At 35.0% G+C, this 72,089-nt stretch overlaps 2 protein-coding genes and 1 pseudogene across 8 annotated transcripts; all 3 read left to right on the top strand.

The window, feature by feature from the left end:
• Positions 1-17,794: 17,794 nt before the first annotated feature.
• LOC133179458 (uncharacterized) lies at positions 17,795-24,638 on the top strand. Of its 5 annotated transcripts, none has more exons than XM_061314215.1 (7): positions 17,795-18,207; positions 18,346-18,526; positions 21,318-21,404; positions 21,515-21,571; positions 21,677-21,846; positions 21,941-22,144; positions 23,225-23,387. In XM_061314215.1, the coding sequence occupies exons 1-7, from the start codon at positions 18,063-18,065 to the stop codon at positions 23,239-23,241; spliced, it is 861 nt and encodes a 286-aa protein (XP_061170199.1). In that variant the 5' UTR covers positions 17,795-18,062; the 3' UTR covers positions 23,242-23,387. The 5 variants fall into 5 exon arrangements, with proteins under 5 accessions (XP_061170199.1, XP_061170197.1, XP_061170202.1 ...); XM_061314213.1 differs by having other exon boundaries at positions 21,941-22,168; XM_061314218.1 differs by lacking the exon at positions 23,225-23,387 and having other exon boundaries at positions 21,955-22,022.
• Positions 24,639-26,606: 1,968 nt separating this feature from the next.
• On the top strand, positions 26,607-29,610 carry LOC133179298 (uncharacterized; annotated as a pseudogene).
• A 9,699-nt stretch (positions 29,611-39,309) lies between these two features.
• On the top strand, positions 39,310-62,808 carry LOC133179123 (beta-1,3-galactosyl-O-glycosyl-glycoprotein beta-1,6-N-acetylglucosaminyltransferase-like). Of its 3 annotated transcripts, none has more exons than XM_061313869.1 (3): positions 39,310-39,332; positions 60,454-61,544; positions 62,525-62,808. In XM_061313869.1, exons 2-3 carry the CDS (start codon positions 60,479-60,481, stop codon positions 62,800-62,802), a joined length of 1,344 nt encoding a protein of 447 aa, XP_061169853.1. In that variant the 5' UTR covers positions 39,310-39,332; positions 60,454-60,478; the 3' UTR covers positions 62,803-62,808. The 3 variants fall into 3 exon arrangements, with proteins under 3 accessions (XP_061169853.1, XP_061169852.1, XP_061169851.1); XM_061313868.1 differs by lacking the exon at positions 39,310-39,332 and adding an exon at positions 51,568-51,783; XM_061313867.1 differs by lacking the exon at positions 39,310-39,332 and adding an exon at positions 52,616-52,701.
• Positions 62,809-72,089: the final 9,281 nt, after the last annotated feature.

Here is a 72,089-nt window from a genome sequence, read left to right as displayed (position 1 = left end):
ACTCCAGGTCAAAAGATAAAAAATGTTGATACCCAAAGAAAGGTCTTTTCTCAAGGAATATACCTGTAAAATATGAAAGCCCCAACACCATCCATTGAAAAGTTATGCCAAAGGTTAAATTTTGTTCAGAAGTGAAACATCAAAGTCAAATGGTGCCCAACGGAAGGTCTTGCCACAAGTGATATACATGTACGTGAAATATGAAAGCCCCAGAACCAAATGTTAAATGCTATGGCCAAGGTTAAAGTTTTTTAAAGTAGGTCAAACTCAAAGATCAATGGGCAAAAATTGTTGGTATCCAAAGCACGGAATACACATGTGAAGTATAAAAGTTCTAGCACCAATTCTTCAAAAGTTGTGATCAAGGCTTAAGTTTTTCAAAAGTTGATCAATCTCCAAGGTCAAGGATCAAAGTTATTGGTATCCACAGGAAGGTCTTGTCACAAGGAATACACATGTGAAGTATGATAGCCCTCGCACCATCTGTTCAAAAGTTGTGACCAAGGTTATAGTTGGGTAAAATTTTTCAAACTGGGTCAAACTCCAAGGTCAAGGTCAAATTTGATGGTACCGAAAGAAAGGTCTTATCACAAGGAATACACATGTGAAATATGAAAGCCATAGCTCTAATCAATCAAAAGTTATGAGCAAGGTTAAAGTTTTTGCGGACAAACAGACTGATAGATATTGTAGTTGTGTTATATAGCATTATTTATTAATTTATAATCAGTAAATAAACTTTCAGCTTGACAGTTTTAGTTTCCAGGTACACACAAATAATTATATCCAACTATCATTCATTCATTACAAATGTAACAGATCTAACTAAAGAGTGTTATTAGTATCATAAACGGGACTAACAGTAGTAGTGAACTTTCTGTTAAGTTTTTTAACATAGTAAACTCAATGTAAATGTACCAGAAAAATACAATACATGTATTACAATTACCACTATTCCCCATGCAAATCCATATTCAGTTTTTTCAAAAACACTTACTGTATCAACCTGAGCCGGTTTCCTTCTACACCTTTTTTATGTCCCCGTATCGAAGATTCGGTCGTATATAGTTTTTGCCCTGTCCTTCCGTCTGTCTGTTTGTCCACAAAGTTTTTAATACAGAAAACTCGAGAAAATATTAACTTCAATTCTGTGTCCATGCCCCTTTAACATTCCTCATAACTTTTGATTGGTTTGAGCTATGGCTTTCATATTTCACATGTGTATTCCTTGTGACAAGACCTTTCTTTGGGTACCATCATATTTGACCTTGATCATGAAGTTTGACCCAGTTTTACAAAATTTTACACGACTTTAACCTTGGACATAACTTTTAAACAATATGGCTGAAATATTGCCGACTCGACGTTAAACAATAACAATCAATCAATCAGATACCAACAAATATAGTCGATTGACATTGACCTTGGAATTTCACCCTTCTTTTGGAAAACTTTAACCTTGGTCATTACTTTTGAACAGTTGATGCTGGGGCTTTCGTTTTTCACACATGTAATCCTTGTGACAAGACCTTACTTTGGATACCAACAATTTTGACCCTTTGACCTTGGAGTTTGACCTACTTTTGATAAACTTTAACCTTGGTCACATCGTTTTAACGGTTGGTGCTAGGGCTTTCATATTTTACATGTGTATTTCTTGTGAGAAGGCTTTTCCTTGGGCATTATTAAATTTGACCTTGACGTTTGTTTGTTTGTATGTTGTTTAACGTCCCTCTCGAGAATTTTTCACTCATATGGAGACGCCACCACTTGCCGGTGGAGAGCTGTAAATTTTGCCCTATACTCGGCACTTACGGCCATTTAGCAGTGGGGGGTCTTTTTCGTGCCAGCACCTACTGCGACACGGGACCTCGGTTTATACGGTCTCATCCGAAGGAACGGTCTCCACGTCCCACAGTGGGATTCGAACCCGCGACGTAAGGATCAACTCCTTACTTTGCGACTCTAGAGCAGACGCTCTAACCACTGCGCCACGCGGGCGACCCTTGATGTTTGATTTACTTCTGAAAAACTTTAACCTTCTACATATCTTGTCAATGGTTCTTGCTACGGCTTTCATAGTTCACTGGTATATTCCTTGGGAAAAGACCTTACTTTCGGTACCAACATATTTGATTTGCATTTGAGATAGTTTAACCTTCGCTATAAGTTGCCATATGGGGGCATCAGTGTTACACAAACACATCTTGTTTTTGTAAAGAGATTCCCGCAGAGACTGAACACTCTTTCACTAGGTACAGAAGAGGCCAGAATTTCTTAATATTTTCGCGCAAGGGTAACTAATCTAGGGAAAAGAAATTCATTTTTTGCCACTATTGTTATATGTGGTATCTTCATCTTCAGCATTTTCAGTGCTTCCAAGATACACAGTGACCTCTTTCTCTACAGCAATAGATATTGAAACTTTATCCTCATATACAGTAAAAACATTATCAAACCAATCCTCCATATCCTTGCATTTCATTTTTTTTTTGGCTGAAGAGACCCCATTGTCTGTATCGTCATCTTTACAAGTAACATCAGCTTGCTGAACTATACATTCACTATCCAAACTATGAAGTTTTGGAAGAACATCAATTGAAGTCCCACTTTGGCCATCTGCCATTTGAAACAACCTTTTTGAAGAAGAAGTTGATGTGCTGAAATCCTTTCTGCCTCCGCAAAAAACGGAGATTCTTGGTATCAGGACATAGTAGCCATAAGTGGGATTTCTTCAATTTAATTGTTACATACATGTTTTTGCACCTTCATTTAAACAACCCTCTGGATAATTCTACTGAAATTTGGATTATCAACAATTTTATTCACTTTTTTTTTCAAAAGGTGACTAGTACCTTGCCCATTGTTGGGTTAAGCTCAGCACATAAAATATATGTGGCTCTCAGAAATGTTTCAAGTATCTGAACTAGATCTTTAACAACTGTTAATTCTTCAAAACTCGAACAATAAGCTAAAACATTGACTCTAACATGCTTTTATTAATCTTTTAATCATTGGCTACAGCCATGATGGCGGGGGTTTGTTCTAGTACATGTCCAATGAACTATTCCATCGAGTGGGACAGTCTACGATCAATTTATACCCAATAAGTTTCTCATTGTCTGAAAAAATGCTTTCTTTCAATCAAACAATCATTTAAACTAGTTGATTTGTGAAATTGCCCAACTTATTTTTCTACATTTGGGTAATATTTTGTTAACTTCAGTGAATTCCTTGCAATCAAATTAATGCGATGTCCATATTAGCCCGAGCGCTCCCATCCAAGAATTTTGACGGCTTTTCACTCGAGCATGTTGGGTTTGGTAGATTCCATGTTGAACAGTTTCTGATCTTTAAAAAAATAGAAAGGAAAATAAAATATACCTGAAATCAACAACAGTTCATTTTCCCTCCCTATATTTTCTAGCATTATATACAATTAAGATATGTAATCTTTTTCACTGGATAGGAACCCCCAAAACACAATGAATATGAAGAACGACTGATCGCAGCTCCCAAGTACTAGTAATGAAATGTCCAGTCACTGTGCTGTAACTTTCTGTTCACAACTACTCCAGCCATCGAGCGTTATTACCACAGATCAACTTTTTGGTGGACAATCTCAAGCAACTTTTTCCGTCATGCTGATTATTTTTCACGAACCTCAAAATTCCATATTTACTTGGGGGGTATATCTAGAAGAAAATGGGCAGACTTTTATAATTAATCTAAAAAAACAAACAAACAAACAAAAAAACATCAATCAATTCACCACCTATGAATTGTTATATAAGTAATTTACCTTGGATCCAACTCTTTCACCAATGTAATGAAATGACTATTGTACACCGTGCTTATGGGGATAAAAATCGGATAACGAACAGTATTCAAGCTCAAAAGTCCATTCAAACAATACAAATCAGGAGAAGATCAAATACGGACCTCTAAAGCATCAGAGGTGGGATCAGGTGCCATGGAGGAGTGAACATCCCCTGTCGACAGGTCAAACCCGCTCCTTGTCATGATCGAAAAAAAACCGGAAAAATCCGTAGACAATTTACTGTGTAAGTAATGGCCTAACAATTAGCATGAAAAACGTCTGTCAGCATTTGACTTAATAATAGATTGTATTTGCAGACAAGGTCGTTGTATCGACCATAGACCTTGCGAAATGACGACTTTAAACGAGACTGTTGATATTCTTGTTTCATCAACTTGTCAATAGCTTGCCCCATTTTAGAAATTGTTCGTACTACGTAGAGCATGCTCTTGCGTATCGAATCAACTGAAAGACATAACCCCCATATGCAGGTGATACGGGTATATTGCTACGCAAGATAGGAAAGCTGACGATTGAAAAGTTGAAGTCATGAAGTCGTTTATCATAAAGCTGGGTTGTTAGGTTACTATTAACGTCTTTTTCTAGTAAAATATTCAATATGACACATATGTGTCAGACTCTGGTATCTTTATTTCTAGCTCACTGGGATATATCGACTTCGAATATGAATGGAAGAACTTTTTCACTCAGAAGTTTTTGAGTTAAATGGCCAACTTTTTTTTTTATCTATCAGCACTTATTCCAATTTAGGGATGGAGTCTGAATCACAGTAATTTGAGACTGAATATACTTTTTCTCAGCGTTTTGGCCCTTGGTTTTGCCTGCTAAATAGGTATAGCGTTTGTCTAGATTAAACTGAATGTTTATATAGTATTTCTTGTGTAAAAGGAAAATTATTAATAATTTTTAAAAAATCATCGTGAACTTGGATTATAGAAAAGATTTTAATTATTAAACAAGAGGCCCATGGGCCACATCGCTCACCTGAGCACATTGGCTAAGCAAAAGCATAATCAGTTCAGTATTGAAAAGACCGGGGGGGGGGGGGGGCTTGAATTTTAAACTACCTGATGATGCTTCCATGTCAATATAACAAATGGCTTTGTTGTACTTGAGAAGATTTTTTTAAAAAAATTCCCATATATTCCTTTGTAAAAATTTGATCCCTCATTGTGGCTCCTCCCTATCCCAGGGGTCATCATTTGAACAAACTTGAATCTACACTACATGAGGATGCTTCCATATCAATATGACTAAACATAGCTTTTCTGTTCTTGAGAAGAAATATTTTTTCTATATGTTATGTAAAACTTTCCATCCCCCATTGGGCCCCATCCTACCCCTGGGGGTCATCATTTGAACAAAATTGAATCTACACTACCTGAGGATGCTTCCATATCAATATGACTAAACATAGCTTTTCTGTTCTTCAGAAGAAGATATTTTCCTTTATATTTCTATGTAAAACTTTGATCCTCCATTGTGGCTCCGCCCTACCCCCGGGGGTCATGGTTTGAACAAACTTGAATCTACACTACCTGAGGATGCTTCCATATCAATATGACTAAACATAGCTTTTCTGTTCTTGAGAAGAAATATTTTTTCTATATGTTCTTATGTAAAACTTTCCTTCCCCCATTGGGCCCCACCCTACCCCTGGGGGTCATCATTTGAACAAAATTGAATCTACACTACCTCAGGATGCTTCGATATCAAAGTGACTAATCATGGTTTGCAGTTCTTCAGAAGAAGATATTTTCCTTTATATTTCTATGTAAAACTTTGATCCTCCATTACAGCCCCGCCCTACCCCCGGGGGCCAAGGTTTGAACAAACTTGAATCTACACTACCTCAGGATGCTTCCATATAAATATGACTCATCATGACTTTGCTGTTCTTGAGAAGAAGATTTTTAAAGATTTTTCCTATATATTTCTATGTAAAACTTTGATCCTCCATTGTGGCCCCGCCCTACCCCCGGGGGTCATGATATGAACAAACTTGAATCTACACTACCTCAGGATGCTTCCATATAAATATGACTCATCATGGCTTTGCTGTTCTTGAGAAGAAGATTTTTAAAGATTTTTCCTATATATTTCTATGTAAAACTTTGATCCTCCATTGTGGCCCTGCTCTACCCCCCGGGGTCATGATTTGAACAAATTTGAATCTACACTACCTCAGGATGCTTCCATATAAATATGACTCATCATGGCTTTGCTGTTCTTGAGAAGAAGATTTTTAAAGATTTTTCCTATATATTTCTATGTAAAACTTTAATCCTCCATTGCAGCCCCGCCCTACCCCCGGGGGCCATGGTTTGAACAAATTTGAATCTACACTACCTGAGATTGCTTCCATATAAATATGACCAATTAGGGCTTTGTTGTTCTTGAGAAGAAGATTTTTAAAGATTTTTCCTATATATTTCTATGTCAAACTTTGATCCTCCATTGCGGCCCCTCCCTACCCCCGGGGGTCATGATTTGAACAAACTTGAATCTACACTACCTCAGGATGCTTCCATATAAATATGACTTATCATGGCTTTGCTGTTCTTGAGAAGAAGATTTTTAAAGATTTTCCCTATATATTTCTATGTAAAACTTTGATCCTCCATTGTGGCCCCGCCCTACCCCCGGGGGTCATGATTTGAACAAACTTGAATCTACACTACCTCAGGATGCTTCCATATAAATATGACTCATCATGGCTTTGCTGTTCTTGAGAAGAAGATTTTTAAAGATTTTTCCTATATATTTCTATGTAAAACTTTGATCCTCCATTGCAGCCGCCCCGCCCTACCCCCGGGGGTGATGATTTGAACAAATTTGAATCTACACTACCTCAGGATGCTTCCATATAAATATGACTCATCATGGCTTTGCTGTTCTTGAGAAGAAGATTTTTAAAGATTTTTCCTACATATTTCTATGTAAAACTTTGATCCTCCATTGTGGCCCCACCCTACCCCCGGGGGTCATGATTTGAACAAACTTGAATCTACACTACCTGAGGATGCTTCCATATAAATATGACCAATTAGGGCTTTGCTGTTCTTGAGAAGAAGATTTTTAAAGATTTTTCCTATATATTTCTATGTAAAACTTTGATCCTCCATTGCAGCCCCGCCCTACCCCCGGGGGTCATGATTTGAACAAACTTGAATGTACACTACCTAAGGATGCTTCCACATGAGTTTCATCTTTCCTGGCCCTATGGTTCTTGAGAAGAAGATTTTTAAATGATGCCATTATTTTTTCACTAATTCCTAATTATCTCCCCTTGAAAGAGGGCGTGGCCCTTCATTTGAACAAACTTGAATCCCCTTTACCCAAGAATACTTTGTGGCAAGTTTGGTTGAAATTGGCCCAGTGGTTCTTGAGAAGAAGTCGAAAATGTGAAAAGTTTACAGACAGACGGACGCCGGACAAAATGTGATCAGAAAAGCTCACTTGAGCTTTCAGCTCAGGTGAGCTAAAAATCGAACTAGCAAGCTTCATTATCCGCGCAATAACACCCAAACACGTATAAAATGCACATCGTAGCACTGCACAAGTCTCGTGCGAATCGTGGTGCGATACTGTCATTTTCTGTTAACTTTTTCTGCAGGGCTTGCAAATAACGATCTCCATATCTAAATTTTGTCTCTTTATGAAACCAGAATACTTCCATACCAACGACCGGGTTGCCTCGTGATAAGGGTAGATCTCGGACTCGGTCATCGTTTCGTCCCGATCAGCCACATTCTATATATAGAGGTCGCGTCATCAAGCCCACACTGATCTCTATCCTAAGGGGCAAATTACATCAAAATTTTGGTCGCCCTCGTGGTGCAGTGGTTAAAACGTTCGCTCTAGAGTTGCGGAGTAAGGAGTTGATCCTTGCGTCGCGGGTTCGAATCCCACGTTGGGACGTGGAGACCGGTCCTTCGGATGAGACGGGAAATGTTACCACGTGCACATGCCGTGAGTTTAAAGCGTAAAAGTAATTCTGTTTGTTCGTTACTTAGTGTGTAATGTTATATTGTACATTATTTTAATTGCTTTGCCGTATGAAACGGTGTGATTCATTCTAGTTAAAACTGTATGTTTTAACACTTATATGTTCAGGCATTTTTGTGTTGTAAAACAGCCCGTTTGGGGTCATGTTACTATATGTCTACAAACATTCGTTGAAGGTTCCTGTAGATACATGAGTGTGATTATATAGTGATGCTTTGGTGCTGTCGACGGTGGCAACCTAGACGACTACTCGAGAGCGTGGTACCCTAGGCCGAGGCCGAATGGCGATAACGTGGTTTCCTGGTTTTCTAGTCAGCAATGTGGACGCTTTAGACGCTTTGGAATGGCAAGCGACGTCGAGGACGTTGTGGCGAGGTGCAACGGGCGTGGTATCCGTATACACTACATGGACCGTAAGAACGGAGGAAATGGACGTGGGCGGATATAGGACACGCGGCTCCAAGATGGACTATAATAGACATTTTGATTTTTTATTTTTATCTTGTATATTTGTACATATTTGTTTTTATATAAAATTGTAAATAGAAAAAAAAATCTTGTTATCACTGATCAAGCAATAGGGTGTTGTGATAATAACATTGTGTATAAACCACAAAGGTACAAGTAGATTATCAGATGACGGCCGCTTTTTATAGTATGTTTTTCCCCTAGTTCAGAAATATCAAAGTAGTTCCATTCCCAACATTCAAAGCGCAATGTTGAGTAGCACGTGACCTGTGTGTACACATTGCGATCAGCCATTTTCCCTTTGAACTTTATCCAGAGTCATCATCCTTTTCGGAAATTTAAATAAAAAATGCTTAGAACCGGCTCAGAACGGATTTGTTTATGTGTCAACCATTCAACGACTATCGATTACATCTTTCAGCTATCGATTGTCGGCATCGGAAGCACGACGATTTTTCGATAGTCGGCAATTATCGCTGAATCCTGTAAGTATCACAATCAAACTTTCTTACATAGATTTGTTATATTTGTTTCAGTTGACTAAAGTATCTTAAAACTTGTAAATTAAAAACACTTCAACAGTTTAGAGTCAAACTAATCCATTTTTGTTCCCCGCTTTTACTGAAATTGGGGGACATTAATTTCGATCTGTTTTTCCCTTCGTCTGTCCGTCCGTCCGTCTGTAACACTTTCGTTTCCAATATCTCAAGAAGCCTTTGAGCTTTTGCAATGAAATTTTACACAACTCCCGTAGACCCCTATTGATTTTATATCCAAATGTCAAGGTCATAAATTCAAAAATTCTATCTGAATTAATTGGTATTAAAATTTACATTTCCCATTACCGGAAATTGTGAAAAAATGACTTGTCTCAAGTCAATGAATTCGCGATAATTACAATAATTTAGCATTAGAAACTGCAAAAAGCGCTTAATAACGGATAAATTAAATTTCTACTGATGATATCCAAATTGTGTTGTAACAACAATGAAGAGCTGATGGTGTCATTTGATGGCGGCTGGCAGAAGAGGAGATCTGGGAGTTCTTTTTCCAAGTTTATCCGAGAGGTATTATTAACATATATGAGATACATTCACATAATATGGAGTCAAAGACTTGATACAAATGTTATATACAAATACATTTCAAATGTTTGATGTGCAGGAAAAACAGGGAAGACTCCATCAACTCATGACTCCCGTAAAAACTGTACTGGGAGTTCCCAAAGCCATATGGAGCCAGGCATGTGCATAGAAATGCTCGAAGATATAGAAGAAAAGATTGTGCAAGTAGGGACTATCATCATGGACAATGATGCTACAACAATAGCAAGGTCTCGTACTGAGGTAAACCAAGCTTTGAAGAAACAGTGATAAAAATCACACATTGAAACAGTTCACGAACATGTTCTATGATTTGAAAAAGTGTAAAAACGATAAAGAACTAAAACCTAAGACTGTAAGTCACCTGCCCAAGTGCTTTAGATATTGTGTCAGTCAAAATCAACAGGACTTGAATGGTATGAGGAAAATCTTGGAGGCCATAAGCAGACATGTATTGGGTGATCACAGCTTGCGTAGATCTTGGTGTGGGTATTTATCATCACCGACGACATACAAACCCCCTCAGTTGCCATACCACTGCTATCTTTCTGATGAAGGACTGAAAGTTGATCTCACATCTATATTTGACTTCTACACTTCACAGGCTGATAGATTGGTTGATTTCGGTAGTACTCAGCCCAATGAAAGTTTTAATAATACCATAGCAAGCAAGACTCCAAAATCAACATTCTACCCCGGTTCAGAAAGCAAAGACTTTAAGAAACTGCTGCGGTTGACGATATTACAAGTAAATTGGAGAATAAAGTTTATTGTAAAAGCACTATTATCCTTCAATAAACATTGATTGAACTTATGATTTTTTTTTTACAAATACTACTTAAAATTGTGATAATAAGTATTGTCTTACGAAATACTAAATATACAACGTTACTTGAAATTATAACTTGAAATTTACATGATGCATATTATTGGAAATAAATCTGTCAAATGTTCTCATTTCAGGTAACTGAAGAATTGTTTTTTTTTTTTTTCACCTGGGAAAGTAGCTCAAGCGGGCACAATTGCCGTGAAAACAGACCTGAAAAGGAAAAAAGACAAAGAAAATACAGCAGTATACAAGAAACGAAGAGCATCAAAAAAATTCAGATCAAGAAAATGCAAGAATCAGCAGCAGTAAAAGAGGGGATCACGTATTAAACTGATGTTGACATCAACAACATAGACAACAATATTAGAGAATACCCCCTCCTCTCGTAAAACACCCATTGCAGCTGGGAAGTATACATTTGTATACTTTGACTTGGAAACAACAGGTCTTGGTTAATATCATCATTTATGAATTTCCATAGAAGAATTGTGCCTGAAACATGTCATGAATTAATAATAAAAATGCTTTTGCCTTCTCAAATTTATTACATGTTTTCTCTTTTCAGATTGAGATTGTGAAGTAACACAGCTTGCAGCTTGTGCCGTCGATCAAGCTTTTTTTTTTGCAGTATGTCACTCCCCCAACAAAACCCATCTCTGCTTCTGCTACAGCTGTGACTGGTTTAGCCATCAAAGACAATATCATGTTTAAGAATGGACACCAAGTGCTCAGTAAGACAACTGAAGCTTTTCAGTCTTTCAATTGATTGGATGAAACAATTTACAAAAACTATTCTTGTTGCTCACAACGCCATGTTTGATTCCAAAATTATAGTGCGTTTATTTCATTCCGTGGGACTGTGTGCCACTGACTTCTTCATTGGGTTTACTAACACTCAGCCATTATGTAGGGAATTCATCCCAAATAAAAAATCCTACAAACTCACAAAACTTGCTAAGACGTATGTGGTAGGCACTATGATGCCCTTGATGCTTTGTCTGATGCTCAGATGTTACAAGAACTGATGTTATGTGTAAAAGTTTCTTCTGATATGATGCTCAAACATAGTTTTACAACCCAGTTTGTTATTGAAATCACCTCTTATGCAAATCTGACAAGCAGAAATGTATGTTCTTTACAAAATCTTGTAGACAACAATTTTTTGTTAAAATTTACTGCAAACAAAATTGCAGCACCTTAGTCCTTGAAGATTATGAACAGGGGATGTGAATAAAGGTGTTCTTTACAACAGCCCGCTTTGTCTTTTTCACAAAGAGCGGTAACTCAAGGACAGATTGAAACAGGTAAAATTGATAATTTCTTTTTCAAATATCTTGTAATATGCCAAGTAAATTTAATTTCGTTTTCTATATTTTGATTTATAAACTGTTTACAATTAAAAAAAAAACTATATATACCACAGATTGTTATATCAGTAATTCAAGCGATTTCTCATAGAATTATATAGGAAATATTCTCCTCTGGAATATTTCACAAATGCCAGGTAATGCACTCTAACTTTTTATTTGGGCAGGCTTGTCAAATTAGTAGCAAATCAATAACAAATTCTTAGAAAAAAATATATGCAATAGAAGAACGTGTCGTCTGACCTTAAGAGATAAGAAAAACAATCAAGATTTGTAATTTTCTCGAAAGACGTCCCTACTGTTAGTCGGCAAGATATCGAATGAAATTTGTCAGGTTTATCACGCAATGATTTGGCACAGGACCCTTGATGGGGATGTCAGGGCGCAGGCCCAGGATGGGCCTAAGTTGGGCATACATGTATATTGGAATTTACTATATTGTGTATGTACCTTATCTTAAATTTCCTCCTGAATAATTAGAAGACATTATAATGATTATTGAGTCCCTGCCAGACGGCAAATTTTAAACACTAACACTAGATTGGACAAAAGTGTTCATACCCCGAGAATTGCGTAATATTCAGTTGACTCTCAAGGCCCCATGGACCTCTTGTTTGATCTTTGAGCTATACTAATGGTTCCAGGTCAATGTCTGAAGTTTAAACAAAAGAGGGTGGGTCAAGGTGAAAATATTAAAGAACAGTGATATTGGACGGACCACTAACAGGGGACTCTTAGAAAAACTGTAATCTAACTATTATTCGCGACAACTTTTCACGGTTTGTCAGTTTGACTCCTATCCACGGCGACTTATTTTTATGACTTAGGAACGATTACACATAAATACCAATGGAGTCGCCCGCGTGGCGCAGTGGTTAGAGCGTTTGCTCTGGAGTTGCGGAGTAAGGAGCTGATCTTTACGTCGCCGGTTCGAATCTACTGCAGGAAGTGGAGACCGGTCCTTCGGATGAGTCCGTATAAACCGAGGTCCCGTGCCGCAGTAGGTGTTGGTACGAAAAAAGGTCCCTCACTGCTCAATGGCCTTAAAGGGACCGTGTCTTAATTCGAGTGCGCATGACTTCTTTCATGCAGTTGTGGATGGGACATAACACCTGTCCTAAGTATTGTAATTTTAATACAAAATTAACATTGTAATACATTATCTGTAATGTTTATGGGTCTCAAAATGTGCTTTTAAGAAAACAATTTTAGGAATAAACGCTGAAATGGCTTTCACAAGGTCACTGTTTTCCAGTTCTGTAAGCAATGCATAACGCTGAATAAATTACGCATAACTCGCTTGAGTATTCAAGATTATTAAAAACCGTTGACAGAACATCAAAACAAACATACCAGCAATCTAAACTGTGCTAATAAAATTACCGGTAAAACAGTAAAATGTGTGTATTCGCCAGAGAGCATCGTGGCAACGAACCCGAAGTACAAATTGTACATATAGTAATAATAAACTTGCAAAAGAGAACATGTAAATTAATGAACATAATGAATACGGTTTTATGGATGAATAAGCTTTTAAAAAATTATGCTTTTATCAATTTTTCTGCATACAGTCTTTTGTGTTAAATATTGGGACTATACATAATTCAAGGTATGAAATCTGATTTGTAACAACAACAACAACCCCCCCCCCCCCAAAAATGTGCTGACATTCACTTCTTTTATCCTTGATGGAAATGGAAACAGAGCACCCAGGAAATACAATACTTATAACATAATACATCAGGTATCAAAATAAGTTGCTAAAATGTAAAGAGAAAACATCAATCAATTAATTAGTGAAATTGTGATTTTTAAGATAAAAAAAAGACCGGGGGGGGGGGGGTATTTACTTTTGCTCCTAAACCAACTGCGGGACTTTGAACAAAGTATTTCTTCCTGCCATATGCCTATAATTACACATGTAATTGTCAGTAGAAACTTTGATATATTATTCCGTCAGCAGTTGTAAAAATTCAACTCCCCGCGCTTGCGCGGGATTTCATCTAGTAATTAATATGATAGTAAAAAATTCATTCAAAAAAGAGGTATAGCGCACTAAGTATACGACATGACCTACAATATAGCGTATTTACAAACATCCAAAATATTTCAATATTTTATGATATTTAGTAAATCTAGCTATAAACAAAAATACAAGTTATACAAAATTAATGTACCAGTATCTGGCAAAAATAGTCATAATTATCTCAAACAAGATCAATGAAATTTACAGAATTTACATGGGATATATGGAGAACTATTGAGTGAGTATTACAAAAATACAAATTTATGTATTTGAACCATCTTAAACCAGAGACATCTTGAATGATTTATGTTCTTTTGATATCATAGTACATTGTTATATTAAAACCTGTTTGGTTTAACTTGGTCTTCATATTAAAAAAAAATGATTATATACCTCAGTTATCCCATTTTCCTAAAGACTCTAACTCGGGGCTATATATACACAAAAGACAACTACTATCTCAATAGTCTGCATAGCTTAGAGTCCTCAGCAGATGTTCAGTCAAAGTCTACTGTGACCTCGATCGGCTTTTAAGGTTTCGTCCGAAAGAACCGTGATTTTCAGTTTTGTGCCAGACGCTTGGCGAAGGAACAGTCACTACTTATGTTTAATTCTTAGGTTTGACGCAACGCGGCGAATTAGAATCGAACCCAAGCCTCCCGATTACAAAGCGAGTGCCCTACCACTAGGCCTCCATGACCGATGGATAATGTTGGATTTATCGTACTTTTTGTAAGCTGTATCTTATGAAGAATTCGAAAACAGTAAAGACTTTTTGTGTACGGCTCTGCTTTCTTATTAGTAAACGTCCTACACATGCAAAAAGGCTTTAGCTAAAAGGTCAGAAAGCACCCTTATTGAAATTTAAAACGGTGTTTGCTGGTAGAAAAAATAATAGAAGTCAAAATACCAACGTTCTGAAAAATAGGAATAAAAAATTCGACTCTCATATTCCCTTAATAGCTCATTGTTAGAGATGAAATATGAGATTTAAAGAACCTTGACGACATGTTTAGGTTTGTTCTTTTTGTATTGTTCATACAAAAGACGGAAGGGGGCTTTCGTAATGCAGGTAAGAAAATTATTTCTACAGCCCGTAGTAAAAGCTTTATTGCATTCTTTTTTTCCCTCTTTCACCTGATGGTTTATGGCGATGTTGGAAAAAATAAGTGTTTGTGACTGTTTATAGTAATTGTCCTAGATATATCTTCCCTAATAATTCAAAACAATAGATGCTGATCTTTTTATACGATTTTTGTTGTTTTCTTTTTGGACTGAGCAAAAGGTTTGGGGTAATAGCATACACCTTATTGACGTGAAAATCGATAACTATGGCGACCATTAGGGTATTTAAATTTTGAACGCTTTGTTTTTTTTATTGAAAATGCGGAATTTTATTGGATAAAATGTCGAATATATGGAATATATGATTTGGATAAAATGTCGAATATATGAAATATATGATTTGGATAAGATGTCTATTCGAGGATATCAGGTATATCAGCTGTCATAACTTGCTATTTTGCTTCATTTTTATGACTCCTGCGTAGCAAAGCATGTATATGTTTCACGGTCCGTCCGTTTCACAGGCCTTTAGATCGCTGACAAACTGTGGGATTTAAAAAAAAGCCAGTTTCGAATAAAGAAAAATAGGTCAATATCGGAATTGATTTCAGCATATCTTTGGAAGTATCTGGAATTTCGGAATGCACTTAGGTAGTAAATTGTTTATATGTGAATAGATATAAATAGATGGTATATTTTTTTTTTATATTTTGATATTTTAGTATTTAGTTGGCTAAATTGAGTACCCTGTCTGAAAAGTTGGACCCTTTAATTTTTACACCCTCTGTCTGATTAAAGCAATCTAAAGGCCCCTTTGTTCGTTTACCTGTGTGGAAGGAGTCTTGCAGTAACACGACAGATGCAATAAGATAAAACATTTCTAACTGGCCTAGACAATCACTTATTAATAAGCAAAATATAAAATTAACAGATATACGTTAATTTAATGCTGTTAGTTTAATTTCTACTTACTGAATACTACAAGATTGATTGATTGATTGTTTTGGTTAACGCCGAGTCTAAAAAATCAATATATCGATGTAGTACTCAGTAATAGAAATTAAATTTAAATTTGCAGCATTAGATACAAGAGCTTGTGCACTGATCATGTGTCTGTGTGTTTATCAACATTTTTTTCAAAAGTATTCTTCTATATTTGTCTATAGTTCCATTAAGAGTTGGTACACAGTTGTATGTGAATTTTTTAAACACTTGTACACAAGGAGAGCACAACAATCGTCCTAATTCTAAATGATGCATTTTGACTCGTCATGGTAGCGATTCGGTAGAACTCTCGTGATTGAAAGGTCTCGAGTTTAAGTCCCGGTCGCGACAAATCTAAGTCGATATAAAATAAACAATTTATTTTTTTCCAATTTTAATTTAAAGTTGTGATCTCTCGGATGAAACCTTGAAAACTTAGACCCCGTTTCACTGAAGAACCCTCACTACTTAATGACCCTGACTAAATCTGAATCCCCTCAACGGTACCTGCTGACGACTTATAAAGTGAAGTGATCTTAAAAGGTACGTAAAACTACATGAAAAGGTAAAGATAACGATAGGTTATGCTGCTTTGTAATTTAAATACGAATTTCTTTCAAAATGCAAAATATGTGGAGATAACGAACAGTATTCGAGCTCAAAAGTCCATTAAACAATACAAATTTTGGAGCAGAGCAAACACGGACCTCTAAAACATCAGAAGTGGGATCAGGTGCCATGGAGGAGTGAGAATCCCCTGCCGACCGGTCACACCCGCCGTATGCCTCTCGTCATGATCGGGTAATAACTGAAAAATCCGTAGACAATTCAGTATGTAAATAATGGCCTAACAATTAGTATGAAAAACGTCAGTCAGCATTTGACCAAATGATAAATTGTATTTGCTGACAAGGTCATTGTGTCGAGCATAGAACTTACGAAATGATGACTTTAAACGAGACTGCTGATATTTTTGTTTCATCAACTTGTTTGTCAATAACTTACCTCGTTTTAGAAATTGTTCATACGCAGAGAATGCTCTTGCGTATTTAATCAACAGAGAGATATACACCCTATATGCAGGTGATGAAGGTATATTACTGCATAAATAAGGGAAGTTGACGATTGAAAAGTTAAAGTCATCACGTTTATCATAAAGCTTGGTTGTTAGATTACCATTAACGTCTTTTTCTAGTAAAATATCCAAATATGAAACAGATGTGTCACACTCTGTGGTATTTTTTATTTCAAGCTCACTGGGATATATCGTATCGACATACGAATGGAAATGACCGTTGTTAATTGACAGTGCGTCGTCGATATATCTAAATGTCGAGTTGAAGGCCACAGCAAGTGTTTTCTTTTCACGTACAAGATTTTGAAAAAAAATTCTGCTCCATATGAATACAAAAATAGGTCTACTAATAACGGGGCGCAATTGGTACTCATGGGAATTCCAATCGATTGTTGGAAGACCTGGTCTCCAAAAACCACATAGATATTGTCAATCAGAAATTGGAGCATCTTTTTAATATCAACTTCAGAGTACCTGTGTGTACAATCAGAATGTTTTCAAAGGGCCTTCAGGATCCTCTCACAGCAGTCTGATTAAAACCAGCCCCCCTTCTCTCCTTTCACTCCTCAGGGTCTGACAGGTATCGCAAGGAGGTCATCTTCACACGACCTCTACATCTGACCAATCGGAGGAGAGTTTCTCTTTTTCGTAAAGTCTTTTGGAACTCTTCAATAGGAGATAAAATATTTAATTCAGAATATGGCGGCATCCTATGTCCGCGGGCTGACACCTTAGAAAATTTACCTAAGGTATCCGATCCATAATTCACCTCTATCAAATCGGTCAACTTCGGAATGTGTCGTACAAGATCGGAAAACTAAATATAACGTAATTTTTATCAAATTTACAAAAACACATTGTTTATATTATATTTTGTATATGCTAAAAAAGAATGAATATAAATATTATATAACGAAGATAAAAATTTAAAAATAACGCGTACGAGAATTTTCGAGACTGTCAACTTCGTCATGGCGCCTGTGGATAGACGACGGAACAAACTCGGGCAGTTCAAAAGACAGTCGAGAATTAAGTCAGAAATCAGCAAAAAGAAGTGCAAAAATGTGATCGAGGAACACAATTATACTTCGGCACATATATGTTTAGGTTTTAACGGGTGTGATCCCGGTCTAAATGAGTACTAGTTGAATGCGGCGAAGAAAATCAACACGAATGATTCGAGTTTGAAAGGTCGACGCATTGTAGAATTTAGTGTTCTCATTGAAGGTCTTTCGAACTGTGTGAAATGTTTTGTGTGGTCCTTTATATCTGTCTCCACAAACTGTGTAAGCAGAAATGAAATTTGGGCTTGCTGGATATTTATATGTACAGTGTGTATACTGTGGCAATGTAAACAGAATACCCTATGGGAAAAAAGAGAAGAAGGTGAAAGGCAAGAGAGGAATGCATAGCTTCTGCGTAAATACTAAACTCGGTGCAGGTAATTATTGTTAATCAAATTTTAAAGAAAAGCCAAGTTTCTTTTGAATTTTTTTCCTTTGTAACTAAATAAAACTGCCTTATTCATACATGCATTTCTGATAAATTTATGAATTTCTTTTTTATCATGTGTTTATAGCAATGATCGATTCAGTTGGTGGTCCACAGAGGATGAATAATTTTCTTGCAACACTCGATCTACCAACAGTTAATAATAAAAACCTGAAAGTTATGGAACGCAGAGCTGGTGAGATGATTGAAAAATTTGCAGAAGAGAATATGAGGAATGAAAGTCAAAAAGCATTCAGAGAGGAAATGAGGTACAGTCCCTGAAACGTTCTACTTTCCCACTTGAACGGTGAGCGAACGCTGAACGAACGGTGAACGAACGCTGAACGAACGCAGAGCGAACGGTGAGTGAACGAAGTGTGAACGCTGAACGCAACTTGGTGAACGATGTGTGAACGGTGAGCGAACGCAGAACGCGAACGGAGCGCAAACGCGAACGCAAAGTGAACGGTGAACGAACGGTGAACGCAAGATGAACGATTTATTCGGAATGCCTCTGATCTTTTCCTTGCATTGAAACTATTTTATTGTTTTATAATGTCAGGTGCAAAAAAAAAAAAAAAAAAAAAAAAAAGAATCAATAATAAATAAGTAAACCAATGAATGAATGAATAAATAAGTCAATAAAATAAATTCTCCAAAATTGTCCTGAGAAAGACGATGCATGCACAAGTTTTTAATCACACGATTTTTATCCATTAAAACATTGCAATTGTTGCCGAACGCTGAAGTATAAGAGATATTTTTTTTAGTTGGAAAATAAAAATGTTTATTCTTATCTGATAAAAAATCAGAGAAAACTTCTGACTTATAGAATGAATTAAAGTGGTTGTAACATCCATTCATATATCTCCGTGTTAAGGCGATTTCGTGTAAAGTAATGAAAAAAAAAATAATTACAAAGGTCAGTGGACGTTTTGCATTTATACGCTTGTATTTTAATTTTTTAATACAATAATATATTATGTGTCATTTCTATTTTACATGATGATTTATCAGGCCCGTAGGAAGCAAATTCGGTTTGGGGGGGGGGGGGCACAGCCATACATTTTCAGTTGATAGTTGAGGGGGCACTACATGTACCAAAAATTTCCCGACAAGCAAAAAAAAAAAAAAAAAAAAGAGAAAAAAAAGGTCATCAGACTTTTTATTGCGGGGGCACAAGCATATAGTATCTATGTTTACTATAGTAATCTATACGGCAAAATTATTGGGGAGGGGGGCACCCCCCCTTGCCGCCCCCCCCCCCCGGTCCCTACGGCCATGTTTACTGAGCAGACTTCTACATTTATCTGTAGATGGCCGTGATTATACTCGGACAAGATAATACAAAGATACATATTCATATTATTTGTTATAAATTCAATTTTCAGAACTTGGTATTCAAGTAATATGCTGTTTTAGTTTTTATTAAACAGACAAATGAGAGAGAGAGAGAGTTTCCGTTTTAGCCCCCCCCCCTTCCCATTTCAGGCTTCACTACGTGTTTGTACCTTTATCAAACAAAAACTCTGGAAATTTTTTTCTAAGTATATCAGACAGTGAAAGTAACTTTTTTCTTTAATCAACAAATCAAATCCATTTGTTTGACAGTCATACCCCTTTTCTTGCTTCAAGTTCACACGAAGTCCACGTGCTTGTCCTGTCAATCAAAATCATTAGACACTGTGCAGGTGTGAAAGTTTCCTCACATCGAAGACGAAGTGCGAGTATTTCCAACAAGTTATAACATTTATTTTTATCATTTCTAGGTTTGATTCCAACATTTGAATAATAATTGAATAAAATACATTGGGCATTAACACTTGAATTTGAAACATACTCCCTTCCAATTCCAAATACCACCGACGACACGTGTACATTTTGAACTACTATTGTTTTGTGACTTTTTTAGATGCCTGTTTGTTTTGAGACTGAAATTTTTGTTCTAAAAAAGACCTTGACTTTTTTTTTTAAAATGTTAATTAAAATATTTTGGAAATACAATACTGACAAAGTAACCGATTTAGGGGGAAAAAAGGGGGGGGGGGTATTAATCATATCGAATGGCAAACATATAAAGTTACGGTGAAGAAAGATTTTTTTTTCTCTATAACTATAGACTTTAAATATTATAGTAGAGAAAATTCTGTAGTGCATTACATTTTAAATAAATATTTCCTTTAACCACACCATCAATTTAATTCGCTCCAAAGGTAATAAATTAATACGATATCCGCAGTACTATGTATAACTCTCAGAACTAGTTCTATCATATTTTCTTTAGCAATTGGAAAAAAAAACGTGTTATAAATAAATATTTTCGTAATTTTGCTGCGTAATTATTTGACTTGGATAATTATATCTCCATTAACGATTTGTCGTCTTTAACAAAACAACAAAATGTTGCAGTGCTTGAAGTATTTGCACATTGCCCTTAGTTGAATTTAATATTTCAGCATCGTTCTACATAGCTATAGGTACAGAATTTGCTTATAACAACATTTATTTTCCAGAGTAATTTAATAAATAACCTAACAGCTAAGTTAGAATAATAAAAATATATATTGTAGATATTTTCCCCCATGCAATAATTATTCTTCAAACACGATATGTAAGTTATTAAATTAAAAAACCTGTAACTCCTAACCTACAAAAAGATAAGTCCTTTCACTTCGGAGTTCCGAATGACAATGAAAACTGAACGATAGGTGAACGCTGAACGCAAGGTGAACGCAAAGTGAACGGAACGAAGAGCGAACGCTGAACGCTTTGTGAACGGTGAACGCGAGCGCACGGTGAACGGTGAACGCAAAACTGTGAACGGAGAGCGAACGGTGAACGCACGGTGAACGAACGGTGAACGCACGGTGAACGAACGGTGAGCGAACGGAAAAATGGGAAAGTAGAACGTTTCAGGGACTGTATGTGTATTTGTATAAAATGTTGTTATTACTTATTACTAAAGTAAGCATATTTAAAGATTTTTATATTCCTAATATTAATTTTTATGATTTTTTTTTTTGAATATTTATAATCTACAATGTGTTTGGTAAATTTCAGAGAAGTTGCAGCACAGGAGATGGATTCAACTGCAGATTCTTTTGATAAAGAACTGGGTGTTGTAATAATTGAAGATGAATTTAAAGGGTAAATATTTGAAGTTTTAGAATATAATGTTGAATCATTAAAGTTACTTTTCCCTAAGAATCAATTCATCCATCTAATTTTTTAAAACCAATATCTTGTGTTATTTGTAGAGATCCATCTCTCATTGAAAAATGTAATTCTGGAGCATTTGATTTACTGACTGAGATGTAAATAAGTCAATTCTTGTGTATGTTCCATTTAAAGTGATAGTAGTCACATATAATCAAGAAAATAATGGACCTATACAATATCAGTTGTAAACATGCTTTCAGTAATAGTTCATCTTCTCAACCTCCTGGCCCTGCGAAAACAATGCCAGTAGGTGTTAACAGACCTGCATCCAAAACAAAAAAGAAAATTATATTCCCCTCAAAGACTCGATCAGGAATGACAGTAGCAGCTGATCATGCTTGGCAAAAGAGAGGTTATGACAGCTTAACAGGTATTTTTTTCAAACTATTCCATTGTTTTTACAATTGATTATGATGCTAATGTAGATCTGGGCTGTAACAATAACATGTATGTATTTGCAAAAGGACATTTTTTCCAGATAAGTAAAAGGAACAAAGTATTAAAGACAGTCGTCAAGCATCGGTCATGTGCAACCTGCAAATGGTGGAAAAGAAATAGGCCAGGTCAGAGAATAAGGTTTCATAGGTGTGTTTGGAACCACAGAGGCAGTGCTAGGATGATGGAGAGTGAGGCTGGACTGCTTGCACTGAAAGAAATGTCTAGCCACGGTACACCAGTTGAGATAATTGAAGGTGATGGGGATAACACTTTAATTGCTCGTCTAAAGAGTCAGTGTGGTCTGTCAGTTGTTAAAAGACTGGACAAAAATCACTGTGTTAAAAATATTTTAAAAACTTTGTATGAACTTCGCAATTCGAAAGTGGTTAAAATTTCCAATCAGGTTATTCAGCATTTGTCAAAGTGCATCAAATACATATTTGCCAAGAATCAAGGTGATGAAGAGGGAATGCGAGAAAATTTGGTAGCTTTGGTTCCACATCAGTTTGGTGACCACAGCAAATGTCATGGGAGGTTTTGTGGGTATAAACGTAAACCTAATGAAACTTATATTCATAGAAGTTTGCCATATAAGGTACCGTTGCAGGATCCATTGTTACGTCAGAGCCTTGATGACATATTTGCTCCAATCATTGCTAAAAGTGCTTCATATATAGAATTAGGGTCAAGTCAGGCATGTGAACATGCCAATGGAGAGACATGTCTGAGAGTTCCGAAGCATCTCCATTATGGTGAAAGCGAGAGTTTAGATTTTAGAGTTAAAGCAACAGCAGCATATATTAATGAGGGTAGAAAGTACTTGTCAGAGGTATAATGTGTGTTCAGTTCTTTCTGTTCTAGATCTGTTGATATTTCTGGTGGTTCAAGTTGGAATTTTGGCAGGTCTGTTCTGTTCTATTGTTGATATTTCTTTCGGCATTAGTTGGAATTTTGACATTGGTTAATTTTCTTTGTTTTGCCTTTCTGCGTTTACTTGTTCAGACACAATAGATTCAGTATTGTTGAAGCATTGATATTATAAATTCTATTTATTATATCAAAATTTTTACAATGATATGCAGTGGATATTACTCGTGAAATAAATTTTTGATTTGACATTGTAATAACGTTACAACATATTTTCTTCATTATTGTTAAAATGACACTGTGACTCAAAGACAGGAAACTCAGAAAAGATCATTAACTATGATAATTCATGAGAGATCCTATATGTTTAGAATTTAATTCTATGAAAATTTTACTACAATTATGTTGTGAACTCATGCATTTTATTATTATAATACTTACAGGCTTTTGTCAGCAATGACTTATCTCCAGGACACTTCTCCGAGTCTTATGCAGAGAAGATGGATGCTGACAGAATGAAGAGGATGGATAGGGCCAGGTTACCAGAGAGAAAAAGAAGGAGACTATTTTTGAAGGAAGAGAGGTCAACCTCAAAGGGAGGAAATGAAGCAATTGAAGGATTGGCTTATCAATCTGGTTTGTCATTTGTCAATTATGTCAATTACAGACATTTTTTCACAATCATTTATACAGTATGTACAGTTCCGTTTATTATTTATAAAAATATCTGTTTTAGAAATTGGACTGTCTGTGAATGAAGAGGGTATAGAAAAGATTCCAGATCCTGTGCCAAAGCCCAGCTTTTCCTCTTCTTCAAATTTGAAAAACTGCTCAGCACCCAGTATTGTTATTATAGATCTGGAAACCACTGGCCTGAGTAAATATTTTTTTCAAATATTAAAAAAAACCCAAGTAAATAACACCAAATAAAATTAGACTAATATCAATATGCATCCATATTTTTTCAGTTCAGCATGGCATTATGCCCCACATCACCCAGATAGCTGCTGTGAACAGCAATACAAAGGAGCAGTTCTCAAGATATGTGGCTCCAGATCTGCCTATTACACCAATGGCTGAAAAGGTCACCAACATAACCTGGAGTGGTGGAGTTCTTTGTTACCGTGGTGAGCCAGTTGATTTTGTGAGAATAAAGACTGCACTTGAGGATTTTTTGGAGTGGTTGGAGAAATTTCCCAGTGTAGTAATAGTAGCACACAATGGACGAACATTCGATTTCAGAGTATTATGCAGGGCATTTTGTAGCTGTGGTTTGCAAGAGAGACTTTCCTCTAAAGTCTCAGCATTTTGTGACTCACTTACTCTTTTCAGACAAAAATACCCAAAACTTGAAAAGTATAAGCAAGAATTTCTAGCACAGCATTTTTGTGGTCATACTTACAATGCCCATAATGCTCCTGATGGTGTTGTCATGCTAGATGAAATTATACAAACTGGACTTGTCTCTGTTTCAGACTTTAAAAAAACATTCTTACAATACCGAATGTCAATTTCTTCAGGAAGAGTTTAATTCTTGCAAATCAAAAAACATTGCTTCGCTTCGCCCTCTTATTGGAGAAAAAATTATGAAATCCTGCACAGTAGAAAATATTGCTGGATCTGGGCTGAATCTAGGACACCTGAGACTGATATTCAAGAGAAGTGGTGAGGATGGACTGGTGGATGTGTTTTCTATGAAAAATAGTTTAGGGAAACCAAGAGTTACATCGGACAAAAAAGTGTTAGGAGAATGTATTCCAAAACTATCTGCATATTTTAGCAAATGAATTTTATTAATCTGTGTTATTTTAATTTATTGTTAGAAGTTTATGTATTTTTTTAATAAAAGTACATGAAAAGAGCAAACAATGAAATTTTTTTTATTTGAGACAGGTATTTCTATGATTTATTTACATAAAAATAAGTGAAATACATTTATTGTAGTGAAAATATCTGGATAAAACTCTAGGAAAATTGTTTACTTTTTCGAAAAGTTGCCTGTGGGTTATCTCCCTTTATGAGTTCTTGCCCCTGGTGACCTATTTATTTTTTACTACTATGGCAGCCTTATAGATTAAACACACAAAAAAATTATAGCTTCCAGTTATATAAGAAAAATAAAAAATTTTCAAATCGACCAAAAACGCTATTTTTTTTACCTCCTAAATTATAGCTTTTTGCATAATTTTACTTGCAGAAATTGTAAATGTTGAAAAATTATTTGTATATTTCAAGTATTTATATATAAATGATAAAGTACAACAGGTATTCAATTTTTATTTTATTGATTTTAAATCAAAATTTTTGTTATTTTATGAATGTAATGCATCTGGTTTTGAAAACATCCAGAGTTGTCTCCCCTTATGAGTTATCGCCCTTGTTGACCTAGTTTTTGTATCCCCCACGGTGATCATCAAGAAACAATAAAAAATTCATATGCTTTCCATGCATCAATTTTTAATATATACATTTGTGGTATCTCTCTATTATATAAACATGCAGAGAGCAAATATCTTCATACCTGTATGAAGTTTTTCGAAGGTCATAGGTCATTACGTGACCTAATCACACAGCGCAGTAATATCTCTATTAAAAAGACTTACTCCACTAAGCAATATAGCATGTTTTTCATGCATAAAAATGTACAAAATACGCAAGTAAAATAATAATCATTTTATTTACAATGTAAACGAGTATTTAATACAGTTCTTGATCGATTTTACATAGAGAAAAGAAAACTACGTGTTATAAGTTTCATGTCTGAGCTGCATAGTCTCAACATTTACCCTTATTTTTCTCGCAGACCTCTGAATGCTATAATTTTTTTTCATTAAACTTTACTCACAATAAATTTGAAAATCTGTTGAAAAATATCAATGTAATGCAATCACGCCACAAACAGCTGACAAACACTGCACTTTAGAAGTTCGGTAGGCACACCTCCATCATCGAGATCGTTGTGACGTTGTCTTAACAATGTAAGCTGTCGCCAGTGTCTCCATGTCAACATCATAAATTAATAAATATGCCTTACTGAAATCGTAGAATTTATGTTTTTGATCAAATTTTGTACTTGATTTCAAGTTATCTGGTCCGGACAAGTGTCTCCATCCATCCCTTTCCGATCGAAATTCCTCCAACTTTTTAGTATCAAACATCGGACGTGTTTCTTGTGTTTTTTTAACATCGAATATGGGTTCTCATGAATACAAAAATTTCCAGACACCAATATGCTCACTATAATTGATCACAAGTAGCCTTTCACAGAATATTCCCTTCAAAACAATCCTTTGCCAGATGAATTTGAAGCGTAACCGCTTTTCAAGCCGATTTACACCTAGCGTAATTTGTCAAATTCTACGACGTACAGTTAGTGCAATATTTATATTCGATTACATTCGATTGTCCGTCTCAAATGTATATATAAGTAATAAATAACAAGTTTAAAAACTTCAATGGGAATTGAAGTGGGTCGGTACGTGATCAAATCTTCTGAGAAGGCCTTCGGCCTTCACAGGATTTGATCACGTGACCGACCCACTTCAATTCCCATTGAAGTTTTTAAACTTGTTATTTATTTCTTAATTGAATTATGGATCGGATACCTTAATTGACAATTTTTGTATAATTTGTGGGTTTCGTTTCGTACAAACTGTCTAAAACAGTGATGGAACTGAAAGATGTCTTATATTCTCTAACAAGAAGTTGAAGTTAACAGCAGATCGTATACGATTGGTCGAGACATGCATCGGGGAGCAAATTAAGAAGGATGCTGACGATCGAGGCATATGTATATCATGTTTCCGATCGGCCGAACGTATAGAAATGTTAAAGAAAGATGTCGAGAGGTAGGTTATTATTCAGTCATTCATGTGATTAAAGCGAAAACACTTTATTGCCATAGTCATGAATATGATATTGATCTTACTGTATACATGTACAGTCCAAAGACTATTTCTACCTATGTAGCTATAATAGCTACCTGGGTATTTAAACCTACTTCTACCTACTTTTACCTGTCTTTGGAAGCTGAAAAATCCAAACCTTCCTTACAAGAACAAGATCTGATGAGTAAAGAATTAACTTTCCTTGTGTCTACTGCTCTGGTTCAGAATATTCCTAAACTGAAGTCCTGTTTGGGAAGCATATACCCTGAACATTTTGATCATCATTATAGTGATCTAGCTGGGATGATGAAACCAATGTAATTTAATGTATTTGATATGTATTATATCTCATTACTTAGAATGAAATGAAGAAATAAATACAATGTACATGAAAAGCAAGATTAAGAAACTAACAGGCTATAATCATTAATCTATTCAAAGTTAGACATCTAACTCAGTTTATTTTTTAAATTTAATTTTGTTTGGGTTTATACGACTGCAATGAACAGAAGACACAGGAAGTAATCCTCCTTTTGAAGGTCATTTCGAAGAAATACGTCTCTCAAGTGAATGGTGAAATCAAAGAAGAGGTGTTTCTGGGAGGTAAAATATGTGTTTATTTACAAAATATGGGGGGGGGGAATGTTATGTTATGTGTTTTGGTTGGGATATTTCCATCTTTCATACACATTTTCAGGAAGATTGTGATTCAAGCATTCTTTTTAAAGCTTCACAGCAATTTATGTCAAATTACATGTATATTGTTTTTGTCAATACATGTTTTCAAGACTGCATAGAAAATGACCAATCAAACAGAGGTAATTTTATAAAATCTATCAGTTAGACGCTCCCCATTTAAAAATATTCTATCTTTCATTTTACTTTTTTTTTCAGGAGACAGGCTTACTGATGAAAGAATTCAATGTGCTCAACAGTAATGGTAAATTCTGCTACATCGATGGAAAGACTTGAGGGGTTTATATCCTAAATAGAGGACTTTCATCGCCTTATGAATTTCTTGGAGGTGGGTTAATTACATGTATTATTGATTTCATAAAAAACTAACACTTGTAATACAGGTCACACATTTTTATCTCCCCTGCTTTTCGCCAAAGATGGGGGATATTAAGTTGGGTCCGTCTTTGACACTGGTTTTCATTTAAAAATTTTACAATGAAATTTCATATGATGACTTCCTATAACTTAAAGAAGACCTTAATCATTTGGAGGTCAGTAGGTTGAAGGTCAAGGTCACAAAGTCTATTCTTGTAGATTTGTAATTGATATCCTTAGGGATTTTAGCCTGTGCATAGAAAATGTATTGAATGACTCTGTAACTTGAGGAAGGCCCCTATTGATTTTTAGGTCAGTAGGTAAAAAGTAAAGGTAAAAATTTCCTATATTATGGAAACGGTTTTCAGATGATATCTTTAGTTCTCTTTGAGCTTTTGCAATGGAATTTAACATGATGACCACCTATAATATAAGAATGGCCCTTATTGATTTTGGGTGTTTATTATGAAACCCTACAAAACTGTATATTCTACTTGGAAATTATTTATTGCTTTAAAAGATACAATATTTTAAAACTTTCCTTACTTTTCCTGTATTTCTTCGGGTCTATCTTTTTTTATTCTGCCTTTAAGAAGGGGTACATGAATTCTCTGATAAGCTTGTTTCCTAATGAAATCTCAATAGCATTATTGTTGATTTTTTTCTTTCCTAGGCTATCTGCAAGCTGACATTTGACACTGGTTCTGCGAAGGAAAGGTGCACTGCATACTATTTTAGGAACCTTTTGAATGCAAGAGATGTAAAAAAAAAAGCCTACAAAAAGCTTTATTACACAATATTTGATGGCATATGTTGTGCTTTGTTTCTTAAAGAAATGAATTTGAATTCATTGGAACAGGAACTTCCTATACTGTGCGATTGGGAAACTTTAGAAAATGATGAGAAAATCAAGTGGTTAGATGATATTAGCTGTAAAATTGTCAGAAATTGGTTCTTAGAGAACAATGATATATGTCATGAAATAAGCGAAGTCCTGGCTGGCCCCAATCATGAGGAGAATTATTGGACGGGAAATTACATTAATGGGAAATTCAGGTGCCATTTTTGTTAGAGGTCATACACCTACATTGGAAGTCTTCAATCTCATGAACTAAAATTACATTCTCATTCGCCTTCTAAGAGCTGCCCCAGAAGCAAAGATGCAGGTGGTGATGAACTTTACAATTACATTCTGTGTCTATTCAAGTTGACTGCTTTACATAAAAACTTTGATTATGCTGTCGACATGAGTGATGGATTGCGATCGGTACGTTCTGAAAAATATGAAACTCCCATATACAGCAAAACAAACAAAACTAAACACCTCATTGGAAGTGTGCATTTGACTGCCCAAGTATGTGGAAGTCTTCCTATGGAACAAACTGAACGCTTGGTATGGAATAGATCAATTAATATCAGTGGAGGCAAAAACCGAAACATGGCACTCGATGAATTTGTTGAGCTTGTCAACAGAGATACCAAAGCTATCTGCTCTGGTTTCCAAACGAAGGACAGCATTTTAACTCATTCAAGAGAATTCCCTCATCTAATCAATGCTTCCAAGCACTTTGACACAATTTGCAATGCGAGAAAACGGAAAGGATTCCACAAGGAACCGTCTTACCTAGAGGATGTGAAGTTACAACAGAGCTTTTACATGTGAAAGCACTACAGCAGATTGAAGGCCGAAAAATGGAATGCAAGGACATTTTATCAGGCAGAAATCCGTATGAATCATGTTAGAACCTTGCAATGATGATACACAGACATAAGCCCGTCCTTCCATTTAGACGTTTGGGCAATAAAAGAATGTGAAAGTTCAGTAACACCCCCCCCCCCCATCCCTTTATAACAGGTAATGAGAGAGACCTGTACATTGTAAATATTTGCTGGGGTTAATCATAATCATATCATGTTGCATGACATTTAATTATAATCATTTTAAATCAAAACATTTATATCATATATCGATTTGTTCGTATGAAACGTAAGTTGTAATATTGATCGCTGTCTGATGTATAATAAACTTAATTGCAAGTCATTTTTTTGTAAATGGTAATCCTCAATATATGGTTGAATTTTCCAAGGGCTAGAGTGGGCCTTTCCCTTTAATCATGACGTTGGAGATGACCCTTTGTCAATGATTCCAATCCCACTATGGGATGTGATCAATAATAAACATAAGTGGCCTTATCATGTGTGATAAAAAGATATGATTAAGACAAAAGAGAGTATATATACTTAATTATATTTAAAAGTACAAGTATTCAGGTACATTCTAAAAGCTCTGTGTCTGATTCAGCTGATTCGAGGAAATCAGATTCATAATATAAAACAGTGTCATCACTATCAGCATCACTGAGGTCAGAATCAAAATGGGATATCTTAAATGTCCTCCTCAACACACTTCTCTGACACCAGTTTAAAGAACTATATGCGGTATATGCATATTTTTGCCCCCTCCAAAAGTCATATTTTGAAAAAAAAATTGAAATGTGCTGAACTTTATATATTGTATGAGAAATCTAAATGAACAAAAAATATTATAGTTTCAAAGTAGGTTATTGGCAATTTTTGTTTCTATGACGTCACAAACTATTCGGATTTTATGTTATTTTTCAGAAAGAGGGAAAAAATGGACAAAATTTGTTCAATTTTTACTATAAAATTTATAGAGCGCAGGCCTGCTCAAGAACAATATTTACATATTTCATTTATATTATCATTCTACACATTATATTAAAATATTGAGTTTGAGCAGGCCTGCGCTCAGTGACTTTTACTCAAAATATCGACCTAATATACACCTTTTTCTGTGTAAATCATGAAAAAATTTGAATTTACGTCATTTTCCTGACGTCATATCTAATGTATGGCGTCATGGCTTATGAAAATATTCAGTGCTTTGAAGTCTGCAGATATCCCCCTGTTTTAGAACATAAATAATCCCCCTGTTTTAGAACATAAATAAAGATTTCTCCGACAAAGTTTGATTTTGGGGGGCAAATATTGGTCATTACCGAATATAGTCCTTTACTACAATTGCCACAGTTGCAGTATTTTTTACAGAAATCACAGCATGAGTGTTTTGCCAATTCACTATTCCCAATTACAGTAAGTTCAGTGGTTGAAACAAAGTTTGTCATAATAGCCATTCTCCTGCATTTGCTTGAGTTTACTACTGTCTTCACTTCTTCATCCATATTTTGGTATTGGTAAGAGTGATGAAAAATAACTGCGACAGAGTCTTTACCATCTCGTCCAACTCGACCACATTTTTGGAGGAAGTCCGCCAGAGTTGGTGGGGGTCCATACAAAACAACACTATGGCATTCCACAACATCTACACCCATTCCCAAGGCATTTGTCGCGACAACAACTCTCAACATGAAATCTTTTGGAGTCAGTTGACGAATTACTCTAAGTTTTGTCTCGTTAGTTGTCTCTGAATGAAACATCTCTATGTGTCTTGACAGTTCTGGAACCTCAGAAATTATGTAATTATAAATGAGAGAAACATCCTTTATGGAGTTACAATACACAAGTGTCCTTGGAAATTTCTCTTTGTATTTCAAAAGTCCTTCAACCAGACTAAACGTTGATGACTCCACATTGTGTTCATTTTTTTTTAAATATGTACTTAATATTTTCTTTATTTGGAGACACAGAAACAAAGTTAGGACATTCTGTCATGTTTAACACTTTCAAAATCTTCTTCAATATTTTTTGTGTACGAGTTGCACTTCATGCCAACATAGCTACTGTCGGGAACAAGGATCTAAGTTCACCCATATGTCTGAACCACCTTCTAAAGATCCCCTCTTCTTTTTTGTCAATTGCATAAACATAAAGTATGTAATATAATAGTAAATATATATAATATATAAAGAGGAAGTCTGAGCCAAAACTCACTAGTAATACCCCCACTGTAATGTAAATATACATTCTGATGTGAATGTACACAAGTTCAGTTACGGACAGACACAGGGATGAATAGGAATTTGACATCAGATTCTAGGGAAAAATGTTGCATGCCTCAACAACTAGTGTGCATAATTTTCAAGCATGATGTATATACGTTATTTAGGCATTTAATTGAATAAACGCAAGCTCATGCCAAACAACTAGTGTGCATAATTTTCAAGCATGATGTATATACATTATTTAGGCATTTAATTATTGAATAAACGCAAGCTCATGCCAAACTGTACTGGTATACATCATTATAAAACACCTTTTACTATATTACCTTGAAAAATAAAATATTTGAAATGTAATTGAAAAATTCATGACATTTTTGGAAGGTATTTCAATACATTCAATTACTTGTAATTGAAAGCAAGCTCAATTACAAATACTTTCAATTTGAGAAAAATGTATTTAAATACAGTAAATTACAATTACTTATTTCAATTACCCCATCCCTGGGAGCATCTGCAATGAGTAGTTGCTGAGAAAACTGTGATGTAAATTTGTTAGATATTGTACAGACAGATGCACAGATAAACAGGAAGGTAACATTTCATTCAAACAAAACTAAATCCCACTATATGGCACATCTAGACAAAGAGTGTGTTAAAGTTTCATGCATCTGCGATGAGTAGTCACTACTAGTCAGTGAGAAAACTGAGACGAAAATTTCTTATTTGCATGGTACGGACAGTCATGCACAGATCGATATTAAAAAAGGAAGTTGACATCTGATTCATAGAAAAATGAATCCTACCATATGGCATGCCTTAACAAAAAAACACTGTTCTGAAATTTCAAGCACCGATGAGTACTTGCTGAGAAAACTGTGATGAAAAACTTGTTACGGACGGACACACAAACAGACAAACAAACAAGGTAAAACAGTATACCCCCCTCTCCTTCAGAGCAGGGATATAATTATAGAGAATTAAAATGCTTAGTTTAAATTGGGCACGTGCCCCGGTGCATGGGCACTATTTGTAATACCGGTATACTAGTATCGGTACTTGTATAATATTATCAGTAAGTGACTTGTCACTTATTCATAGAAGCAGCGACATAAAATTAAATGCTTATTCACCATTTACTTGTAATAAATATGGTTAACATTTCACTCAATCAGTATTTATATAATTTAATAATTAAGAACACTCTATTAAAAACTTTGTTTTTCTTGTACATCATATTACTTACCATGTAGCAATGGTGTGAAATTCATCTATGACTATGACTTTCACATTCAAAGATTGTATAGCCTCTCTGCATGCTTTGCTTCCGACTAAGAGTCGGACTAAGAGTTCTGGGGATGCAAATACCACATCAACGTTGTGTGCTTTCAGATCAAAGTCAGATTTGCTACCTGCAAAATTGAAAATTCAGCATTCTCATTTTCTAATCTCTGTTAGGCCAAAAAAATAATAGTCTTGTTTCCTGCTACCCGACCGACCCTATTTTTTGCACCCAACCCTGAAGGTTTTTTTTCAGTTTAAGAAAATTTTTTTGGGAATTTCTTGTTCAAAAACTGAAAAAAATATATACTCAAATGGTATTTTATGAAATTGTATGTTTTCAATATGGACTTTCGTAAAATACCACTTGAGTTGTGCATCAAAAGACATGAAATTTAATTTCTAAAAATAATATTGACCTATGAGATGTTTAATTTGGTTTTGTATTAGTTCATATCCAAAAAAATACCATTGGAAAAAAATAATAAAAGAGGCCCAGGGGCCACATCGCTCACCTGAGCACTGTGGCTAGGAAAAAAGCAAAAATAAGTTTAGTATTGCAATCCTGAAATGCACAAGTGGTACCGACCTACCCCTAAAAGGGAGGGGGGTATGTTTTGAACGAAATTGAATCTACACTAAGGATGCTTACGTATTTTTTGACTGTGACTTTTTTCCTACAAGTTTAAATTTTCATTGTGGCCCCTACCTACCCCTGAGGGTCTTGATTTGAAGAAACTTGAATCTACACTACCTGAGGATGCTTCCATGTAAATATGACCAATCAGGGCTTTGCTGTTCTTGAGAAGAAGGTTTTTAAAGATGCTCCCTATGTATACCTAGGTAAAACATTGATTGCCCACTGTGGCCCCACCCTACCCTACCCCTGGGGGTCATGATTTGAACAGATTTAAATCTTCACTACCTGAGGATGCTTCCATATAAATATGACTAACCAAGACTTATCTCTTCTTGAGAAGAAGATTTTTATAGATTTTCCCTATGTATTCCTTTGTAAAACTTTGATCGCCCACTGTGGCCCCATCCTACCCCCGGGGGTCATGATTTGAACAAATTTGAATCTACACTACCTGAGGATGCTTCCAGATAAGTTTCAAATTTTTTTTAACACAGTGGTTCTTGAGATGAAGATTTTTGAACGATGCCATAATTTTTTCACGAATTCGCAATTATCTCCCCTTGGAAGAAGGCGTGGCCCTTCATTTGAACAAACTTGAATCTCCTTCACCCAAGGATACTCTGTGCCAAGGTTGGTTGAAATTGGCTCAGTAGTTCTGGAGAAGAAGATGAAAATGTGAAAAGTTTACAACAACGACAGACAACGGACAAATTTTGATCAGAAAAGCTCACTTGAGCCTTTGGCTCAGGTGAGCTAAAAATAAAATTAAAAAAAATATATAAATAATTTTCCTACCTACCTACCCTATTTTTTTCAGGCTGGTAGCAGGAAACAAGACCATTATATTTTTGGGGGGCCTTACTAAAATATAAATAAATGTAGTGTACAAAACATGTTTGAACATATAAATATTATATGTATGTTTAACCTCTGCAACATGGCAAGGTTTTACCCGTTTGGATTTCAATGTTATACAAAATACAGGCGTTTTAATGTGTCAAACAGTAATAGAAAAACTTAGAGTGGCTGGGAAAGGTTATGTGTACGTTCTGTAAATGTATTTTTTTAAATTTACATCAATATCAGCATGTCATTGTTTTCGACAGTATCATAATGGGTAATATGACTTATTTTCAACTGTAAATAACAGCTGAATAACACTGCGTTAGTTTTAGTTTAGTTTAGGACATGCAATGTTCTATAGCAGGTCAATCTGGATCCCAAGCATAGATGTCGGATGGTTTTAAATAACTCACCTATATATTCAGCGGATACAAACTGAGTCTTCTGTATCCGCTGCACCTGGTCCCCCATAAGAGCAATGAGGGGACAGCACACCAAAACGACCACTTTCTCGTCCCGTAGTTGGTGATATATAGGTGCAGAGATTTGGTTTGGTAGTGATTTTCCATATCCATTTGGCAAAACAGCCACGCAATTTTCGCCTCTAAGAAGATGATCTAATAACTGACGTTGTTCTTTTTTCAGTTACTTAATATTGAACTTGGAGAGAACGCTTTCGCTAATGTTTTCAATATCTCCGCACGTGGCCATGCTTGTGTTCTTGTTTACCTCCAATTTTGAAGAGCTATACCCGCTCGTAAAACAGATAAAAGCACTTTTATGATTGGTTGATATTTTTTGATCGCATGCAAATGTAGAGGTCGTGTGAAGATGACGTCCTTGCGATGCCTGTCAGACACTGACGAGTGAAAGGAGAAGGGGGCTGGTTTTAATCAGATTGCTCTCACAGTAATATTTTGAACAAAACCAATCGTATCAATATTTCTTTCTTTTCGCCCCCCCCCCCCCGATTTTGCGAAAGAGAGGGTACATTAAATCTCATTCGTCTGTCACAAAAACTTTTAAAATTGGACATCTAATCCCACCTCTGGAATTTTCAGAATTATGCAGATGAGGCGATTTTCAGTAATAATAATTGACTTTGCAGTAATATTTAGGAATATGATTTAAGACTACATTTTTCAAAGTTTTATTAGACATCTTACACAAAGTTTGTCAAATCGGACTTATTAGATTTGTATAAAAACCACATCTGTAGATCGAATTATTTCAGCTGGTCTGCGTAGTCTTGCTTCTCCAACAAAATCAATACTGACAGTGGTGTTCAGAGTAGTACAAGAACTGTGTGTTGTATTGATCATATAATATATCATCAGCATACATCTAATAAAAATAGGTTCAACATTTGAATTCCATTGATGAGCAATTGTGTTTAATAAAATAAAATTCAAGATCATTAAGATATAATGAAAACAGAATTGGTGACAGTATTTCACCTTGAAGAACACCATAGCGTATATTGAAATAATCAGACAGCATTCCATTGTGTTTTACGCATGCTTTAGTACTTTTATTCAGTGATTTTTATTACCCCAAATAATTAACCCTGTATACCTTGTGACATTAATTTGTACCATAAACTAAATCTATTGATATAATCAGTAGCTTTCTGATAATCCACAAAACAGCAGTACAATCTCTTTTTTCTTCTCAATACCTTATTTATAAGAGTTCGTAATACAAAAAATACATCAACTGCAATGGCACCCAAATTGAACATCTGTTGTTATATTGTTAACAGTATCCCATTGTACTAGACTGTTATTCAATACAGTTGTAAATAACTTAGCCAAAGAACTTATTAAATAAATGTAATTTCTCTATAATTGTTAGGGTTCCTGTCATCACTTAAAAAAAAAAAAATTGGTACAATGCATCCTTTGGCCCAACTTTCTGGGGAAAAAAAGAAATAAATATGTTATTCAAAAGTTTGCATAGACTTACATTTGATAAAGAATTCATTTATTATTCAGTCCTTTCCATTGCTTTTGTTACATTTACGTTTGCTGATAGTTTTTCTATTTCCGACTCAGTAATTTGTTGATCAAGTTAGATCCATTACATGATCATTAGATTCATTTCTTTCATGATTAATTTCAAACATATTTTTGAAATGTTCTAAAATTTGTTAGCTCATAAATCTTGGCCCTTACCACTCTTGTTCTTGTTCAGTTTATAAAACTGCTTATGATTATGTTTCCGTATATAATCTAACCTTATTACTCTGAAACCTTTCATAGTTACGTTTTTTACGCGGGACTTTTTTTTTATATGTGTGTTTCTTTTCCAGAAGAACTGTTCTATTATCAATAGATTTGCAAATGTTAAAACTGCGTAATGCTTCCTTGTAATCTAAACGTTTGAACTTGCACACATCACTAAATCATGTCTTGTCCTTACCTCTGTCACCATTATTTCTACTTTATCTAACTGGATTAACACACTCAGTCACCTTACAATAGGGTAATAATAAGTCACATAAAATATTGCTAAAAGCATTCACACAATTGTAAGCAACCTCCAAACTATCAAACTGATTGGGTATACAGTTAACAATAGAATTTAAATTTTCTAACAGAACAGAATTTACATCTACATTATTATTACTATCATCTATCCACTTAATTGCTCTTCCTGTGTGCCCATGACTCTGAATCGCTCCATCATTCTTAGAAATACTTGATATTTTCAAAATAAAAGTTATAGGGGCATGGTCAGAAAACCACCCAACCAAACTTGTCAATATTAAAATCTGAAATAGTATTAAAATTTGATTCATAAGTAAATAAATAATCTGTTGTACTCATACCATTCACCCCGTAAGATTTAGCACTTCCATTTGGATCATTTACGTGCCTCCCATTGACAATGCGTAAACATGTTGTTCGACACAATTCAATTAACTTTCTTCCAAAATTATAATTATACCTTACTCTTAAATTAATACCTGCCTCGTAATCCACAAAATTTTGTAAAATCTTACTCGTAGAATTGTACAATATATCATGTTTAATAAAGTCATCAAGTGTACCACCTCTTATTAAAATCACCTACCATGTAAATGCGTCCCATACAGGAAAACTTACAAATGCTTTCTTCAAGATACTGAAAGATATCTATTTTTTAACTTTTTATAAAAAATACTATTTTCAGGAGGTATATAGCATGCAGCTAAAATATGTAGAAATATCGTTATGTCCCCCAGAAATATGTAACCAGACAACAATATTATGGAATTGTTTAACAATTTCAATATAGGTGCTACTTCATATCTACAAAATATTACAATGCCACCTCTTCGACCAGAGCTTCTAGGGAAAATAAAACATTTATAACCTTCTAACTCAATGGTATCATCACAATTTTACCAGCATTCTAATAAAACAATAACATCACATTTTTAACTTAATTTACAAAATCATCCTACCGTAATTTTTGCTTCATACCTTAATTTACATTCCACGAAAAAAATGCTTCCGAGTTACTACTCCGCTGTCTGTCCTTGTGGACTTTGGGTGATTCTCTAATGATATGGTGATTATCACTACAAATGAGTCCTTCCCGGTCGCTGCAAATGCTACTCAAGTCCTCATTTGGTGTTTTTGGGACCGCGCCCCCTATATTGTCATACCGTGATTACCGAAGTCTGTTCCAGCAGTTTGTGACTGCTGCAGCGCACGCGCGTAATCAATTTGGCACTGGTGTATTTTCCCCCTTAGTAGCTCGGTTAAACATTTAAAACCTGATAATCAATTTATCGCAGGGCATACAACTGGGAGACTCCAATGAAAAGTAGTGGACACATGCCCCCCCCCCCTCCCATCCAATCAGTCATATCAACGTTATATCCACTTAATGCGTTACCCTAACAAAAAATACTATAGTTAACTATAGTTTACTATAGTAAATCAAAGTGTCAAAGTTATCACTATAGTGAATCAAAGTTTTCAAAGTGATCACTATAGTGTCATAGTTATCACTATAATAAATCAAAGTTTTAATTTGTAATGTGTTCACACTTACAAAGTGTTTCTTGTTTGTTAATATGGATTCTTTACATATCAGTAAAGCACATGCACCGTTGTAATATATTAAATCTTCCGCATAGCAAACTATACAATTGAATAGGAAGTATCTTGTTCTTATTCAACAGGTTGCATTTAATGACAAGTCTCAGCTTTTTCTGGTGTTTAGTTGAAATTCATTTTTTTGCTGTAGGGGGCGGGAGGGTGGCTTTTTTTTTTTTTTTTTTTTTTTTTTTTTTTTTTTTTTAGCTTTAATGACTCTTTTTTAACAAAATCTTGGTACCAGATAGTCAAATATGACCTATTTTATTCGAGAAAAACAGTACCTAAAACAATTTAGGTACATATGTATATAAATTTAGGAATGATACGAGTACTTATAAAACCTCAGTGGTTTTGATTTATTTTTTCCCGTGCTATATAATTTCCTTTTATGCAAACTTTATGAAAAAAGATGTGTAGGATAGAAGTTTAGATGGTATAAACTAGGGGGAAATTTTAAAAGTGCTTCTCTTAAAGTTCATTTGAAAGTATTATCTATTTCAAGTATTCAATCCCTCTAGTATTACAGAATTGGTAGTGTGTATTTTTATTTTACAAACAGCACTTCCTACACAACGAATAATATTCAACAATTGAATTGTAAATGTCCTTGTATAATTAGAACGTATTTTTTGATGTCGGAAGAAAAGGAAATTTTCTGTACATTTTGTTTTTTTTACAGAAATGAATGGCGCGAGCAACCCCAACCATTCATAATAATGAAAGCTTTAATGTAAACCTTACATCAAACCAGGAAGGATATAGCAATGTCCGGAATTACTTTCCTGTCGTGTTACACATACAAAAAGTTACTGCTAAATGAAGCGGAGATTGTGAAGGTAGGGACTTTGCTTTTTTTATCACTTCACTCTTCTTTAAGTAAGGAATTTCAACCTTTTATTATTTTTTTTTCGTGACCCCACATCTTTTCTTTGAAGAAAAAATACCGGTGAATGTCCCCATATTCGCACTTCATTTGGGGGGTGGGTGGGTATTAACCTAATTTAAGCAAGTCAAGACAATTGTAGGGCTCTATTTTGCTGTTCTATGATTGATCGAAATGTGACATCTTCAATCCTTTCGAAAGATGAACTATTTACTTGAACGTTGAAATAAGAGAACAGTTTAAATTTTTAACAATATATAAGGAAATAACACGACAACAAATCAACAGGAAGTATATATGGGCTATGTGTAATGTTTGTATCGTTGTAACCTCGGTGTATTTATGTACAGAACTGACATATGTACTAAAAACATTTTTGTCGCGTTTTCTGCAGAATTCTTTGCTTTTCTTCAGCATTTTTAGAAATAGCACCAGAAAACCTTTCTTTTTATTTTTATCTACATCAAAAAAACAAATCATCAGATTATTCATCACCAATGTCTAAAGACTAAGTGCCTGACTTAAATCCAATAGCAAAAAAATGGCTGTCTTTATACATAGATGATGAAGTTTAAGATATGCAGTAACGAACCTAATTATGTTTGAAAACTACTCGCTGTTAACCGTCATTTGACCTGTTGCAGACAGGTACATACACCCCTGTCAGGGTATAATTATTACATCTGGGCCTGTACAAAATTGCACCGGTCATTATTTAATCATCATTAAATTGATTAAAGTGAAAAAAAAAAAACAGAGTGATGAAATAGAAACACAAAAGAGTTTGATTTTTCATGTAAAACATGCACCACGTCGTACAGTGATAAACTATCACTTTGCTTGGCACCAAATTTCATGGTCTCGGGAAAACTTTCCCCAAGAAATACATATACAAGTCTTTACACTTCACGTTGATATCAAAAATTGCTATTTCTGCAAAATTCACACCAAGAAATAAGGCATCATCTATTTCTAATGTTTACAAAGTCGCCCGCGTGGCGCAGTGGTTAGAGCGTCTGCACTAGAGTCGCGAAGTAAGGAGTTGATCCTTACGTCGCGGGTTCGTATCCCACTGTGGGACGTGGAGACCGGTCCTTCGGATGAGACCGTATAAACCGAGGTCCCGTGTCGCAGTAGGTGCTGGCACGAAAAAGATCCCTCGCTGCTCAATGGCCGTAAGTGCCGAGTATAGGACAAAATTTGCAGCTCTCCACCGTCAAGTGGTGGCGTCTCCATATGAGTGAAAAGTTCTCGAGAGGGACGTTAAACAACATACAAACAAACAAACATAATGTTTACAAATTTTCTATTCATTATCTTTAAGATTTAAGTTTGGGGCGTGACAGGAGGTGTCAAACATTGCTTAATTCTCCACTGATGTAATTCTGTAAACAATGGTTATTTTTATAATGACGATTTAAGACACGTTTAAATAACATTCACATGTATGGGCGGCGGAAAGGGTAAAAAAGACATTAACGCAAAACTAACAACTAATTTTAAAAACATACTGAAATACAAAACAGACCACCTTCAAACAAAATCAACAGACTCGTTTGCAGAATCAACAGACTCCGATGCAAAACCAACAATCAGCGATGCAAAACCAACATTTATTTACTGAATTGACGCTAGATGGCGTGCAAAGAGGCGCGCGAGATGTAAATTGCTATGAACGTCATGATTATGAGGGTACTTTCTTATGATATGGCGACCAACAGAATAGACGAAGAAGTTGATGTTGTAAAAAAGAATTTTATCGCTCGCTTGACCCATATCTTAGCCAGACTACACCCACTTATACACTCTAGTGACCCTAATGTTCAATTAGAGTATGTTATGCATCAAATGCACAGTTTATGCACAGGTACTTGTGGACAGGACCCCCCCCCCCCCGATATTCAACCCCGAGGTTGTTGGACATTTTTTTTCAGAAATTATATTTATTACACTTATTCATCATGTGTACCATAGGAAAAAATCGTGAAATCCCCAAAATAATCGTTCCACACAAAAATACCCCACTATACATTATAAGAGAGAAAGGTATGCCACTCCGGTTTGTTTACGTTGTACCCCCACTGGTCTTTCTGGGTTTGAAAACACGTATTTATTTTATTTTAACCTAAAATGTTGGTTCACACTGTCTCTTCATATATTTCTGTCTTAGTTCATGCTATCGGATTGACTCTGCATCTCGTAAGAATCCCACATTTTCTCCATTAGCAGCATTGCATTCAGTGCGTTGAAAATCCTTATCATTTATCATTTACTGGTAATAACGGTAAATGTTGAATACAACACTAACTAACTAGTCTCGTGTTAAGGTATGGTCTTGGCCGTGGTTGCATGTTGCGGCTGAATAACTGCCTATGTTCAAGGAGGCTCGAGCTCGTCTGCTGGTTCCCTGTCGGTGTAGACCTTACCCTACCACTGCTACTGGTTTCTTGTAATAAATTTACAGCCGTTTGTAGAAATCTTGCTGCCTCTGATATGTTTGAATTTTGAGAGTCCGACATGATGCTGTTATCCGGGGTTTGCCAAATGGATGCTGATAGACAATTTCGCGGGATTTTACGTTCCTATGAAAGTACACATTTAATGATGACGTAGAAAAACTTGTGCGCCCTCTAGCGTTAATTCAGGTAATGTCTGTTATTTTGCACGCCATCTAGCGTCAATTCAGTGAATAAATGTTGGTTTTGCATCGGTGATCGTTGGTTTTGCATCGGAGTCTGTTGATTTGACAAACGAGTCTGTTGATTTTATTTTAAGGTGGTCTGTTTTGTATTTCAGTATGTTTTTAAAATTAGTTGTTAGTTTTGCATAAACGTCTTTTTTACCCTTTCCGCCGCCCATACACATGACTCTACAGGCACAAGAAAATACACAAAAAGTAATGTTTACTCGTTTTACATCATTCAATATAACATACCTGAAGTAACATTAAATGTTTAAAAAAGAACAGAGCTCTTAGGTAGCCAACCTGAGTAGCACGAGATTCTCAAATGTATGACCTACTAGGCCTATTCTTCTTTATAACACGTCCTTGAGTAAATTGAGAGGGATGGGGTAAATATAGAATATAATGAACTTTCCATATTACCTTGTCCCTTACTAATACAGGGATCTAAATTTTCTTCCCACAGGACATGGATTTCCAAATTTATGTAGAGTGCTACTGCTCATTTCCACATCGTGTATACATGGGCATTAAAGAATTTAATAAATCATTTGCAAATGCTAATATGACCTTTAATAATTTATTTCATTTAATAACTTTTGATTTTTTATTATTAACATTTTCTTGATACTCCAAATCGATCTTCTTTTATTCATGGCTAACGCATTTCTTAGTTAGGTACTTAACTGCATATATAGTGACACTTCCTGGATAATTATAGATAAAAGAAAAAGGACGAAGTGTCAATACCCTCAACACGTCATAACCTTGTATCAAAACGTTTATCGAGCTATCCCCGTTTCATGTCCACTTTATCCACGTTTTGTGCAGACTGAAAAATGACTCAACATTTTGTTGTTTGAAGATTTTTTTTTTCAATCCTCATTCTCATCTCGGAGCCCAGATTGCCATTTGACCTCATCTCCCGTTTTCTTTATTGTTAAACTTCTTGTCCATTTTTAAAAACTTATACACATCGTTACTCTTCGTTAGACCAACATTTTTCTAATGAAATGATTTACGGGAGCGCTGACTGCAATTTTGGCTGAAACCAAATAAAAATAAAAGTCCCTGTTGATTTTATTTTTTAAATTTCCCGCCGATCGTCAATGCAAGAACACTAAGAAAATAAAAATAATGTGCATATAAGTCAGCAATTCTGATTGGCAGCTTTATTAAAAGCTATTACATGTACTATCCAAAAGTTGAGAATACTTTGTCCTTATACACGTTATTTTTTCCAAGTCAACCATAGCTAACAGGAAAACCAATTAGAGTATGTCCGATGACGTAGTTAAGGTAGAGTCAAAAAGAAGCAATAAATAGAATGATGTATTTTAATATACCGGTTGTGTACTTGTGTGCCAAGTTATATTGAAATCAAACGAAAACTGTAAGAGGAGTAGCATTTTGGAAGTATTTCACAGAAATTTCTATTTTTAGTGACCATGGCAACACCATTCACTGAAATCAAAAACCGATATACATTATTGTGTATCATAGTGTGGTCTAATTGTGTGCCAAATAAGATTGAAATTAGACCAAATCTGTAGCAGGAGTAATGTTTCAAAGAAATTTTACAGAAATTTCTATTTTTAGAAACCTTGGCAAAACCATTCATCAAAACCAAAAACCAATTCACTAAATTATGTACCTTCTTATGTACCTTATGTTTTCAAGGAATTTCACATATATTTTTAGTAACCATGGAAACTAAGTTCATCGAAATCAAATACCGATGCACTAAATTATGCATCGTAGTGTAATCTACTTGCGTGCCAAATTATATTGAAATAAAAAAAACTGTAGCAGGAGTAGCTTTTTAAAGTAATTTCACAGAAAGTTTTATTTTAAGTAACCATGGCAACACTGTTCTTCGAAATTAAAAACCGATGCACTAAATTATATAACTTAGTGTAGTCTACTTGTATTCCAAATTATATTGAAATCGGAACAAACCTGTAGCAGGTGTAGCGCTTTAAAGTGATTTCACAGATATTTCTATTTTTAGTAGCCATGGCAACACCGGTTATCATAATCAAAAACCGATACATTAAATTATGTATCTTAGTGTAGTCTACTAGTGTAGTCTAATAATAGACTACTATTGTGCCAAGTTATACTGAAATCAGACCATAACTGTAGGGGGAGTAGTGTTTAAAGGAATTTCCATCAATTTCTATTTTTAGTAACCATGGCAACAACGTTCAACGATATCAAAATCCGATGCACTAAATTATGTATCTTAGTGTAGTCTACTTGTATGCCATATTATATTGATATCGGACAAAATTTGTGGGAGGAGTAGCGTTTTGAAAAATTGTTTACAGACATACATGTAGCTCCGACTGCATAGTGGGTCTTTGCTCCATGTTTTTGTTAACCGAAGAATGTATATTTTTATGCATACTTTGAGTACAATCTTTCTTCAAAAGGAGGAAAACCCTCTCATATGGCAAAATTTGTGTTTAAGTACGAAAAATGGATCATTTTGCCCTCTTTGTTTGTGTATGCTTTTTCACAGACGAATAACTCCAATATTTGTGAGATAGTCGCGATTTGTGGAGATTTTACACAAAGTATACGTTAATGTTTAATGAAATACCAACGAAAATTGTTTTATACTTGAGATCATATTTTTCACTTTCTGATTTGTCGCACAATGGGCATTTCGATGATGCAAAAACCAACGATGCAAAAAGTCAAATAGTGAAGATAATGTCGGAAGCAAAAGGATGAAAATCTTCGTATTACTTTCGGAAAAAAAGAAAACGTGATTATTTTTCTCGCCTGATACAAGAAGATGTATTAGGAAATTGCAAAAGACATACGGGTAACTCGCGTCTTATATGTATTGGCCACATCAGTGATTAGAACTTTATTTGGACTTTCATAGTTCACAGTGGCGGATCCAGGATTCTTGAAGGGGGAGACCAGTTGAAGTTTGGGGTGGGGGAGGGACCACACCAAAAAATTGATTTGCTAAATTTTATGTACGTGTTTATACACAAAAGGATGGGGGGTCTTAATCTGCCAGCGGTTCGTAACTCTAAGTTAAGTTGCAAAAATACACACTGTAAATAACAAAGGGTATGGCAAAGCGACCATTCCCTAGAAAAGTTATTTCATAAATTTTCAAAACAAAAAACGAGATCCATGGGCCACAAGGCTCACCTGAGTCACCTTGGCCCTGCTGTTCTTCTGAAAAGTGTCACCACCCTACCCATGAGGGATCTTGCATATATTAACATGACTAATTAGTTCATTACAATGTTTTTAAAAGAATGTTCTTTTATCCTCTGTTGTAACCCCACCTGACACCCAGGGCCATAATTTGAACAAACTTGAATCTTCACTACCTGCCTAATCGGATTAACTTATTATGGCTTTGCTATTCTTGAGATGAAGATTTTTAAAGGTTTCTTCCTAAACATTCCTATGAAAAACTTAAGATCTCTCATTGATGCCCCACCCTACCCCGGGGGTCATCATTTGAACAGTCTTAAATCTACACTATGTAATGAAAGTTTCATTATGAGTTTCATTATGAAAGTCACATTAAGTTTCTGGCCCAATGGTTCTTGAGAAGATTTTTAAATGACCCCATCAAATTTTTACTATTTCTAAATTATCTCTCCTTGAAAAAAAAAGCGTGGCCCATCATTTGGACACACTTAAATGCCCTTTATCCCAGAATGCTTTGTGGCAAGTTTGGTTGAAATTGGTCCTGTGGTTCTTCTGAAGTTGAAATTGTGAAAAGTGTACAGACAACGGACGACAGACAAATGGACGTCGGACACTCCTCGATCAGAAAAGCGAGCCTTCTGTTCAGGTGAGCTAAACGTAAAAAAAGTTTGTCAAATATTGTATTGATGTGGTGTTGACAAAACCAATGACTATCACCTTTTTTCCTTTTACCTTATATTTAACGTTTTTCTTCTGACATCTGCATCACAGAGTGCCGATTATTCACACAGCAATCCATTTCAGTTTCTTACTGACCGAATTTACACAGTAATCTATTTTAGTCATTTCTGCAGTATTACATAATTAAGGTGTACCTGTTGTGTTTACCATTTATACAGCCCATCGCTTGTTGAAAGTGTGTCTAGGTGTATTTTGTCAAAACTTTTTCTTTTAAATCAACCGATCAATAAATTAATTCAAACACATAAAGCCCTGGGCCTTAATGGTCACATTAGTGTCGTGCAAATTGGCTGAGCCGCATTATGCTACAATATGCTTTCTGGCTAAGCGTTTATCTGATGAACATTTAGGGTATTGGTATTCCATCCCTAATAGCCTCAGATTCAATGAATTTAAATACATAACAGATGTGTACGGGTGGAATACTCAGTATATTTAGACATAATCTCAATTTATTACTATTAGCATGTAAGAATGGAAGTGTCCTAATTTATGACTTGACCTTTGTTGAAGAGTTATCTCCCTCTTTTTTTAAGTAATAAAAATCAATTTTAAAAAAAATATACGGTAAAAAAAATTGTTTTCACAATTGTCATTCTATTTCTAATGTGTCTACCTGATCATTAAAACTATGAAAGTACTTTTTGTATTATACAATAAAAATTCTTGCATAATTCTCTTATTCTTTTAACCTTTCAAGTACATTATTTACAGTGATTAATTATCACAAGTAAATGGCAAAGGGGAATAACTCCTCTCAGTAGAATACAAATTAATAGAGCCCTGGCCTGGACTAGAACACTTGACCAAATGGTCTTGATGTTCAAAAATCTGGTAAAAATACCTTTCCTTATTAAAACTTTTACTCTTTTTGCCTCTGATATGCTCAGGTGCAGAGAAGATTTTTAAAGCATTAACGCATTTTCACTATATAATAAATAGAGTCCCGCCCTAACATCAGAACCTCTGATCCAGGGGTCATGAAATTCACAAATTTGGAAAAGGCATCCTTGCTTATCATAACCATGTAATTGTTTAAATAACACCCAGGAGAAGAGAAGAAGCTTTTCAAAGAAATAATGCACTTTCACTATATGATCTATATAGCCCCGCCGTAGCACCAGAACCCCTGACCCAGGGGCCATGAATTTCACAATTTTGGTAGAGTCACTCTTGCTCATCATAACTATGTATTCGATTTGTTTCAATAATACCAAGGAGTAGAGAAGAAGATTTTCAAAGAAATAATGCACTTTCACTTTATGATCTATATAGCCCCGCCCTAGCACCAGAACCCCTGACCCAGGGGCCATGAATTTCACAATTTTGGTAGAGTCACTCTTGCTTATCATAACTATGTATTCAATTTGTTTCAATAATACCCAGGAGTAGAGAAGAAGATTTTCAAAGAAATAATGCACTTTCACTATATGATCTATATAGCCCCGCCCTAACACCAGAACCCCTGACCCTGGGGCTATGAATTTCACAATTTTGGTAGAGTCACTCTTGCTTATCATAACTATGTATTCAATTTGTTTCAATAATACCCAGGAGTAGAGAAGAAGATTTTCAAAGAAATAATGCACTTTCACTATATGATCTATATAGCCCCGCCCTAACACCAGAACCCCTGACCCTGGGGCCATGAATTTCACAATTTTGGTAGAGTCACTCTTGCTCATCATAACTATGTATTCAATTTGTTTCAATAATACCCAGGAGTGGAGAAGAAGATTTTCAAAGAAATAATGCACTTTCACTATATGATCTATATAGCCCCGCCCTAGCACCAGAACCCCTGACCCTGGGGTCATGAATTTCACAATTTTGGTAGAGGGCTCAATGCTTATTACAATCATGCCAACAGTTTGACTGCTTGATGTCCAGGAGTAAAGAAGATTTTTAAAGATTGCATTAATTTTGATGGTTTTTGCCCCACCCCTCAGGCCCTAGGGGGGCAGGGGCCACGAATTTCACAATTTTTGTTCCCCTTCACCCATAGATGCTATATGCCAAAATTGGTTGAAATTGATTCACTGGTTCCAGAGAAGAAGCTGAAAATGTTCAAAAGTTTACGAACGACGGACGACGCACGACGACGGACGAAAAGAGATAGCAATAGGTCACCTGAGTGACTCAGGTGACCTAAAAATGGACAGTATGTAATACTATATTAAATTGCTTGAGTGAATCAGGTTAAAATATTTGACGCCGACTATTTTTAAAACAATATTTCAGAAACATATCCCCCCCCCCCCCTGCAGTATTAAAACAAGAGGCCCATGGGCCACATCGCTCACCTGAGCATTGTGGCTATGAAAAAGCAAAAAGAGGAATATGGGCCTTAATGGTCACTTAAGTATTATGTAACCAATTTTAATATTTTTTAAAGTTCAAGAGTAAAACATTCATGGTAAATTACCCAGTTATTCAGCATTTAGGCATCTGCAAAATCCATCATGTCCTCAGGGTTTTTTTTTTTTTGTGAATACAAGAGGACCATTATAATCTCATTTGTAACAAAGAGCCTCGTTCTGATATCGTATATCGTAATATTCGGAATAACGAACCCGATCGCAAAAAAGACTACGGAAAAAAAAACAGCACCCTTCCCCATGATTTAAACAATTTAAAATAAAAACTACCTAAAGATGCTTCCATATAAGTTTAATTTTTTTTGACCCATTGGCTTTTGATTTTTAAGAAACATTTAAAAGATTTTTCTACATATATCAATATAAACTTTGACTCACTATTGTAGCACCGCCCTACCCCAAGGGGATCATGATTTGAACAATTTAGAATCTACACTACCGCAGGATGCTTCCACATAAGTTTCAGCTTTTCTGGCCAAGTGGTTCTTGAGAAGAATTTTAAAAGATTTTTCTTATTAATTTCAATGTACAACTTGGACTCCCTCTTGTGGCCCCGCCCTACCCCCGGGGGTCATGATTTGAACAATTTAAAATCTACACTACCCCAGGATGCTTCCACATAAGTTTCAGCTTTTCTGGCCCAGTGGTTGTTGAGAAGAAGATTTTTAAAGATTTTTCCTATATATTTCTATGTAAAACATTGATTCCACATTGTGGCCCCGCCCTACCCCCGGGGGTCATGATTTGAACAATTTAGAATCTACACTACCCCAGGATGCTTCCATATAAGTTTCAGCTTTACTGGCCCTGTGGTTCTTGAGAAGATTTTTTAATGACCCCACCCTATTTTTGTCTTCTCTTGATTATCTCCCCTTGGGAGGGGACTTGGCCCTTCATTTTAACAATTTAAATTCCCCTTCACCCAAGGATGCTTTGTACCAAGTTTGGTCAAAATTGGCCCAGTGGTTCTTGAGAAGAAGTCAAAAATGTGAAAAGTTTACAGACGGACGGACGGACGACGGACAAAATGTGATCAGAAAAGCTCACTTGAGCCTTCGGCTCAGGTTAGCTAAAAAATCTTTTTTTTAATATTAAGAATGTGTGATAGTGAAAGGAATGGGTTATCTACTAGTCAGTGGCAAACATAATATTCAGTTTGTTCTCTATCATATCTCAATAAATTAGGTGTAGTTTATATTTTAGAAGGTACCAATGTATAAAGTTTGATGTCCGTCAAGCAAAGGGTTTCCAAGATACTGAGTTCTCAACATATGTCAAGTTTCACCCATGACCTTGACTAAAAAATAAATTAGAAAAACCAGTGTGTAAAGGCCACTTGCTACAAACAAACTTGTTTGAAGAATCAGGGAAACAGATACTTTGTTTAAATCTATACTTAAACGATATGAATAAAATCTAGCACATAGTTTTTTTTCATCAAATTTTCTCCGTAATGTCTATAGAATCGTTAAAAAATTGTAACGATTTATAAGGTGAATGGGAAAATTTACGAATTTTGAACATCATAAAATTTTTTTTCTCAACTTTTTAAGATTTTGTCTGGTTTCTGACTAGATGAAATATTCGAAGTATGTTTGTTTATATGTCTTTTATATTTAGATGTTAGGAATTTAAAAGATCATATTTTTCTTTCCTCGTCATAATTGTACATTTTAAATAGAAATTGTAAACTGAGTTTGGACTATATTTTTGGCGGAACGGTGGCGGTGGAAATATCACCTTTTCTGCTTCTCAAAATTACTGAATGTATAGAACAATGAATTCAGTTTTAAAAAATTTAACAACCAGAGACTTAAAGAAATTTTCAAATGCAAGTAAAATAAATAACAATAGACTAAAGTTTTAAAATGTATCAAATAAATATGATTTTCCAAACAAACTACATTTTTATTAGCTTTTAAAAGCTTCCAATCTAAGTATAGATGATTTGAGCTAAAAACAATTAAAAGTGTTTTTTCTCTCTTAGTAAACGGTCAAAACTTTTTTGTTTTTGTATCATTTTTTATCTTTATATGACTACTTTACCTTATGTGAAAATCAGAAAAATTCAAATATACGAAGTATATAAAAATAAGAAAAATTCAAATATACGAAGTATATAAAAATAACCAATACATGTATATCCTAAAAATTTAAGAAAAATAGAGGAAATTCGGATAAGACAAAAATTATTTGTGTCAATTTGTTAGTATCATATGATAGACCCTTTATAGTAATGTCTTTTTATGCAAAAAGAAAAATATTTAATATTTTGAAATAGAAGTAGGGATCGCATGATTGGCAACAGTATTTTTTCATTTTAATGTCAAGGAAAATGTCTTCTTGAATCTATGGATATTTCATTGATATTTAAATATAAGAAATATCCCTCCGACGGATTTTTCCGTTATTTCCCGATCATGACAAGGAGCACACGGCGGGTGTGACCGGTCGGCAGGGGATGCTCACTCCTCCATGGCACCTGATCCCACCTCTGTTGTTTAGAGGTCCGAGTTTGCTCTGCTCCTATTTTGTATTGTTTAATGAACTTTTGAGCTTGAATACTGTTCTTTTTCTCCATATATTTCCTTAAGAACTTGTTATTTGCATCATTTACAATCAACTTTACTCAAAAAATATACACCTTTCTATGCATCATATTTTCTTATTTATAGCAAGTGTCTTTAAGTTTGATGTCTGTTAAGTAAAGGGCCAGGACAACACTTGGTCTACCGACAACCAACCGACAGGTGCAAATAAATACCCCCCCTTTTTAAAATTTATATTTAAGGGGTACATAATAATCCAGGTTCATAATTCTGTGTTTTGATTTCTTTGAGAGTAGGCAGAGTTTTGTATATACTGCTAGCTCGCTGAGTAGGAATCAAACTAATTACTACATTACTACATTATCTGATAGTGGAGCGTTTCCCGGTGCTGAGAATGTTAAATAAAACGTGAATAAAGCCATAACAAAGGTACTTGTCAGTTTTCCCTGGCTTATAGGAAGAAATGTATTTTCTTCAAATGCATGTTTGCCATTACCTTTGTCGGAATGACAATTTATCACACAGATATGATGAAGTGATGTGAGTGTCCGTTCAGAATTATACAGTTTGAGACGATTTGGAATAAGGTGACTTTGCAGTAATATTTATAGGAATATGATATAAGAATACATCTTTTTCAAAGTTTTATTACACATCTCAAACAAACTTGGTTCAAATCGGACTTATTCAGATTGGTATGAAAAACACATCTGTAGATCGAATTATTTCAGCTGGTCTGCGTAGTCTTGCTTCTCCCACAAAATCAATACTGACAGTGGTGTTCAGAGTAGTACAAGAACTGTGTGTTGTATTGATCATATCTGACTATTAAAAGCGAATGGAAATTGGTGGACTTAGAATCCTGAGGTAAGGAATTCGACAATGTTAATGTTTGCATTCCTTAATCTTATGTCCCAAAAATTATTAAAAATTTCGAATTTATAAAGCCACGCATTCCAGATAATTTTTCTTAACGATCGAAATATCTTTTCTTGACTAAAAGTTAAATGGCATTTTGAATATGATTGTCTTTATGTTTAATCTTAGCTCAATGAGGTAGCGTGTTGACCCTTATAAGATTCAGTTAGGTACGGATTTTATTTCGTTATTGATAATAACGAAGTGGAAAATAAAAGTCACAGAGATTTTCTGGTATGAATTTACAATTCAGTCATAAAGAAAAAAAAATTTCACCAAGTCACACTGAGCAAAGTTGAATATAAAAATCATTAAACAATCAATAATTCCCCTCGACCACATTAATGTGATAAATGGTTTAAAACAAATACAGACATGTAGCCATTTAACCAACGGTAACATTTTCCAACGTGTATCTGCTCTATATGTTTGGGATGATGGCAAACCTTAAATAGAATACATATAGGAAATCGATTTTAATTTGTAGTAACCTTCTTTTGTTTGTCATTTTTGGTGTCGATTTTTTGCATTTCGCTGCTTTTCTGGACAATCTTCTCGAAAAAGTTGATTCAAGAAAATGTCAGCTAAAAATTGTTGGTAAATAATTCGGTGTTTGATTTTTGCTTTATTAAATTTTGGCTAGATTCACCGCGTCTGTCAAACAAAGCCTTGAATTCTTCACTTATCATCAATACAGCGCTAAGTCATGTACAGTCATTAAACATTACCCAGCGACTATTGATATGCGGTATCGTGTGTATACATAAGGTGCAGCGGTTTATCATGGGGTGATAAAAAGCTCAACAGTTAAAATGTCAGATTTATAAAGGTTCCACTAAGGGACTAATGTTCAAGGCTTGTAATGAGGTAGGTCAGTTGTATCTTTTAATGTCTCTCTTAAAACTGTTTCTCGCAAACTATATAAATTATTAGTTTGAAAAATAGGAGTAACACTGAACTATTTTTTTTTTATTGATCCAAACGACACCAGGTAAAAGATCCAAGAGAAAAGTTAGGCACCGTTTATTTATCACTATTAGAAATAATACCCGACTGACGGTTTAATTGAAAGTTTGCAAACAAGTTGTGAATTGTCAATGTACAGTGTAACTATGTGATAAAATATCTTTGCATATAATAACTGATAGAATAGAAGAAAAGCTTAATCCACTGTACGAATACTTTTAACAGGCGATTCAATTATACATGACGGAGACATATGTTTCCGATCTCTGACTTAGTAAATGAGAAAAGGCAAATAATTTTTAATCAATATGCTTTATTAGTCAAATAATCTGGTACTTTTCATATCAAATTTTTTATCACCTTGGCCAGGGTAGAAATTATAAGGAAAAAAAAATTGCAACAGATTAGGCAGACCTGGCCTTAACATGTCTTAATAAGTGAAACATTCTGTAAATAGAAAAGGGAGCGAAATCTTTTCTCTAGAGAAAGCATATAACACAAATAAACGCAGTACATGTAAAGTAATTCCTGTTCGTAGTAATCTCAATAAGTGCACATTTTTCTTGTTTTAAGTATGAGCACCCTTATAGATCTGTACTTGTTGATCCTGCTTTTAATATTGCTATTTTACATTATTTTGTTTTATATCTGTATCAAATAACGTTACAGTGTAACATATGCAATGACATTCTTTTCGTCCCCCGCTTTCGCCAAAACGAGGGGACATTACTAAATCGCATTTATATATGTCACTTTATAAATCTTTTACTTTGGTCATAACTTTTGATTGAGAGAAGATAGGGCACTCGTATTTGACATGTGTATTACCTGTTATAAGACCTATCTGAATCTACTATGCTTTTCACTTCGTGACCTTGAAGTTTAACCTACAGTACTTCTGAATTTTTTTTAAAAACATTTATTATTAACTTTTGAATGAGAGTAGATAGGGTTTCCCTATTTCATGGCCTTGACTTGCATATTTAAAATTTTAACATTGATGGTAACTTTTGCTCCAGCAGAGACGGGGCTTAATTTTTTTATGCCCCTGGATCGAAAGATCCCGGGGGTGTATTGTTTTTGTCCTGTCTTATCTGTCTGTGTGTTGTCAACTTTAACCTTGTCCATAACTTTTGATTGGTTGGAGCTATGACTTTCATATTTCACATGTGTATTCCTTGTGACAAGACCTTTCTTTGGGTACCATCATATTTGACCTTGACCTTGGAGTTTGACCCACTCTTGCAAAATTTTATGATACTTTAACCTTGGCCATAAATTCTGAACAGTTGGTGCTTGGGGTTTGAAACTTCACAAGTATATTCTTTGTGAAAAGGCATTCCTTTGGATACCAACAACTTTGACCTTTTGACCTTGACGTTTGACCTACTTTTGAAAAAACTTTAACCTTGGCCATAACTTTTGAACAGTTGGTGCTTGGGGTTTCAAACTTCACGTGTATTCCTTGTGACAAGACCTTTTTCTGGATATAAACCTCTTTGACCCTTTGACCTCGAACTAGGAGTTTGACCTACTTTTGAAAAACTTTAGCCTTGGCCATAACTTTTGAACGGTTGGAGCTAAGGCTTTCATACTTCACATATGTAATCCTTGCGACATCACCTTCCTTTGAATACCAACCACTTTGACCTTGACATAGGAGTTTGACCTACTTTTGAAAAACTTTAACCTTGCCCATAACTTTTGAATGGTTGGTGCTAGGGCTTTCATACTTCACATGTGTAATCGTTGTGGTAAGACCTTCCTTTGGATACCAACCACTTTTACCCTTTGACCTTGACATAGGACTTTGACCAACTTTCGAAAAACTTTAACCTTGGCCATAACTTCTGTATGGTTGGTGCTAGTGCTTTCATACTTCACATATGTAATCCTTGTGACAAGACCTTCCTTTGGATACCAACAACTTTGACCTTGACCTTGACGTTTTACTTACTTTTAAAAAACTTTCACCTTTGCCATAACTTTTGAACAGCTAGGGCTTTCAAATTTCACAGGTATTTTCCTCGAGACAAGACCTTTCTTCGGGTACCAACATTTTTTATCTTTTGGCCTGGGTTTTGACTTGCATTTGAGAAACTTTAACCTTCGCAATAAGCTGCCATACGGAGGCATCAGTGTTTCACAAACACATCTTGTTTCACACATGATACTTGTGACGAGAGGTTTGTAGAGCGCTCGCTCCATGATTGGAGGGTCGTGGTTTCGAGCCCCGGCTGCGACTGACCTAAGCCGATAAAATATAGGTAGCAACTTTTTTTTTTGAAGTGAAATCTGCAAGTCATCCAGATGAGACCTTAAAAGCCAAGGCCCCGCGTCACGGCATGCGTTGGCACGATAAATATCCCTCACAGCTCAATGGCCCTGAGTGCCTAGTAAAGGTCTAATTTTGAAGCCCTTCACCGGAAAATGGTGACGTCTCATTATGAGTGAAAAATTCTCGAACGGGGACGTAAAACAACATACAATCAATCAATTTAAGATTTTTATTGTGATATTTGGCCTCATGACCTTGATCTGGTTTACGAAACTTTATCTTGGCTGTAACTTTTTTTTTTCAACTCAAAAACCGAAATCTTTTTTGTAAAATGGACAAACAAGACAGGACACAGACCAGTTAAACCCAAGATACCAAGATACCGAAAGCGGGGGACAACAATTCTTTGATTTTGCTTGATAAACGTTGAAAATTAAATATATATCCACAAATTTTGCAAAGTGCAACTCGTGTCAAGCTGATAATTCGCAGCTAGTTTTTGCTGAATCTAATAAATCATAAAATAAGAGGAAAAACGTAATGTTTGTTTGTTGTTTAACTTCCCTCTTGAGAATTTTTCACTCATATTGAGACGCCATCACTTGCCGGTGGAGGGCTGCACATTTAGACATGTACTCGGTACTTACAGCCCTTGAGAAAAGAGTGTTTTTCTGCCGACACGGGACCTAGGTTTATATGGCCTCATCCGAGGGACCGGTCTCCACGTCGCACAGTGGATACGAAGATCAACTCTTTACGAGGGTTGTCCGGTAAAATCGTGGATAAGTTGTCTAGAGTGAAAAATAACCATCACTGTGTTCTAAACTTTTTACTACACTTTTGTAAATTTTTCATCAAAATTTGGAGTAGATAGATGCTCAAATAAACAAAATATGAGATTTTTTATTATGTGTGGTATCGCCTTACGGCACACGGATGATAACGTCAAAGTGTCTAAAGCAGTGTCAAGTTTCTTCTTTGCTTAAGAAAACCCCACTTAAAATCGGGAATTTCATTGATGCCAATAGACGAGTTTCCCTTTATTCCCCCATAAACAGTCGAAGAACCAATCTCGCACGCACATGGGACCTTCTGAAGATTTTTAGTAAGTTAGGGACAGTACTCTCACTATCATTCAATTAATTAGGCTTATATCGACTGTTTACAGTGTCAGCGTCTTTCGTAATTGCCAGTAGCTGTTTGTCCTTATGTTTAGTTCTACCCGGGGACTCGATCAAAAAGCTCCGCTTATTTCACTTGTATACTCAACATCAAGTGATATTTTTATATTTTTTTTTTCTTCTGTAGTCATTTAAAGTCTCTAAGGGCGTCATTACTACATCTAATCCTTCTGAACTGTTATCCGGTGCGCTGTAAACGTCGCCATTTTTCGTGTGTTGTGTTGACCACTTTCCCATTTCAAATGCTCGGGAAACTGCCATAAATTAAGCAAATTCCTTGAAATTTTCCAAATGACGACATAAAAAAATAATGGTTTAAAAATATGATAATTTTCACTCCAACCATATCTATGTAAAACATTAGATTTCTAAATAATACTCGCGTATTCTCTACTGAAACCTGCATTTTATGACCGTGCATAGGACCGTACCCTGTACACATTCAAGTATGATGAAGTTTATTTTTGTCTACATTTTATCAAAAAAATTAAGATGTACTTACGAGCGTTGTTAGAAAAGTTCGCGGATAAGTTCTATTGTGAGCGCGCTATTTGCATGAAATCAGTAAAATTCTGCAGATAAGAAAACATACGTATTTTCCAATAAATATGCAAAGATTTGGTGTTTTCAGATGAACCTTAGAAAATATACAGCTAAATTATTTAGATAAAACATGCTTCACGGAGCATGTTACTTTTTCGCATTTTTATATTTTAGAGACATTATTTTGAAATTAAAAAATTGCACTGTTGTAGCGTATAAAGATTTTTGATATTTTGCCTCTCGCTAAGATAATCATGAAACGTCATTTGGCGAAATTATTACTTAAATTGGAGGAGATATGACTGTTTTATCGCTAATTATAGCTGATCAGTGCGAAAAAACAAAGCCAAAAATGGTAACGTCAATGAACATCTTGGAGCACGGAGCTATAATAAAAAAAAATATGTGTGCAGACAGGAAAATGTCCGAAAGAGATTTAAATGTTTTAGATGCTGCTGAGGATGGCTTACACGTATCAAGTACTAAAGTGTTCAAGTAATAGCAGCGTTGTAAGAATGGAAGGATGGACATTTTTGATTATCAACTCCTGCGATATCCCAAAATCCTGCTCATCGCATGGACGTTGCGCTTATGAATTTTGCATTGTTTAACATACATGTATCTGATCGCTTAACTGCGTAGACATTGGTTTAAAGATTTCACTAATTTTCGATACGCCACAAAAGAAATAACATGTCTTGATATTTATTCAATTTTTAAGTCAGAAAAAGACATGAAAATCTATAGAAATAAAAGATATTTAGAACACAGCTAGGTCTGGAAACAGGTTGTCTCGTCACCTAACGTAATAAAAAGTCAAGTGATTGCTCCGTGAATCCTAAGACCACTGAGTAAAAATCATCGTATATTTTCCATATTTTAGTAAATGAACCTCATATTTTACGTACTTATGAACAAAAGATGAGAATTTAATTAGATATACGTTGTTCTTCATAGTTTACAATATATTTTCCGTAAATCAACGTGTCAGCGAAGTTTATAAACATTTGCTTAAAATTTCAGCTTAGTTCGCCCAATATTTTTCAACAAAAGCGCTCTGTCCACGATTTTACTGGACATCCCTCGTACAGTTTGACTCCGATCAAACAACTGCACCGCACGGGCGACGTAATGCGAGTGAAAATGTCAATTAAATTAATGACGAAAACATGACAAACAAAATGCAAGTAATTATTTGGCTTGGATATAAAGGTAAACAATCAAACATGCTCCAAGAGACATGGTAATTAGCCATTTATTGGATATCCCACAGCTACAACTTCAAAAAATTAAATACATTCACTAAAATACATCTTAAATATCATAATCATAAAAAAAAATTGAAAGGTTGGTCACAAAGAAGCCACAAGCAGACATACATGCTATTTTAAGTATGTTTGTTGCTGCGCCACCCAAGATTTGTGAAAATAAAACCGTGCAGTGTAATTGGCAATCGTTTCCTATTCTGAGACACTATACATCAGAGATGAACAATAGTAGGATTAGCAAATATTGACGTTTTTCATTCAAATTGTTAGGCTTCTATTTTCACACTGAATTGTTTACGGATTTTTCCGTTCACGCACACGGCATGTAATAACATGGAATGCTTCTCCTTCATGGCACCTGATCCCACTTCTGATGTTTCAGACGTCTGTGTTTGCTCTGATCCCATTTTGTACGTATGGTTTCCATGGACTTTTGAGCTTGATTACTGTTCATTATCTTCATATTTCAGAAATACAGTAATGTTATCACATTGACATCATTCAAAAAGTCGAAATGTTAACACCGTGAGCCAAAAGCTACTTTGGTAGGGAATAAAGGTAAAATTAATATAACAATACATATGGCAGGCTTAGGCATGATAATGCTTGTTCCAGTCACTCCTATCAATTGTCATGTTACACACTGAAACAGCAGACAAATTCTAAGCAGTCAGATATTGTGAGGATTGAAAACAATAAGAGTACAAAAATATAGTAACAGCAAACAAATTCTAGCCTTTTACACTTTATAAGTCTACAAATTTGACACAAAAGCAATTGTGCACTAAAATACAAACAGCAGACACATTCTGACCCGTTTGCGTAATTTTTGTCCAACAACAAATTTAATCTGTAGAAACAGCTCCACAGAGGTTGTTCTGTTTCTCGTAATTTTTATCTGATGACGTACGATGGCTTACAATCCCCTAAACTGTAGACACAATTATTTCACTTTGTTTATAAATGCACAGAGACGCATGAAGTGCATAGGTTCAGTTGTGTGGGATGCCCTAACCTGATAAAGTGCTTATCTTTCAGTTCCCTGAATAACATCAATTGTTCGTTGGCTTTTTTAACTAGAAATTCTAAGGTCTGAAATGTCGCATGGCTTTCTACGAAGTAACGAAATGTAAAAAATGTAGGTAATCAAAAGTGATGAGAACGATTATTTTTTAGAACCAGTTGTCTAGAGTGAAAATATTCAACAATATATTCTCAATTTTGAACTTTTCTATAGTACATTTTTCATCAATATACATCAAATTTAGTGTAAAAATATTTACAAAGACCTTACAATTGGTATGTAACACGTCTGCCAAAATACTACCTAATGATATTGTATTTACTAAAAAGATCATTATAACGACCATAGAATTTACGAAATGCTGACTTAAAATAATAATTTACGAAATGCTGACTTAAGATAATGAACTTTATGTTTTTTGTTATCGCATTACGGGTCACGGATGATAAGTCGAAGGTGTTTTAAGCAACGAAGTCTCACTCCATCTTTGTTAAAAAAAAAAAAATAGAAAAACTACTTGTTAATTTCGGGAATTTCATTTATGCACACACTCGAATTCCCCTTTATTCCTCCATTAAACAGGCGAGTAGCCAGTTTTGCGCATACATCGAAGATTTATGCAAGTCATGGACAGAACTCTCACTACATTTACGTTCCAATAAAAGGCAATTATTTTTATACGGTCTGCAATCATAGTGTCTTTCGCTTTTGGCAGTAGCTATTCATCCTGAAAATTAAGCTATCACTACATTTACGTTCAAATAAAACGCAATTATTTTTATACGGTCTGCAATCATAGTGTCTTTCGCTTTTGGCAGTAGCTATTCATCCTGAAAATTAAGCAAATGTCTAATTTTTTAAAATTAAAATATCCAAATATGGGACAAAACTTCACAATATAGCCAATTACCTGCGCTTTTGGACAAATAATATACAATTCAAGCAAAATTTGAAGCTTTAGAAAGTATATGCATGCGTCGAGCAGCGTCAAACTTACGACGATGATTGTCTGATAGAATTACCAATTTGCTCGACGTATTCTCCTACCGTGTAGGGTAAAATGATAAACGACTAACGGTGGCTTTAGTTCTTTTTGGAAGTCTGAATTTTGAGCTGAGCTTGTACTTGGTTTAATGACAATAGAAACATACTTTCAACCAACTCCAAACTTTTCAGTCGTCAATTAGTGTACATTACCCGAAGTCAATCTTTAAAAATATTAAAATAACCAAACGTAAGTATATTAAAGAGACCCCCTGATTCACATGTAACGGAATAATAAGGAAAATTTTGTGGACTTATTTTGAAATAAATTATGACTGGAAGGTAGCTTATATTTAATGAATTTTTTTCCCACAGGCGATAGTTGGAAGGTCGGCATAATATGAGAAAACGAGCCCGACAGGTGCAACAATGTCTCTGTGGATTTACAGTTGCTGTAACCATCGTTATTGTCACCAATTCGTATTTAATATTTGATATGGAAGAATCAACACGATCTAGTGCTTTTCGTGCTTACAACTCCACAGTCGTGCCAAAGAAGGAGTCGTTGATTTGTTCTACATGTCATTATCATCATGGTCCGAAACGATTAGTAACAGACGTCGATTGTCTGCGGATAATAGAAGGTGATGAAAAATATATACAAAGTGCCAAAAATATAATGGACGGCAAAAAATTTGCATTTAAAAGTGATGCAGAAATGGGAGATGTAGCTGAAAACTGTGAAACGTTTCTAAAAAAATATGATTACGGAAACTTTAAAGTGACCAAGGAGGAATTGTCTTTTCCTATAGCGTATAGTATATTAACCTACAAAGAGGCCATGCAAACTGAACAACTCCTTCGATCAATTTATAGACCTCATAATGTGTACTGTATTCATATAGACAAAAAAGCACATCCTTCGTTACATCGAGCAATAAAAAATATTGGAAATTGTCTTCAAAATGTGTTCATCGCCTCGAAATTAGAGGAAGTTATATATGCAGGATTTTCCCGCCTACAGGCGGATTTAAACTGCATGTCAGATTTGTTAAATTTTCGTAATGTTTCGTGGAAGTACTTAATTAATATTCCACACCAGCAATATCCATTAAAGACAAATGCAGAGTTGGTTAAAATTTTAAAACTATACAATGGTGCTAATGACATCGAAGGCATAACGACTCCAGGGAGAATGTACAGATCACGTTATCTTTCTTCTTTCAAATTAGAAAACAATAAAATTGTAAATACTGGGAGGAAAAAGGAGCCGCCGCCACACGGTATCAAAGTGGTGAAAGGAAGCGCGTACGGAGTGTTCAGCAGGGATTTTATCAACTTTGCACTACACGATAAAATGGCAAAAGATGTTTTAAAATGGTGCGAGGATGTTAAAAGTCCCGATGAATACTTTTGGGCCACATTGAATTTTAACAAGGTTGTAAATGCTCCTGGAGGTTACTACGGTAGGTAGAATGTCATGACCATACATGAACCTTTCAATATTTTTAGTTCATGTGTAATCTCGGTGGAGATTCGGCTAGGCTAGATATTTGGTCTGACGCCCACCGAATCTCCGGACAGTCCTTCATAATTCATGTCTGGGAATTCAGCCCCAACTTCGGCCGGCTATATCAAGAATTATTCACCTAGGCGACACTGTCGTTCACTTCAGTTAAGGACATACGCAATGTACCTTACCTACTGATAATTTTTCAAGATATTCTTAATTTAAGATTATAGTGCCATCAGAAGTTCGTAGACAAAAAATCAGCATGCATTTCCAGGGGTTTTGAAAAGATATCAATTGATGAAAATTCCTGTATAATTCAAAGAAAAATATACAAGAATTACTAAACATATATTCTAGATGTTTTGTTTATCAAAACTTGTTTTAGAAGAAGTGAACAATAGCATATATAGACATTAAAATGTAGCACACAGTTCCTTTAAGTATTGGAACTCTTCAACTCCAGGGGAAAAGACAATAAAGATCAAACTACGTTGCGTATGTCCTTAAGTCATTTAGTTGTTTAATTAACTCTCTGTCACTATTATTTTCAAATTGCTTACCGTCTAGGCATGTAAATCCCACCATAAAAACATTCACTAAAATCTCCGTTCAAAATGTGGCTCCCCTGACGTAATTGTTTATCTCCTCGTTCAGGAAAACCGTCCCGACTGTTAGAAAACCAAAACAGAATGAAGATTAACATTATATAAATTGAACGGAAACAAGTAAAATAATGAACATTGTTCAAGGTACATATTTTTCTAAAGCGATGAGGATATCTTATTCTGTTTTTGTCTTTCGCTTAACTGTTATATAGAATGAAAATAAACCTGTATATTGATGAAAATAAGTAAAATATTGGTTTAAATAAAAACGAATGGTTTCAAAAAAATTATGTTTATTATTGAAACAATACCACTACTCTCTTTACAGATGTGCCCGACAAGAAGCCATGGTTGGCGGTGTACGCAGCTTGGGGTGGAGTGAATCCCTGTCATGGGAAGTTTATTAGGGGAGTGTGTGTGTTTGGAATAGGAGATCTGACCGAGCTCGTTTCCAAAAGAGAGCTATTTGTGAACAAACTTTACTACAACTATCAACCCTATGCTCTTCAGTGTTTAGAAGAATGGCATGTAAACAAAACCTTTAGCAACTTGCCATTTGAAACTCATTATTATAAAACTTTACCCTTTATTATTAAAATGTCTTAACTCTGACAGTCTTTATTCAGTGTATATTGGAAAATTCTGCGAAGGAATCAAAGGACATTTGTATTTTAAGTGAGTGTGTGTGTGTTTGTGAATAATCTAAAAAATCAATACAATATTTATTAACCGTATTCTATAAATTTTATGCTAAATGCACCAGAAAAGTAACCAAGACTGCTACACACTGAAAAGCTCCAAACACGGAAAGGCTGCAGCCGCCTCATTGCTTGTATTCAGATATACCATAATGTCTTTTTAATTTAAACAAATTGCAAATTAAATTTAATTTGCATCAAAATGTTTGATAACTGAAATGAACCTTGATTAAATAAGACACCATCTCTCAATGTCCAAATTACTACCAAGGCACGATTGTCATATTATACATTTATTGCATGATCATGGGGGGAATATGAAGATTTATTCAGCCAAGGAAAAATCATATTCCCTGCGGGCTTCGCCCGAGGAGAATATGATTTTTCTTGGCTGAATGAATCTTCATGTTTCCCGAACATTCATGCAATAAATTGTTTATTTTGCCGAAGCAAGCAAAACCTTTAAAAATAAACACAAACTTTCAAATTTAGCCCGCTCTTAAATTCACTTTCAATTTTAACGCAAAGTTACTGAAACAATTTACAGTTCCTTGGACACATCACACCGATGAAACAATCAGCAATTTCACGGTCCATAGTCCGAAGGTTCTGTAGTCCGACGGTCCACTAGTCCGAAGGCCTATTGGTCCGAAGGTTCGCTAGTCAGAAAACCCAATATAGTTCGTAAATTAAACAGTTGAAAGTGTCCGACTCCGTGCAGTTTTTCTATATTGTACCTTAACAAGTGCCTGAAGTTTGGGGTTGAAATTCGGACAATAAAATACTAAGACTTACAAGAGGCCCATGGGTCACATCGCTCACCTGAGCACAATGCCTAGGAAAAAGCACAAATCAATTCAGTATTGAAAGGTTTACATGGGGGGGGGGTGAATTTTAAACTACATGAGGATGCTTCATATCAATATAACAAATGGCTTTGTTGTTCTTGATCTTGAGATTTTTAAAGATTTTTTCCTATTTATTCCTTTGTCAAAATTTGATTCCCCATTGTGGCCCCTCTCTACCCCAAGGGGTCCTCATTTGAACAAACTTGAATCTACACTACCCGAGGATGCTTCCATATCAATGACTAAACATGGCTTTGCTGTTCTTGAGAAAAAAGATCATGGCTTTGCTGTTCTTGAGAAGATGATTATTTAAAGTTTTTTCCTATATAAAACTTTGATCCTCCATTGTGGCCCCACCCTACCCCCGGGGGTCATGATTTGAATTAACTTTAATCTACACTATGTAACAAAGGTTTCCTATAAGTTTCAACTTTTTTGGGTTAGTGGTTCTTGAGAAGATCTTTAAAATATGCCATCATATTTTCACTATTTCTGAATTATCTCCCCTTGAATGAAGGCGTGGCCCTTCCCTTACTTTATTCATATTCCTGCATCTCAACCCCTTCTTTCTCCACTGTTGACCAATCAAGTTGGCCTTGTATTGAAACTTTCTTTGAATAGTCCGTTGACCAACCTTCGATCATCGTCCGACCATCGGCTTAAATGCGACCTTGGTATAAGTCTTACGTGTACGATTAAGCTCAGTGACTCTTTAATAAAAGAGATAGATGAACTCTCGCTGGGATGAATGACTATTATTTCCTCGAAAAATTGTCAACAACATAAAGGTTGATTTGTGTCAAAATTAAATAAAAACAAGTACTAAACTTGTTTGCAATTCAATTCAGAGTTCTTTAGTTTGGACTTATCATTCAAGCAAACCTTTTGTGAGTGAAGGGAGAATTTGGGGAAAAAAATCATTCGGGAAATTTAATGCTGCGGAAAAATGAAGAAATATGTAGCATAGAATGAAATAGAATAGAATATAATAGATTTATTTTAAACTTTTGATAATCTGAACATGCATTATGCAATCGTGATTTTGTGTATACCTCAAAATTCTATGAAGTGTTTTGACCAAAATCTAAATTATATTACTTAAAGTACCATGATCTGATCAGTTGACATTTATAAAATCTATTGTGCTTTAAAACTTGGAGGAATTCATTGCAGCATTCCTATTCTCATGTGCACTACGTAAAAGTTAGAATTTTTCAGACACAACTTTTGTACATGTGCCTGTGGTGGTGATTAATATATGTGTGAGTGTCTAGTCCTCGTGCAAAAAATGCACAAGATAATGTTACTCATGTCAATTTTATAAAGCTTTAGTCTGTTTTCCACTAAAGCACACATAAAGTTTAATAAAACGTGTGTGAAAATTATTTACTGTTAATTCAAATCTGAGTTAACGAAATTTGAAAACCTCAACAAGTAATAGAAAATTACATATCGATATCTAACTGGGCGAACTTATGGAATCATATTCTGTAGTGATAATCAACAAAGGTAAATGTTCCATAAAACGCTATATTTTTTAAAGCAATATATATCGTAGCTGCAGAACTGTAGCATTATGATTTTATATTTTAGTCTTAGACCATAACGCTACAGATCCCGTAATGCAAATATGTTGCAATTTACGGCGCAAGATTTTCTGCGAACGGTTCTATGACCAACCTGTAAGTTTTATCCACCTCCTAACCCTTTAGAGTTTTCTACAGATTAATAAACTCGCTTGTTCAAAATTTTTGTCGAATAGCAGAAAAATCAAAACAAGCGAGTTTATTGGTCTGTAGAGACGACTATAAAGGGTTAGGAGGTGGATAAAATATATAGATTGGTCATAGAATATGTCTAGAATTAGGGAATGAAAGGTAGTTGATTTACAAATGCCAAAAAATGGAGAAATACACCCCCAGCCATGCGCAGAAAATATTGCAACGTAAATTGCACCATATTTGCATTACGGGATCTGTAGCGTTATGGCCAAAGACTAAAATATAAAACCACAACGCTGCAGCTATACATATCGCTCCTTGTTATGATATGTAAACAAAAAGTTCGTAGCTTTTTTTAAATCGGATTAGTGAACCTTCGGACTAGTGGGTAGACCCCCAAAAGGTCCGCGATTTTGTGACGTGAACCAGGTTACTTTGACGTCTACTACTCTCGGGAGTTTTCGTTCAACGAACGATAACTATTGCGGGAAAATGCACAAGGTTTCCAAAGTGGTTGAATCTGATGAAAAGCATGACCACGACAGGGAATTTATGTCACGTGATAATCTAGAACCAATCAGATAACACGTTGTATAGAATAATAATAATGAGGTATAATAATAATACAGTATCTGTTTCTTTTCTTTTTAAACATACGTTTTCCCTCTAAGTTTTGTAAGATTTCTCACAGTGATATGGATGACTATGAATTTCAATGCATTTACTTTAGTATCTAGAGCCGATAGTGAAAAGTTAATTTTAATCGTATTCCATAAAAAATCCAACCCAATCATATAAATAACCTTTGTCTAAATACAAACCAAAATCAACAAAGCATTCTGTGGAATACGTAGTACACACAGATTCTTGGCATTTGACCGAGACAGAGAGTCGACAATGTAAACCAATATAGAATTTCCATTACTAATATCGTCAAGTGTTTAAAACCTTGTAGATATATTAATGTTAAAAATCAATCCGTAGCTGGGGTTTTTTTGAAAATTACTTATTATCTCGCATGTACGACATAGCAAAATGTTTTTAATTGCCAGCACTGTGCTTCCGTAAATTTTCCAATAATGCATTTAAAGTATACAGATTTATTGCATTTACACTACGCCTATCGAAGATATAGGGCGCGCTTGATTTGTCTACACCATAGTACACCCGGTGTAAATAATTTACACCTTATAATCAAGTGAAATTTGGTGTAGTGTAGCAAATTCAACATGGACGTTAAAATGTCATCCAACTGAAGGGATGCGTTTTGCAGAAGATTTTTAAAAATATTCGTTGTGATTTTAAACAATTTCTTAAATCAATTTAAAAAAACAAGACATTTAATTAAAAGGGAAAAATTTTGTATAAAACTTATTATCTATATCCTCCCATAAATTACCTTTTTAACTAAATTTCTAGCCATTCTCTAAAATATATGGTGACTTTCACAAAAATTTGTCGAAGTTCCTTATTTTTTATTATTTTACAAAATCCAAAGCGTTTCATTTTACCATAAAATGCACAGAACACGAGACTAAATTACTAAACACAATTCACAGCAATCAACCTATCAAATAATTTACACCTTATAATCAAGTGAAATTTGGTGTAGTGTAGCAAATTCAACATGGACGTTAAAATGTCATCCAACTGAAGGGATGCGTTTTGCAGAAGATTTTTTTAAAATATTCGTTGTGATTTTAAACAATTTCTTAAATCAATTTAAAAAAAAACATTTAATTAAAAGGGAAAAATTTTGTATAAAACATATTATCTATATCCTCCCATAAATTACCTTTTTAACTAAATTTCTAGCCATACTCTAAAATACATGGTGACTTTCACAAAAATTTGTCGAAGTTCCTTATTAAGGTCTTCCGTCTCCAACGGAAGACCTTATTGTTTTCGTTCGGTTTCTTTTTCCCTATTATTAAGGTCTTCCGACTTCAGCGGAAGACCTTACTGTTATTCTTAGGTTTCTTTTCCACTATTTTTATTATTGTTTTTTTTTTCCTACCGATTTTGTGCACGCGATTTCTCGGAAACGGCTCGCCCGATTTTCATGAAACTTTCAGGTCTGATAGAGAATTAAAAAATCTAGATATATCTTTTTTTATTTTGATGACATCACTTCCGGTCCGGAGATTTTCGAGATTTGGTGATTTCCGAGGGTTAGTTTGTCCGGGCATTTTCAAGAAAAGCGCTTAACACAGAAACGTGAGATTTTCAGTGATGATAGAGCAACATATGTAGATTTGTACTTGGATGTTCATTTTTACCCGAAATATCAAACATCAACGTCCGCAACAGCCCAAATTTTTATCTTCTTTTTCCTACTTGTTAACTTTGATGCCTCTTATCTTGCTTATGTCTCAAGGGATTTTAATCAAAATTTCAGAGTTTATGGACGTTACAAAACTCTATCAGAATAATATAATATTTTTCCAAAATCCACTTCCGCTTTCGTGTTATTTCCCTTTAACTGAAAATTTAGGGTCTTTAATTTCCAGGCAAATATTCCGAGACTACAAAAGTTGGAACATAAATACTACTGAATATAAGAAACAGAAGCAATGAAATTGTGAACATTGGTTTTTGTTTTTTGATTTCTGCGTTCAAACTGCCGCTAGATAGGGTCAAAAATTAGGACGCATGAAAGAGCAAAAATTGACACATGTTTTCCTTTGTATCTTTTAAATAAGAAATATATTATTAAAACATGTAGAATAAAAGTTGTGTACAATTTAATTACCTTTTATTTGACACCACTAAAAAGGAGCTGGCCCCTTAAATTAGGGATCTAGGGCCCTTGAAAGTTTTTGCTTTATAGCTCAAAAACGAGAAAATATTTCGATATGGTTGTCGATAAAAAGTTGTTCCTTTATACCTTCTTTGTCTCATGAAAGTATTATTTTGTTCGAGTCTTGTGCATGGTAGGGAAAAAAAGCTAGACCCGTAACAAGGACCCGTTTTCATTTGGCTAGTGAAGAAGAACTCTTTATGCGTATAACTGAAATAAACTTGCCATAAATAATATATCTTTCAATGCTTTATCCTAATTTTTTTTTAAATTAGGGTTTAAAAGTGCTCTTTGGTTCCTATTCAGATTATTCGGTGACATCTTTCTCTTTTTATTGTGTTTTAAAATAAAGAACCTTCCAGGAGAGAAAGAGAGAGAAACAGAAAAAAGTACAAGTATCTTTTCTTTGTTTAGATATGAAAGCAAACAATATAAACGCGAAAAAACTTTTAAGAGTCAAAGAATTCACAATCATTAACTGCGTGATTCTTACATTCACCTGAACCCCAGATTCTATTCTGTTTACCGTTACGTAACCCATCCCTCGATCACGCGCGGCCGAGAAGATCTAAAGCGATCCACCGCGTGTGAACCATTGACCCACAGGCGTAAACAAAATAAAAATCGGCAGTATTAATTCTATTTTGTAAACACGACAATAAATGGACAATTATTAATATCGAATATTTGAGATTATGTTGGTTTATCTTTGTTTTAAATTTAATCATGATATGTAGCCTTAATCCAAAACGTCTAGCCAGGTTTTGTGTTTGTTTACAATTACGCAACCATTAACCATTCCTTCGATCGCTTGTGGTCAAAGCAGTCCATCGTGTGCATGTAAACCAGTTCGCAGTCATCAAACATTGTTGTTCTAAATCTAATATTTACAAACACAACGACTTAGGGGAAAATATTATTTTCTTTAAGTAAATCGAATCTTTCAAATAAATGATCTTAAGTTAATATCTTAGATTTAATTTAAGTACAAAACGCTTAGGTTTTAATCAGTCTTAAATTTTAAATGTTCGTTATCTCCATATTTCAATTGTTTTAACGTTACCAACAATTTATTTCCCAACCGTGTGTAATTTTACTTTTAATTTGGTGATTCGTTGCGTATGGACTAGCGATCTGCGGTTACTTTAATTTAACCATTAAACGCACAAGCTTTGCGCTTTCTCTACGTTTTGAAATAGTAAATTAATCCGTTTTCAACACAAATATTTCCAGTCATATTTTTTTATCACAGGTTTTTATCATGATTATACCAACTTTAAACTTTTAAAGAGAATCTTTCGAATCATAAGGGTGACCAGTCTTACTTTAAAAATGATTCGTTATTTTATTGAAAAGTAAACAATGAAATGGATTAAACATTGATAAGTAACTCCGTCACGTGGCCAAGGTCTGAACTTCATAAGCGACTTCTAGTGTTGCACTATGCCTCTTTATATTACAGGGTTGATAGTGAAGTTTTAATAAAATACCTCAAGATTTTAACGCAATGAATTTTGTTTTTATAATTAATTCAAAACCCGTAAATGATCTTTTTTTAAGTATAGTATGCTTACATCATAATTTTTTTGTGGGATTAAATATCGGTAGCGGGTTATACATGTAGATAACAATATACCTATATCGTATGTCCAGAACTGTAAATTTCAGAATGCACATAACATATTTTTTTTAAAATATCAATTGGGGCGGAAAAGGTATAACCGGGAAAATTTTAGTATCACTTGAATATCTAACTGCAGAACTGTACATGTAGCTTTCCGAGAAAAAAAATAATTTATTGACGGACCGGAGTCTCTGGTCATCCATCCCATTTTTTTTTTCAGACCAGTGAACTTCAGTGCAGCTACTGAATATCACAAATTTATCATTCTTAATTAATACACTTTGACAACTTTATTTCAATTATTAAAATTATAATCGGCAGCCTTTGTATCATAAACTATTAAACTATTTGTATCGTTTACCGTATAGAATTGAATATTTTCTTTCAAATAATTGACTTGTAACTTACGTACATTACTTTTCTGGGTTAGTTTTTAAAAATACGATCGAGAGAGAGAGAGAGACATTTGCTCATGTACATATACCAGGTAGTTCCTGTATCAAATATTGTTCAATTTTCTTAATTTTATTTACAATATCATAATCTCTATTTTCTGTAAATCCATTTGTTGATTATTTTCAACTTCAATCACAATATGTAGTACTAAAATGAAGTCCATGCACGGGTGCTTTTGTACACCTGGAAATATTTTTTATTTAATCCTTCGTCCATGCCTTCCTCCTTCACGGAAAAAAGATAAATTAACAAATCAACCGAACGAGGTTGAAAAAATGCCGGACTATTTTTTTTTCTCAAATTAACTGGATTTAATATACTTTTTTCATTTCACTGTACACGTGTCCTGAATAAAACTGCGTGGTTTGGGTTTGTCAAAGTGTTTTTAGACCAAGATAAGTCTGTCGCAACTTCTCGGGCCTTTCCAACTAACGGAAAAAAACTTCGAACGTATTACGTAGACCCCCCCCCCCTTTCCCAAACTTTGAAATAAATGACTATAAAAGATCTGAGGGAAGATATTTTATCTGTTGAGTATTGAGTTTAACTTTATTGAATTTAAAGATATTACCTAAAATATACTAATTAGCTAGCGGGGACTTTCAACTCCGTCTATCCTTAATAAATAGGAAGCGACTTCATCTTGTATAAAATTTTAACATCCGGTAATGTTAAAACATTCGGGGTTGTTTTTCCGACCTCTGACGGAAACGCCCGAGATGATGCGATTGCGGAATCAGGATTTTTAAACATCTTTATTGGCCAGTTTCGCTTATTTTGCACTCCGGGGTTTTTGAAAAAAAAATGTGTTGATCGACATCCGAATGAAATGGTAATTAAATAGAGTGCCAAATATATCATGGGCGAAAATTTGTTTTATAAAAAGTGGTTCTTACAAATATATCTTTATAAGGAGATAACCCTAAATAGCTAAAAATTTATTGGTTTTGTCTATAGCAAATGTTAATTTAGTTCTTAGCTGACATTAACTTACGTGTATAAATAAATATAAAAGCCATGTAATTGTAACCAAATATTCCGAAGCAATCATTCATATTTATAGGACTGATAGTTGATTAAATTTCCTCTCATCAGTAAACGTATATCCCCCCCCCCGGAAATAGATAAAATGCTTCCCTTCAGGGGCGAAGTTTTCAATCATTTTTGGGGGGGGGGGGCGTCAAAACGTCGATCGTAAAAAAAATGACTATATAAAAATAATTGCAATTTTTTATCAGTACCCCATCTCTCATGCCAAAGGCTGAGTAAGATTTTCTGCTCATAATTTGTTTGTTCTCTGACTTCGTTGTTGGCTTTCTCGGTATAAGCATAATCGACGTTGTCGCTGTAAACCTGGTACTTGTAATTTTTTTTTCTCATTCTTATCTTTTCAAGAATCACTGGGTCAATATCAATCAAACGTTGTTGATCAAATGAATGACCACATTCTCTTCCAACAGAAGATAATTAAGAAATACAAGTAGTAAAAATTGGAAAGGTCATTTGAAAAAATTATTCTCTAGAAACCTGTGGGCCGGAATGAAAAAACATACTTATCTCCCTGAAATAGTGAAGATTTAATTTTTTTCAAATCAGAATGGGTGTTCAAAATTTTACATAGGAATTTATATCCCCCGCAAACGAAGTGTCTGGACCGGGGGGAGGGGAATCATATTGTCCGTCTGTCTGTCTGCTTGTCTAGCTGCCCGTCCGTCCCTCCATGTTTGCCCAGGCTATGACTTTTTG

This window comes from Saccostrea echinata, unplaced genomic scaffold (assembly GCF_033153115.1).
Source record: "Saccostrea echinata isolate AGI-Se365-2 ecotype Australia unplaced genomic scaffold, CSIRO_AGI_Sech_v1 ptg000004l, whole genome shotgun sequence".
NCBI classification, from domain to species: domain Eukaryota; kingdom Metazoa; phylum Mollusca; class Bivalvia; order Ostreida; family Ostreidae; genus Saccostrea; species Saccostrea echinata.
The sequence above is the reverse complement of the archived record's forward strand: the minus strand, read 5'-3'. Positions and strand labels throughout refer to the sequence as shown.

Coding starts and splice junctions, on each gene's coding strand:
- LOC133179458 (XM_061314213.1), top strand. CDS start 18,063: ATGAAATTTGGGCTTGCTGGATATTTATATGTACAGTGTGTATACTGT. Junction 18,208..18,345: donor AAATACTAAACTCGGTGCAG/GTAATTATTGTT, acceptor ATGTGTTTATAG/CAATGATCGATTCAGTTGGT. Junction 21,847..21,940: donor AGGTTATGACAGCTTAACAG/GTATTTTTTTCA, acceptor TATTTGCAAAAG/GACATTTTTTCCAGATAAGT.
- LOC133179123 (XM_061313869.1), top strand. CDS start 60,479: ATGAGAAAACGAGCCCGACAGGTGCAACAATGTCTCTGTGGATTTACA. Junction 61,545..62,524: donor TGCTCCTGGAGGTTACTACG/GTAGGTAGAATG, acceptor CTCTCTTTACAG/ATGTGCCCGACAAGAAGCCA.